The sequence below is a fragment of the Dendrobates tinctorius genome, unplaced genomic scaffold (assembly GCF_039654945.1).
Source record: "Dendrobates tinctorius isolate UK_male_01 unplaced genomic scaffold, ASM3965494v1 ptg000158l, whole genome shotgun sequence".
Taxonomy (NCBI): domain Eukaryota; kingdom Metazoa; phylum Chordata; class Amphibia; order Anura; family Dendrobatidae; genus Dendrobates; species Dendrobates tinctorius.
Genome location: NW_027361825.1, coordinates 16,123,911 through 16,195,999, shown reverse-complemented (window position 1 = coordinate 16,195,999; position 72,089 = coordinate 16,123,911). Strand labels below are relative to the sequence as shown.

Sequence of the window (72,089 nt, the reverse complement as noted above, 5' to 3'; positions counted from 1 at the left end):
TGGATGCCTGAAGTAACGTCGCCAGACGCCGACTGGGACAAGGAGAGGCAGCAACAGTACAGAAGAGTTCAGGAATGTGTGGAGAAGAGTTTAGCCCAGGCAAGGCAAAAGCAGGAGAAGCTATACAATCAAAATGCACCTGCCGTTCCTTTGGTGCCGGGAGAACAAGTCTTAAAAAGAAAAAGAAGAATGCACAAGCTGGATGATCAATGGGAGGCTGAACCTTATACCATTCTGCCTTCAAACTTTGATAATCCTAAAGTATGCCTTGTTAGTAGAGATGGAGGAGAGACGTCAGCAGCAGTATCCAGGGATCATTTGAAGTTATGCCCTGACCAGTTGAAAGAGCGGAAGAATCAGATAACATCCAACCCGTAGAGGCAGAAGAGAAGGTCAGCATGGTGCTTGGGGAGTTCCCTGCGAATTGGACTAAAATTAATGATGCAATAGTGGTGCCAGTGTTGTTATTTCCCCAAGAGGTAGCACAGGAAGAAGTGACTCCAGAAAATCCTGAGGATCAGGAAAATCAGGCAGCAGTTGGCACACCAGCAGTGGAGCCAGAGAACCCTCGCCCTGCCAGTGGTGAACCTGTCGTGCCCATGGTGAGTCCAAGAGTTCACCGACCAGCTAGTGCCCCCGTGCTACATAGAACACCCAGTAGTGTATCCAGTACCTTACACACTACACCGGTAGTTAGAATCAGACAATCGGTAAGGGCCACTACGGCACCAGTGTTAGGCTACTTTCACACTTGCTTTTTTTTGCAGCGCGTTTTTCCCGCAAAAAAACGCATGGAAAAAACGCATACAAATGCTGCTTTTTTTCAAGCATTTTTATGCGCATGCATGAAAAAAATGCAGCGTTTTTATGCGTTTTTAGTGTGTTTTTACCGCGTTTGCGTTTTTTTCCAACATTAGTTGGCCTCACCAAAAAATCAAGATAGGGTTAGGATTAACAATAACCCAAACCATGACTTTACTAACCCTAACCCTAACCCTTAACCAAACCATACTAACCCTAACCCTAACCCTTAACCAAACCATACTAACCCTAACCCTTAACCAAACCATACTAACCCTAACCCTTAACCAAACCCTACTAACCCTAACCCAAACCCTAACCCTAACCCTAAACCCTAACTAACCCTAAACCCTAACCCTAAACCAAACCATACTAACCCTAACCCTAAACCCCCTTAACTAACCCTAACTCTAACCCAAACCCCTAATTTCCATTGTCTAACCAATGGTCAACAAAAAAACGCATGCCCAAAAAAACGCATACATGAGCATGCCAATGCGCACATATGCGCACCCATAGACTTACAATGGGTGTCTTGCTGTAAAAAAACGCATTGCGGGCGCATGCGTTTTTTGAGGCAAGTCGGACACCCAAAAAATGCAACAGCATGCATTTTGTGCGCCCGAGCGCACACCACAAAAAACGCATGCGCGTAAAAACGCATACAAACACATGTGCATGCGCACATAAGCGCATCCCATGCAAAATATAGGAAAAAAAAGCGCATGCGTTTTTTGGCGCTAAAATACAGCGCAAAAAAATGCAAGTGTGAAAACAGCCTTACGCAGATCTACTCGTACCACACAGGGAATACTACCAGTTAGGTTCCGCATATAAAGTAAAAATGTGAATATTGAAATTGAATGTAAATATGTAACTGTTTTCCAAGTTTTGTGCCTGTGGTCGCCACAGTGGCTTTGCCTTCCTCCAGGGGAGGGTAATGCCAGGCTTGGAGGCAATGATGGGTCTCTCTCTTAGTCTATCCATACATGCAACACAGTCCCACTCCAAGCCAGCAGGGGGAACTCTGAACCAGGATTAAGGGGAGGAGTGCTCTCTGAGGGCCAAGAGGAAGGAGTGGTCAGTTAGTCTGCGGAGGGTGAAGTGTGCAGATGTGTAGAGAGAAGCAGGAGGTTGAGCTGCGGAAGGCGAGCTCCCTCAGCTTGAGAGCGCAAGAACTGGAGCCTGGTCTCCACGGCTGTACGGATACTAACGGTCCTACAACAGATACCAGAGGAGTAGGAGGCTGTAAATGCCCTACTCCCATCTAAGACTTGAGGCACAACAGCTTGGATAGAGAGCCGGGACTCAAGTGTGAGGAGTCCCCGAGATAGGCTACAGCTGTCTGCCGTGCAAGTAAGGTTCTTGGGAACATCTGACAGGAGGTACTCCAGAGTAGCTAAGTACTGAGGTGCTTCACACCACAAGGCGCTAAGAAGGAGACTGCACAGCCCATCTGTGAGAGAGAATCCCTGAGTTGCTTCCAGGCTAGCCTGCTCCATTACCATCTGTAATCAGTACCCTGGACTGCAGTTATCAAGTAAAGGTACAGAAATTGCACCCCACTGTGTCTTGTCTGCTTCCTACCCTGTTGGCACTGCTACATCCTCGTGCCAACCACATCTACACTGCCCTGGGACTACAGCTTCACCTGTGGGGAGCTTTTACACCATTGCTGCACTATACCATCAGTCCCAGCGGATCTGCTTGCAGCGTCGGCCAAACATCTCACTTGCCGAACACCACAGGTGGCGTCACGAACTATTTAATTAACTACATTCCCCCATTGCTTGGGCGCCCAGGGCCACGGACCGGGTCACCGCTGCTGTGACACATCCACCTGACACCGGCCCGGTACCGAGTACCCCACAGCCCTGGGAGGGCGACCCATGTACGATAAGTAAAAAAGCAAGTGCATTAAATAACATAGGGTACTTGGTAAACACTGTTTTGATCAAAAAAGTCTAAAACTATCCCACCATGGCAAGGTGTACCCATTTGAGACAGTAACTATGTTAAAGGGGTTGTCCAAAGTTGGGATTAAAGTCTGTAGTCACTCTGTGTAACACAGAATTCTACAAGTGAATCCTCATATAGCGCTGAGGGCACAATTCTCCAGGAGTGAGTCGGCAGTTGTGTGAACGCAAGTATGTGATTTACACACTCCTGGCCACATTCTGTCTAGATGGGCGCAGCCTTGTTTAATGCAAGCGTATTGAGCAAGGCTTGACACGTCTAGCCTGAATGTGGTCAGAGGAATGCAAATCACCTACTTGTGGTCACACAACTGCCTGCTCGCAGAGAATCCTGACAATGCATACATGGTTACATAGAGAAACTGCAGACTTGATCCCCAAGCCTGGACAATCACTTTAAATAAGGCACATGTAAAGAAATGACAGTCATAATGTGTAAACACTATTAACCTGATAGAGGTTTAATCTGCAGGCTAACAGTGTTTTACAGCTGTGCAGCTGCATTGAGAGCTCAGCTATGAGTAGAAATTAATTTTATTCCTCCCGGCAGCCTCAGGCTGAGGGCTCATACTCATTTGCGAGAAAAACGGCCGAGTGCAATCCAAGAAAAAAATCGAATTGCACTCTGACCAATGTTATTCAATGAGTAACATCTCATCAGCAATTTTTTTCTCAGCTGAAATCGGACTGAGAAAAAAATCTCATCATGCTGCGATTTGCGCATCTTGGACGAGACTCGTCAATGCAAGTTAATGGATGTGAGAAAAAAATGCACAGCATTCACACACTGCGAATGCTGTCTGATTTTTATGCACCGGTGTCCTTTGAAAAGCCGGCAATTCATATGCAGCTACAACTGACAGGTTAGAATAGAATAGATATATACACACAGAATGCATATACTGTATATATACATGTCAATGACACACAAACATATATATGTATTTATATCACATATATACAGATGGATAAAAGCTGATAATTTGCAGCTGCGGTAGTGTAAAATCACAGCTGGAGCCGACAGGATAGAAGAGATGGATTACATACAATAAATACAAACAGAATAGTGTGCAGCTTACTGTACATGTATTTAATTAATTAAAGATTACTTTTCGGAAAAAAATGGCGTGGGCTACCGCATAATTTTCGTAACCAGCAGAGGGTAGCCGACTACTGGGGGCAGATGTTTATAGCTTGGGAAGGGGGTATTACCCATGGAGCTTCCCAGGCTATTAATATCAGCTCACAGCTGTATACTTAGCCATTACTGGCTATTAAAATGGCGGAGCGCAAAAAAATGACTTGGGGTCCCCCTATAATTAATAGCCAGCAAAGGCTATGCAGACAGCTGCAGGCTGATATTTATAGCCTAGGAAGGGGCCATGGATACTGGCCCCTCCGGCTAAAAATAACAGATCTCAGCTGCCCCAGGAAAGGCACATCTCTAAGATGCACCAATTCTGGCACTTAGCCTTGCTCTTCCCACGTGCCCTGTAGACATGGCAAGTGGGAATAGCAAGGCTCTCTGAAAGTCACCAGGCACACACTGCACCTCCCTCTGTAGTCACCGAGCACACACTGCACGTCCCTCTCTCTCTGGTCCCCGCTTTTGGTGGCGGGAGATGGTGGATACTGGCCTGTAAGATGCAGGTCCTCCAAGCACGGAGCACTCCTCTCCCTGGCTGCTGCTTAACACATGACTCCTCTCAGCGCAGCAGTCCCTATGCAGATGGTGGAGGACCCTCTCAATGCAGTCTGTCGTGGTGCCGGTACTCTGTGGGGAGGATGGGGCGCGCCGCTCACCTGACTGCTTGCTGCCCTGGAATAGCGCCAAACTCCCTTCTGCTGTGCGTTCTTTCTCCTTTATATTCCCCCACCCCCCATGGTCAGGAGGTTGGTCCAGCTTGCTATTGCTTCCCCCAGGCAACAGTGGATGCAGCCTCAACAGTTCGGGACACAGCACGCAGGTACTGCGGTATTTTCATCCATCTTACACTCCCCCTCTCCTCACCATTCCACGGGCGAGAGTTCTTCGTGCTCATTTAGGTTCTTCGGAGATGGGACAGATGCCCACAATTTTCATATCCATTTCTGCCTAAGGGAATTGTTCTGTGCATACCACAGAGGCGAAACACCAGCATGGTCACACTGAGTATTTTGAAAGCTCCTCTTGAATTTGCTAGATAGGAGTACTCAGAACTTCAGGTTCAGTCGTAGAGTCAAGTTGGGCCGTAGAGGACGGGAGTACGTTCGAGTTCAATGGAGCAGCTATCTCTGGAGTTTCAGACCTACATACTTCCTTTGGACTGGTGGGTAGTGAACTATCCATCTCAGGGAACGAGGCAAGGGATTCTTCCTCATCACCATCGGGAACCGTGGGAGTATTTCAGGGACACGTGACACTTTCTCCGCTCCTTCGGGATTTTGTGGCAGGCAAGGTCGCAAAATACTTTGGCAGACTACTCAGGTAGACGTCCCTTCTTCCCCTTCGATAAGAATCTCACAGATCGGACCATTGGATTTAATTTGGCGTTCCACCTGATTCGCATCCATGTGACTGAGCAACGCAGACATCTCACTGTAGACAGTCGACAGCTTCTTCCTCTCTTCTTGGTGTCCTACGCCAGGCCTCTACCTTTCTCTGGGTGCGGCTCCCCTCTTCTTACCATTTCTTCCAGAGGCAGGGTTCTCTCCAGTGGGCATGACCTTCCGAAGGGTGAGCGAATCTTCGCCATCTGTGGTCTCCTGTAGGGCAACTTCTTGACAGGTGTCCCATTCTTCCACACGTCCAACACCCACTTCTGCGCTTGTATGGTGGGTGTTTCGATTGGGATCGCCATCCTCCACAGGAGACATAGCCCCTCTGCAATTGCTCTTCACCCCACGATATGGGATTAAATTTTGGGGCTGCTGCTGGGGTTGCACTTACGCTCCCTTTCTCTCTTGCTTCTTTTATTTCCTGCGATAAGTTACCCCGGGGTATGGGGTTGGACTCCAAAGTAGCAGCAAGGGCTCCCTTTAGACTCCCTATTTCAGCCCTCATTTTCTATATTTCCTGGCTCTTCCTCGTTTGGAATAGGTACTTTGCAGCTGCGGACCATCCCTGTCAAGGCTGCGGTCTCCTGCTCCTGCTTGCTTATGCATGCCTCCGCCCTAATTTCTGCAAAAGTCATGAACAGATTAGCTCGCAGGCACTCGTGCAAGGCTTGCTTAAGCAGCGCATCTCGAAAGCCTGCCACCAACTGATCTCTCAGAATTACAGTCACTGGCCACTTTATTAGGTACACCTGTCCAACTGTGTGTTAAGACTTAATTTCTAATCAGCCAATCACATGGCGGCAACTCAGTGCATTTAGGCATGTAGACATGGTCAAGACAATCTCCTGCAGTTCAAACCGAGCATCAGTATGGGGAAGAAAGGTGATTTGAGTGCCTTTGAACGTGGCATGATTGTTGGTGCCAGAAGGGCTGGTCTGAGTATTTCAGAAACTGCTGATCTACTGGGATTTTCACGCACAACCATCTCTAGGGTTTACAGAGAATGGTCCGAAAAAGAAAAAAAATCCAGTGAGCGGCAGTTCTGTGGCCGGAAATGCCTTGTTGATGCCAGAGGTCAGAGGAGAATGGGCATACTGGTTCGAGCTGATAGAAAGGCAACAGTGACTCAAATTGCCACCCGTTACAACCAAGGTAGGCAGAAGAGCATCTCTGAACGCACAGTGCGTCGAACTTTGAGGCAGATGGGCTACAGCAGCAGAAGACCACACTGGGTACCACTCCTCTCAGCTAAGAACAGGCATCTGATGGCTACTTTCAGCAGGATAATGCGCCATGTCATAAAGCTCGAATCATCTCAGATTGGTTTCTTGAACATGACAATGAGTTCACTGTACTCAAATGGCCTCCTCAGTCACCAGATCTCAATCCAATAGAGCATCTTTGGGATGTGGTGGAACGGGAGATTCGCATCAGGGATGTGCAGCCGACAAATCTGCGCCAACTGTGTGATGCCATCATGTCAATATGGTCCAAAATCTCTGAGGAATGCTTCCAGCACCTTGTTGAATCTCTGCCACGAAGAATTGAGGCAGTTCTGAAGGCAAAAGGGGGTCCAACCCGTTACTAGCATGGTGTACCTAATAAAGTGGCCAGTGAGTGTATATCACGAGGCCTTACGCTCACCTCGCTTAGCGATCACAGCGCGAATCTCCTGCAGCACATTCATGAATTGGGCCACTGACTCCCCCTCCCTTTGGACACGCCTAAACTAGCGCATGCAAAATTCGCTGACGTCTGTGGGGTCCTCATGCATCTCTTACAGAATCTGCAGCACCTTGTCAAAAGTGTCTCGTTCATGGGGGGGGGGGCAAAGCATAACAGAATTCCTCGCCTCCCCAGCCAGTGCCATCAGGGCAACCTCTGCCTCCATTGCAAGAGTCATGGGGTGCATTATCATCATACCCCTGATTCGCTTAGTCCAGTCCCCCAGCAGAGTGTTGCTCCCTGTAAATTTTGGGAGGTTACTCAACATTGCTCCCATTGATAGGCTGGCTCTTGGGGCACCCCTAACTGCTTGGTCTGTCACCACAGCTCATCGTTGTCTTCAGGACTTCACCGGATTAACCCTGTGTTGACCGTTGGCGGCAACGCTTGTTTTGTGGACTCTACAGTCTGTAAGTCGTCGGATCGGATAAGTGATACTTTAAGAACTGCTACCAGTGCAGAAGGAACAGACCAAGCGGTTGGGGGTGCCCCTAGGACCAGCATATCCCTAGGGGCAATGTTGATCAACCTCCCCAAATTTACAGGGAACAACACCCTGCTATGGGACTGGATAGAGCTGGTCAGGGGTATGTTGAGGATGCACTCCATGATTCCCACTATGGAGGCAGAGGTAGCCCTGATGGCCTTGGATGGGGAGGCAAGGAGTTCTGTGATGCTCTGCCCCCCCATGAACGAGACACTTTTGACAAGGTTCTACAAATCCTTGAGGAAATGCACAGATGTTGGAGAGTTGCGCATGCGGTTGTTTGGCCATGTTCAAAGGGAAGGGGAGACTGTAACCCACTACATGAACGCGCTGCAGGAAATCCACGCTGCAATTGCTAAGCAAGACGGCGTAGGTGTGGACCCTCCTGATATAGTGCTGTGAGACCAGTTAGTGACAGGTCTTAGAGACGCACTGCTGAAACAGGCCTTGCGGGAGCACTTGCAGGTAAATCCGCACATGACTTTTTTAGAAGTTGGAGGTGAAGCGCGCTCACGCGAGCAAGAGCAGAGGGTGACAGTCCCGATGGGGAAGGTCCGGAGCGGGGAGGTATCTATGCCACTGAACTTCGAACCAAGTTGGGTGAGAGAGCTGTGGAAAGAGATTCAGGATATGCGAGAATGGTCTGACTTGATGAAGAAATCCACGGCCCCATTGAATCCCACTGGGGGCAGAGCTGGTTCTGAACCTCATCAGGAGATGAGAACAACCAGCATGGAATAGCAACCCACTTGCTATTACCGTGGGGAAATTGGACATTTTACTAGGGGATGTGCCCGGCAGGGAAGATCCCTTCAATGCTGTCCATTAAACTAGGAGGCTCCGTGGCTGGGGGACGTCACCCGGAGCCTGAGCAGTCAAGAAGAAGAGCAGGAAGTCCCACAAGTTTAGCTTCTCTGAGTCTTCTCGTTTGGGCCGAAATGGATGGTCCGGCCATTCGCTGTTTAGTTGACACAGACTCCCAAGTAACCATGATGCATGAGACCTACTTCAGGCGACACTTCTCTGAGACGGTATGGCCCGAATGGGGCCCGGTGATCAGGTTGACTGCTGCTAATCAGTTACGCATCCCGGTCGCAGGGGTGGTCTGGATGCAAATCACCGTGAGTGGCAAAAATGTAGGCCGGAAAGGAGTGGTGCTGACTGCTGGAGACCCTGGCAAAGGCCCTGCTGTGACTCTGAGGATGAATGTATTGAAGGAACTCGGAAATCTCCTGATTAATGAGTCAACATATGTGTTTCTGAAGTGGTGGAGCCCTCGTAGGAAAGTGTTCCAACAGTTGATCCAGGTGGCTCAGGCCCAAGAGGTCTCCAGTGCAGGAAAAACATTGGGAAAAGTGACTGTTCCAGCTGCAGCCAAACTTATTCTACCTTCAGGGCAAACTGTGCTGATCTTACCCATCCGAGCCTGTACCCCTCTAGAAGGAGTCAAAGTGCAGATAGAACTGGCCTTAATGGAGCAGCTACCTCCAGGACTCGTCGTTGCGCAGACGTTAGCCACTGTTCATGACGGTAATGTGCCAGTATGTGTCAGTCTCAGGGAGGGTGATCTCATGCTTCCGCCCAAGAGTGAAGTAGTGCAAATCCTGAGCATGCTGGAAGAGCTGATACCACTGAAGGCTGTCCAGCTGACAATAAAACAGGGAGACCCCTGGACACTGGCCGTAGAGGTGTCCTCTGAACTAAAGCCCCATCACCTGCAGGAGGGACACTGAATCCTGGAGCAAATGCAGGCTGAACTAACCGAGCTCTTTCTACAGCAGGTGCGAGAGGTGGAAGCTCTGCTCGGGCGCTACCAGGAGGTATTTGCCCGCTATGATGATGATTTCGAGTGTACCACAGCAATTGCCCATGAGATTTTGACAGGAAATGCCGCACCCATTAGATAGCGCTATCGGCAGATCACACCACACCTCTATCAGGAGGTAAAGGGAATGTTGACACATATGCTGCAGAATGGAGTTATCTGAGAGAGTCAGAGCCCATGGTATGCCCCAATTGTACTCTTACAAAAGAAGAATGGGACTCTGCGTTTGTGTAGAATATCGGAAGCTGAACACCTGCACCATGCAAGACTCGTATCTATTGCCAAGGATTGAGGAATCGTTGTCTGCTCTGGGAACCGCAAAATACTTCTCATCTTTGGATTTGGCTAGTGGGTACTGGCAAGAGGCCATGTCTGAAGATGACCGGGTGAAGACAGCATTCATACTGCCCATGGGACTGTTCTAATTCAACCGCATGTCCTTCGGCCTTGCTAATGCCCCCGGGACCTTCCAGGGACTGATGCAGAGGTGTTTGGGAGATTCAAACTTTGAGGCCAAACTCATCTACTTGGACAACATCATTGTCTACGCAGCCACCTTTGAGGAACATCTGCAAAAGCTGGGACAAGTGTTGAGTCGCTTGCAAAGGCACGGTCTGAAAGTGAAGCCGCAGAAGTGTCACCTCTTTCGCACACAGATTGAATACTTGGGACATGTCATCTCTGCTGAAGGGGTGAGACCGTCACGTGAAAAAAATCACGGCAAGGCAAGTCTGGCCAACCCCGAAGAATGTGAAAGATGTTCGGGCCTTCCTGGGACCCACTGGGTACTACCGACGGTTTGTGAAGAACTTCACCCGCATTGTCAACCACTTGTAGAACTGTTGAAAGGAGTCCCGGTGCACAAAGAATCAGACTATCCAGTGGAGCAACCGCAAGGAAGAAGCATTCCGCACCTTGAAAATGGCTCTCACTGAAGCTCCCGTACTGGCTTATGCAGATTTCTCTCAACCATTCATCCTTTACACTGACCGGAGTTTACATGGACTAGGAGCTGTGTTGTCGCAAGTACAGGGTGGAAAAGAGCGGATAATTGCGTATGCAAGATGGTTTCTCCCTGACTCTGAGTGAAATCCAGAGAATTAGAGTTCTTTCAAGCTGGAGTTGTTAGCGTTAGTGTGGGCCATGACTGATAAATTTGCTGAGTATCTATCTGGATCCGAGGTGTTGGTGCACACTGACAACAATCCTCTAGTCCACCTGGAAAATGAAAAACTCGGGACCCTGGAGCAGCGGTGGGTGGCGTGGATGGCTAAATACCCTTACAAGATTGCTTATAGGAAGGGAGCTGAGAACACACACACGCCGACGCCATATCCAGAGTAACCAACGAGCGACCTGAGCCTAACTGAGATGAAGAGTTGGAGGCAAAAGAGATTCCAAAATTCTGTAGCTCCAGCAGGACGGTGGCGGCCATGCTGGACAGGTCCAGACAGCACCCAAAGAATACACCCTGGGGCGATCCCGTGGCGAGTGGATACAACTCCAACAGGAAAATGCGGAGCTCGCTCAGTTGAGACAGTGGATGGCTCTAAAACAACTTCCCAGCCAAAGGGAGAGAGACACCCTGTCCCAGGGGACTCTGCAGATACTTCGACAGTGGGAAAGGATCCCGTGGCGAGTGGATACAACTCCAACAAGAAAATGCAGAGCTCGCTCAGTTGAGACAGTGGATGGCTCTAAAACAACTTCCCAGCCAAAGGGAGAGAGACACCCTGTCCCAGGGGACTCTGCAGATACTTCGACAGTGGGAAAGGCTCCATCTCCAGGACGGTCTCTTGTACCAGAAAGTCCAGCTGAACCGAGAACTGGGGGTCACCTGGCAACTGATAATCCCTGAGACACTGCTTCTCAAGGTAACAACGGAGGCTCATGAAAGGGGGCCCACTTTGGCCTGGAGAAGACGTTCCAGTGGCTGCAGAAGCTGGTCTATCACCCTCAATTAAAGACTGCGGTCGAAGAGGCCTGCCGACAGTGTAGAAGCTGCGAGTTAGCTAAACCTCCTGAACAGAAAGCTCCCACGCAAACCATCATAACTTTGGCTCCCCTAGAAGTGTTGATGATAGAGTACCTATTGGCCCGGCTCACATGGGATACGAACACTGTCTAGTGATGACTGACCACCAAGTTCGCAGTAGTAACCCCGACCCGAGATCAGACTGCCAAGTCAGCGGCCCAGGCCATTTGTGGAGACTTCATCCAAGTGTACGGTTGTCTGAAGAGGATTCACTCTGATCAAGGTGCCTGTTTCCAGGGACAAATGATGGAAGAACTGAATCGCACGTATCAGATTGAGAAATCTCGGACGACGCCTTATGATCCCCAGGGAAATGGGGACTGTGAACTGTTCAATCGAACCTTGATCCAGATGCTAAGAATGTTATAAGACGACTGGAAAGTCTGCTGGCCTAAGTTTGTGGCTGAACTAGTCTGAGTGTACAATAACCGAGTACATCACACCACTGGATACACACCATACACCTTATTGCCTGCCTGACTATTGTTATTTCTCTGCGCCGCTTCTTTACTAGTGTTGTCATCGGCACTGCAGGAGCTCGGCTGTAGCCCCGCCCAGCCCTCTGACGTGCGGTCACGTGGCCGCAGGTCCTGCGGGCATCGAGCGCTTCACTATCGCTCCGCCCTCCCCGCAGGTCCTGGAGCTGGATTACTCATACCCGCGCTGTGCTCCTACCTCTCATCGCTGTGGGTAAGGAGCCTCCACATACTTGCTATTGGTGTCCTTGTCACCTGGATAGCCGGGCGGTTACTCTGTTCCTGACAGTAGGCCCATGAATTACATCAGGAAATGCAAGAAATTAGGTCAGAAATATGGAGCATAAAAGAAGTCCTTGCTGCTACCTTGGAGTCCAATCCTATACCCTGGGGTAACTTACGGCAGGAGATAAGAGAAATTAGAGGAAAAATATGGAGCATAAGAAAAACTCCAGCAGCAACCTCAGAATCTAATCCTATATCCTGGGATGAAGAACGATTGCAGAGAGGGTATGCCTTTCCCGGTGGACAGAGATACAGAACGAAGTGCCCACCAGACAGGCTCAGAAGTGAGTGTTGAACTTGTGGAAAAAGGGGACACATGTCAAGGAGTTTCCCTACACGAGGCAGCCAACGACAATGATTCTCCTACTCCTCCAATGGTCATGCCCACTGGAGAGAACGCTGCACCTGGAGGAGACGGTCCATGGGCAAAAAAGCCCGCCCCCGAGGAACAGAGTGGAGGGAAAAGGTCCACCCGTTGCAGAGTAACCATAGAGGATGGAGCCTCACCCATAGCAAGGCTGATCCATGGCGCCAGATGCCGAGAAGTGAGGGAGAAGGCATCATTTTCCTGCAGCGGGATGTCTGCGTTAATCAGGAGCATGGAGGTGAGTGGAGCCAGTGTGCGAAAAGGAAGTTGAAGTGGGAGATGATGGCAGCCCCAGTGAAGAGGCAGAGGTAAGGCTCACACCCAGTGTGCAGTCAGATGACTTAGTTAAGGAGAACATTGAATGCCATGGAGGAGAGCCAGATGTCGAAATTGTCCATGAGGTACCGGAAGTTCAGAGTACTCCTGACAAGAAAATTCAACAGGTGCCTCAAAGTACTCAGTGTGTCCACGCTGGTCTGCCACCCCTGCAATATGCGCAGAACAATTTTCTTTGGGAAAATGTAGTGCAAGAGAGGCAGAAATGGGTGTGAAAACTGTGGGCATCTTTCCCACCTCCGAAAAACATAAAGGGACACAAAGACTCTTCTCGCCTGAGGACTGGAGAGTTCAAAGAATGGGAGAGTGTGACGAGATGGAGCAGAGAGACTGAGAATTGTGAATGAACACCGCCATCCACTGAACCAAAGTAGCTCCCCACTTCCCATTGGTCTACCTGGATTACGGCGATCAGAGCAAAACAACGGCTGGAGTGCCTCCCACCCGTTATGAGAAAGATCAATTTATTTGGCAACAAATCATCCAAGAAGTTAAGAAATGTAGACTCTTGGTGAAAGAGCTCTCACTTGTGGAATGGGAGCTAAAGGAGAGCGGGGGGTGTAGAAGAGAGAACCAGGCTGCAAGGGCTGCTGAAGCGCCTGACCCGGAACTACTAGGGCCGAACCTCCTGTTGCAGGGGGGAAGGAAATTGAGGACGGATGAGACCCATGACCTGCAGAGAGGGAGCGTGGTGAGTCAGGGGAGTATAACAAGGTTTGCTCAGGAAAAGAGAGGGGCTTCTCATTGGAGGGCTGAGTGAGAGAGGACCTGTGCCGTGCCGCGAGCAGCAATAAGACGTGCGGCAGTGATAAGTGTCGGGTGCAGAAAGGACCCGGAGAGCGTCACCGAGCGTGCAAGTCAGAATACAGCGAACGGGAGTTTGTTCGGAAAGGCTCCCGGACGCAGGTCACAGATCCAGGATGGGCCCAGTAAAGACTTAAAAGGACCAGCAGGCGTGTAGGGAGACACGCGCCAGGCAGAGAATTGCAGTGTGGATATCCAGGTGATGGCGGCTGCTCAGAGGCACATATGCTGATTGGAATATTGCTTCTGCAGTTAGATAGTCTAGAAGTTCAGCGGGCAAAACCGGTGACCGGCCGCTGCCACCAGAAGTGAGACCATGTGTTGGGCGAGGACGACTGAAGATGCTGCACCTGCCTTCGCCGGTATCTCATCACCTGTTACTGTTAGACCTCCAGAGAGTAACGGGCAGCGGAGCTACGATAAGTTAAACCTGATATAAAGACTGTATAGTTGGATAGCAGTTATACTGGTTACCCTGTATCCCCTTTTCTCCTTGCGAGGAGTTTATTACTGTTAATTAAGTAAATAATAGTTATCTCTTGCTCTGTGCCTCTGTGTCACTGCATCCAAGTACATGTGTTACACTAACATAATATGTTTGACATCCTGTGGCTGCGCAATTTGCGGCTATTAGACAGCCACAACACATTCGGGGATTGCTTGTTTGTCAGGCAATTCCCACATGTGTTGCGACTAGGGACTCTCATTATCCGAGCACACCCAAGATACTCGGATAACACCTTAGCATGCTCTGATAACACATTATTCAAGCACGTTCACTCATCACTAGTGTTTAGCCTTCTTTAACAATAAATTAAAGAAAAAAATGACATTGGCTCCCCCTTATATTTCATAACCAGCAAAGGTAAAGCAGACAGCTGAGAGCTGATATTATCAGACTGGTAAGGTGCCTGGTTATTGGGCCCTTCCCAGTCTAAAAATACCAGCCAGCAGGCATCCCAGAATTGGTGCATGTCATTAGATGTACCAATTCTGGTGCTTTGTCTGGCTCTTCCTGATTGCTCTAGTGGGGTGGCAATTGGAGTAATAGTAATTGGGGTTCATTTCAGCTGTGAAGTGTCAAAAATCACAGCTAGCATCAAGCCTTGGGGTTAGTAATGGACATGTGTCTATAAGACACCCGCTGGTGTTAAATAATGTGTCCACTGATCATGGAGCAGATGACATTGCCTGCAGGTTCTAACAAACCCCCCAGGGAAATGTATCTAAATCTCTTTCTCCATCACAGGAAAATTTTCCAAGTATGATCTTCGTGGATTTTTGTCCTGGAAATGGGGTAGATGAAAACTGTTACCCCTTGGTAATTTGGTCATCTGAATTTGGAAAGCTCTCTTTTCCTGGGTCTGTAGTTTTGCATCAGCAGCCTGTTGGTAGTGAAATAAGCTGCAGGCGCAAACTGGCATCACATTCTTCCAGCTGTTGTAAAGCCAATAGCAAAGAAAAATCCCTGTTCAACCCAGAACTGGCATTGTTAGTACCCCCAGAAGCTATTTCTGGGACAAGGTCCATTGCTTGGCTCCTCTGAGTTGGACTTTAATTTTGTCTAAGTTCCATGGTACTCTTCACTGAGTACTGTTCCATCAAGGCACGAATGATCCTTGGATTTGTCTGCTGTCTCTATTCCTCTGCTCACAGACATTAATCAGAACCTCCTGACTCTGCGATATTGGTATACAGCCTTTTGCCAAATAAAAGCTAGAAAAGAAAAACCGGAAGAAGAAACTGTTTGCAAGTATGTCTAAGTAACCACTGAGTTGGACCTTGTAGAACTGCTGCACTCCTCACAAGGATATCGGCTATTTAGTGCAGGTAAAGTACTAATGCTCTAATAGAAGTAAAAAACCCTCTATCCCACCCCTTGCCACCAAGTTGTCACGTACACACTTCTCAGATTGTGACGTGGCATGCACATGCAAGGGTTAATTTATCTCCTCTTACTCAATCTCTGTGTTTGGCTATAAAGTGAACATAAATCACACCCCGACATAGTCCACACTCTCACGCTCACACCCTGACTGGTAGGCATGAGCCAGGGGGTTGTGGCCCCACTGTGCCACAAACCAGACTACCTTGGAAGGGGCGTGACTAGGATAGCTACCTTGGTCTTCACTGGAGCCTCTGATGGTGAGGTCAGGCTTGTGAGGCAGGTAGCTGCCAGGTGCCACTCCAGGATGGTGTCTGGCTGTGGCTGCTGATCCTACTCGGGGAGAAGGAACACTAGGACAAGTGGAGGCAGCAGGCACGACTGGCAGATGAGCACAGCTGAGATGCAGGCAGGCACGGCTGAGACACAGGCAGGCAGGCATGGCTGAGATACAGGCAGGTGGGAAAGGCTGAGACACTGGCAGGCGGGCATGGCTGCGACACTGGCAGGCAGGCACGGCTGTGACACTGGCAGGCAGGCATGGCTGAGACACTGGCAGGCAGGCATGGCTGAGACACTGGCAGGCGGGCACGGCTGACACTGGCAGGTGGGCACGGCTGAGACACAGGCAGGCGGGCATGGCTGAGACACAGGGACTACCTCGAAAGGCACAGGGACATGGGCAGGAAGGAGTGTGTATGGTATAGGTAGGATCCTGTTCACACAGGTAGTGTAGGAACTGGGACAGGTAGGATGGAAATATGAACAAGTATGAGGGAACAGGTTTGAACCTGTTCACACTGGAGAAGAGCCACAAGACTGCTGAGAGAAGCTGCAGTTTGCAGCAAGAGGCTCCGCAGCAGCAGAAGAGGGACACAGGTAGAACGGCAAGAGTGCGGAGCACAGGCAGAACCGCAAGAGTGCAGAGCACAGGCAGAACCGCAGGAGTGCGGAGCACAGGCAGAACCGCAGGAGTGCGGAACACAGGCAGAACCGCAGGCATGCAGAGCACAAGCAGAACTGCAGGAGTGCAGAGCACAGGCAGAACCGCAGGAGTGCAGAGCACAGGCAGAACCACAATAGTGCCGAGCACAGGCAGAACCGCAAGAGTGCGGAGCACAAGCAGAGCCGCAAGAGTGCGCCGCACAGGCAGATGGAGAGGAAACAAGGAAAGACACGGCAGAGAAAGGAGCACAGACAAGGAGACTAACAGACAGAGGTAGGACTGAGTTCAGACATGGTCAGGAACAGGAACAATAACACAGGGACAAGGATATTCTGCATCCTGGAGGGCGGAGAGGACAGGTATGAGACAAGGTTAGGAACAAGGACACATAGACCAGGATATTCTGCCTCCTGGAGGGCAGGTGGACAGGTACAAGACAAAGTTAGGAACTAGCCTTCAGAGAAGGCGAAATACAGGACAGGACCTGGCAGCTCAGTAGCAAGACACTAACTGAGTAAAGGCATTGTTCAGGCATCCTCCTATGGGCAAGGATGCCTTAAGTAGTGGAGACCTCTTGGCAATTGGCTGCGGACAAATTAGGCAGGTGCACACAGACTCAAGAAGGGCCAGAGAGTTCTGGCGCCGCCCCCCTATGCATGCAGCCAGGAAGCATGGAGAGAGCTGGCAGGAGGCAAGAGGCATACAACATGGAGCCGGCAGAAGACAGAACCCACAGCAGGGCCTGGAGTAGTGGGTAAGTTGGTGTGTAAGGCAGGTGGGGGATGGGAGGCCATGCAGTGAAGCTGGCAGGGTTGTTACACACACACCCAGATTTCTTAATGCTGGGGCCACCATTCATCAAACACACAGAGTGATGAATCCCCAAAATATATTTCTGTTTGACAATCAAAATGTTAGGCTGGTTTCACACTAGCGTTTTATCGCGCAGCGCATCGTGCACTATCGGGCGCACATGCAATGTTCCCCTATCTCTAACATGGTGGTCGCAGGGTCTTGCAATTGCACGCGCTCATCAGCGTTTAGTGTGCGCTGTGCATTTTCCAGGTGTGTGCCCAGACGTGCCGTACAATACATGTTGTATTTTTTGTCCCGCCTACATCGTTAAAAAAAAATCACGCGTGCACGTGTGCACCCAAAAACAGCATCACAGTCTATGGGGTCGCTGGCGTGCGCTTGGATGCGCGCATGTCAGCGCTTTGTGCGCGCACGCAATTTGAGTAAACAATGTCTAGACAGTTGTTTAAATCTCCCCCTAAACAAGAATTATTGTTTGGGAGGAGTGTTGATAAAAGAAGGTATCTTCACGGCCACACCACTACAGCCATGAAGATAAGAGCAGCTACAGAGAGCAATAGAAGAGCAGCTACAGACAGCCTTGAATAGAAGATCAGACAAGAGCCTTGAATTCAAGCTTCAAGTGGCCAAAATGGCTACCAAGTGGCCAAAGTGACTACCGAGGTGCCGAATGTGCCAAAGTGGCTACCAAGTGGCCAAAGTGGCTACTGAGGTGCCGAATGTGCCAAAGTGGCTACCAAGTGCTCAAAGTGGCTACCGAGGTGCCGAATGTGCCAAAGTGGCTACCAAGTGTCCAAAGTGGCTACCGAGGTGCCGAATGTGCCAAACTGGCTACCAAGGGGCCGAAGTGGCTACTGAGGTGCCGAATGTGCCAAAGTGTGCTACCAAGTGGCCAAAGTGGCTACCGAGGTGCCGAATGTGCCAAAGTGGCTACCAAGTGGCCAAAGTGGCTAACGAGGTGCCAAATGTGCCAAAGTCGCTTCCAAGTGGCCAAAGTGCCTACTGAGGTGCCGAATGTGCTAAAGTGGCTGCCAAGTGGCCAAAGTGGCTACCAAGTGGCAAAATTGGAAACAAAGGTGCCGAATATGGGAAAATGGCTACCAAGTGGCCAAAGTGGCTACCGAGGTGCTGAATGTGCCAAAGTGGCTACCAAGTGGCCAAAGTAGCTACCGAGGTGCCAAATGTGCCAAAATACTACCAAGTGGCCGAAATGGCTAGCAAGGTGCCGAATGTGCCAAAGTGGCTACCAAGTGGCCAAAGTGGCTACAGAGGTGCCGAATGTGCCAAAGTGTCTACCAAGTGGCCAAAGTGGCTACCAAGTGGCCAAAGTGGCTACAGAGGTGCCAAAGTGGCTACAGAGGTGCCGAATGTGCTAAAGTGGCTGCCAAGTGGCCAAAGTGGCTACCAAGGTGCCAAATGTGCTAAAGTGGCTACCAAGTGGCCAAAGTGGCTACTGAGGTGCCGAATGTGCCAAAGTGGCTACCAAGTGGCCAAAGTGGCTACCGAGGGGGCTGAATGTGCCAAAGTGGCTACCAAGTTTCCAAAGTGGCTACCAAGTGGCCAAAGTGGCTACCGAGGTGCCAAATGTGCCAAAGTGGCTGCCAAGTGGCCAAAGTGGCTACCGAGTTGCCAAATGTGCCAAAGTGGCTGCCAAGTGGCCAAAGTGGCTACTGAGGTGCCGAATGTGCCAAAGTGGCTACCAAGTGGCCAAAGTGGCTACTGAGGTACCGAATGTGCCAAAGTGTACTACCAAGTGGCCAAAGTGGCTACCGAGGTGCTGAATGTGCCAAAGTGGCTACCAAGTGGCTACCGAGGTGCCAAATGTGCCAAAGTCGCTTCCATGTGGTCAAAGTGCCTACTGAGGTGCTGAATGTGCTAAAGTGGCTGCCAAGTGGCCAAAGTGGCTACCAAGTGGCAAAATTGGCAACAAAGGTGCCGAATGTGCCAAAGTGGCTACCAAGTGGCCAAAGTGGCTACAGAGGTGCCAAAGTGGCTACCAAGTGGCCAAAGTGGCTACCGAGGTGCCAAATGTGCTAAAGTGGCTACCAAGTGGCCAAAGTGGCTACCGAGTTGCCAAATGTGCCAAAGTGGCTGCCAAGTGGCCAAAGTGGCTACCGAGGTGCCAAATGTGCTAAAGTGGCTACCAAGTGGCCAAAGTGGCTACCAAGTGGCCAAAGTGGCTACAGAGGTGCCAAATGTGCCAAAGTGGCTACCAAGTGGCCAAAGTAGCTACCGAGGTGCCAAATGTGCCAAAATACTACCAAGTGGCCGAAATGGCTAGCAAGGTGCCGAATGTGCCAAAGTGGCTACCAAGTGGCCAAAGTGGCTACAGAGGTGCCGAATGTGCCAAAGTGTCTACCAAGTGGCCAAAGTGGCTACCAAGTGGCCAAAGTGGCTACAGAGGTGCCAAAGTGGCTACAGAGGTGCCAAAGTGGCTACTGAGGTGCCGAATGTGCTAAAGTGGCTGCCAAGTGGCCAAAATGGCTACCAAGGTGCCAAATGTGCTAAAGTGGCTACCAAGTGGCCAAAGTGGCTACTGAGGTGCCGAATGTGCCAAAGTGGCTACCAAGTGGCCAAAGTGGCTACCGAGGGGGCTGAATGTGCCAAAGTGGCTACTAAGTTTCCAAAGTGGCTACCAAGTGGCCAAAGTGGCTACCGAGGTGCCAAATGTGCCAAAGTGGCTGCCAAGTGGCCAAAGTGGCTACCGAGTTGCCAAATGTGCCAAAGTGGCTGCCAAGTGGCCAAAGTGGCTACTGAGGTGCCGAATGTGCCAAAGTGGCTACCAAGTGGCCAAAGTGGCTACTGAGGTACCGAATGTGCCAAAGTGTACTACCAAGTGGCCAAAGTGGCTACCGAGGTGCTGAATGTGCCAAAGTGGCTACCAAGTGGCCAAAGTGGCTACCGAGGTGCCAAATGTGCCAAAGTCGCTTCCATGTGGTCAAAGTGCCTACTGAGGTGCTGAATGTGCTAAAGTGGCTGCCAAGTGGCCAAAGTGGCTACCAAGTGGCAAAATTGGCAACAAAGGTGCCGAATGTGCCAAAGTGGCTACCAAGTGGCCAAAGTGGCTACAGAGGTGCCAAAGTGGCTACCAAGTGGCCAAAGTGGCTACCGAGGTGCCAAATGTGCTAAAGTGGCTACCAAGTGGCCAAAGTGGCTACCGAGTTGCCAAATGTGCCAAAGTGGCTGCCAAGTGGCCAAAGTGGCTACCGAGGTGCCAAATGTGCTAAAGTGGCTACCAAGTGGCCACCAAGTGGCCAAAGTGGCTACAGAGGTGCCGAATGTGCCAAAGTGGCTACCAAGTGGCCAAAGTGACTACAGAGGTGCCAAATGTGCCAAAGTGGCTGCCAAGTGGCCAACGTGGCTACCGAGGTGCCAAATGTGTGAAAGTGGCTACAAGTGGCCAAAGTGGCTACCAAGTGGCCAAAGTGGCTACCGAGGTGCCAAATGTGCCAAAGTGGCTGCCAAGTGGCCAACGTGGCTACCGAGGTGCCAAATGTGTGAAAGTGGCTACAAGTGGCCAAAGTGGCTACCAAGTGGCCAAAGTGGCTACCGAGGTGCCAAATGTGCCAAAGTGGCTGCCAAGTGGCCAAAGTTGCTACCAAGTGGCCATAGTGGCTACCGAGGTGCCGAATGTGCCAAAGTGGCTACCAAGTGGCTACCAAGTGGCCAAAGTGGCTACAGAGGTGCCAAATATGCCAAAGTGGCTACCGAGGTGCCAAATGTGCCAAAGTGACTACCAAGTGGCTATTGGCTTTCATATACAACCCATCCCAGGTTGTGCCATCGCTATACACAACATTCATATTCTAACTTTACTTTCTTTCTGTAAACCTGGCAGCGCTGTTCAAGCACCATGTATTTCCTTCAGGAAATGCCCATCTAGTTTTATATGAAATGTGTATTTAAAGTCTTTTGTCCAGAGTTGAATTACTTTTATAAAGAATTAATAAAGGTTACTGTATATTTTAGATTGTTTATAAGAAGACTCTCCAAGCTAATTTCTATCACCAAGTGAACTCTTAAACTACATCTCGTACATCTTTTTAATGTAATGAGTGATTGAACGTACTTGGCCTTTTGGTGTAAAAGAACCACACATAGCAGAATCTATTCGGATGATTGATACACTGTCGGGCATTTTTCTTCTTTAAAGCAGATCAAACAGTAGAGTAAGTTCAGTTCAATGGTGGTGACAAACAAAAAAAATGTGATTAGCCGACCGACTATATGTAGATATAATTACCCCAGAGATGACAGAGACAGCTTGTATTTAAAACTGATTTTACTGGTGGTAATCTGATAGAATACTATATACAGTTGTGAGGTAAATGGGTCAGCCTATTCCTTACAGATGAACATTTGCAGACAGGCAGTTTCTCAGTGTGATATTGGCTGCTTTCAGGTTCTCACGCTCTGGTGACGCTCATTCAGTTACACCTCAGTGGCTGAGCTCTTTTCTTCCCTCTGAGGCGATATCTTCTCACAGTGGCGGCTGTCCGCTGCCTTCCCTTCTATCTCCCTGTGGCAGGGCTCAGATCCCTGTAGAGGCCTGTCTCCTATCGGAGTCTCACATACCAGTCCTTGCTGCCATCACCATCCTTTTCTCAGTGACCCAAATCTTCCCGTCCCATAACAGCTCCTCCCCATAACATGTGACTTTCCGAGAAGCAGTCATCGGTTGACTGCGCTGTCAATATTCCTTCCCGTAAAACTCACTAAAACCTTTACTGATGTTGTCCCCGTAAGAAATTTCACAATTAAGTAAGACAAGCAAAGAAATGGGAATAACATAGGAAAAACCACATACATTGAAAATGCAGAAATAACGTAATAACAAAAATACTTCTATCTCAGAAACTTTATGTGATAGAGCAAAACTAAGCATATTTTTGGAATGAGCACATCAAACTCCATAAAACAGACATATTTATTACCTTTGCTGATGATTTTTTTGTGTGTTGACAAGTGAATTATTTATGCATGCATCCCTTTATTCTGAGAGTTCAAGCTTTTACATTTTTTGGCTGTTGGAGCTGCATGGCGTCTTGTTTTTCGTGGGGCAAGATGACGGTTTCAGAGATACCATTTTTATTAACATTTGTCTTTTTTTTTTCCCCCTAATGCCTTTTATATTTATTAACTTTACAATAGCCCCCCAAACCGCTTTATTTCTCAGACTGTAAACCAGAGGATTTAACACTGGAACCACAATCATGTAGAGCGTTGATAGCAGCAAGTCCTGATCCTTTGAATCTTCTGAGTCAGTTTTCGTGTACAAGAAGGTACCTGGCCCATAAAATAATATAACCATGATGAGGTGCGAGGTGCAGCTGGAGAAAGCTTTCATACGTCCCGCTGAGGAACGGATCTGATGTTTTTGATCGCATTTTGTTTCAGTTTTATCCAGCAGTATAATGAAAAACTATAGTTTGCCAGTCTTTATTTTTTTTTTTTACCGATTAACTAGTGTGACAGTTTTATAAACTGGGTTGTTCCAAACTCGGGGATACCAAATATTTGCATTTTTTATTTATATAAAAATGTGTACTTATTAGTGTAATTTTTTTCATTACTATTTTGTATGTTTTTAAAAATATATATTTACCATTTTTTAAAAACTTTTTTACTTAATCCCTTTATGTGACTTTCACATTTTTTTTTACTTTGGTCGCAGGTATAATGCATTGCATTGCAATCGTTAGCTCTTACTAATAAAAAAATTCAATAATCATTTTGTCACTTTTGAAAACCCCCCAAATAACTGAAGATCTTGTCTCTGTGCACTGTTCTTCTCAGTGCACAGTGAGAGTGCGCTCTCTCTTGCCGACTCTGATCAGAAGTTACGAGCCAGCAACAGAGCGCACATTGTAATGAGAGAACGAGTGAACAGAGACTAGCGCCACCCTCGCAAGTGATGTCCTTTGGGCTAGTCTCTGCTCACTCTTTCTTTGTTTGCAAATTGCAATTTACTATGTGCTCGGTTCATCACTTCTGATTAGAGCCAGCGTCAGAGCGCATTATCACAGCGCACTGAGAAGAACAGTGCACAGAGACGAGATCCTACTGAGCATATGTCAGAACTGACATCCTATGCATGCTCCGTAAAGCAGAGACTAGCCCAGCCGATAAAATGGAGGTCACTGATGATGATTTGTTTCAGGGAGGAGATAGAAGCTGCAGTAGTAATTGCAGCGTCTGCTCTTCTGAGTATCCTCACATGCATTATGATTTTCGAACAGAGTCATCAAAAGAGAAGTTGCATAAAAAAACTATATAGCTAGTGTAGAGATGGAAGGATAGGGAATTTTTAACTAAAGTATATTAGAAAAAAGATTAGATTATGGCATTAAATGGATAGAAATTTAGAAATAAAAAAATGTAGATTTGGACCACCCCTTTAAAGAAGAACCAAGAACCACAAAGCGGATTTCTTCACCAAATGTATAAATGTACACTGTATTACAGCCCAATACAACCATGTCCTTACATTATACAACTGTGCTGCCATATTCTCTTTAACCCCTTCACAACCACGGTCGTATACATGCGTCCAGGTCACTAGGTACTTAGCACCTTGGACATATGGATACGTCATTGGGATTCTGAGCACACAGAGGCCATCTGTGTGAGATTGCAGCCGGCACTTTAGCCCCTAAATACAGCGATCGATGTTGATCGCAGCATTTAACATGCATACTGAGGAAAGATGCCTCCTCTGTTCTCTGATCTGTGCCTCCGCAAAGTGATCACAAGAGGCCAATCTTTTCTATGGTGACCGGTTGCTGACATCTGGGTCTTCAGAGACTGCAAACTTGTTGCACCATACTCAAAGCATGGTCTAGCAAGTTTGTCTGTCAGTGCAGCGCCGACAGTTTGTAAAGTATAGCAAAGATCCTGCTTTGCTATGCTTTAGAAGCAACCAGAATGCAAAAAGTGAAAGTCCCATAGTGGGACAAAGTAAAAAAAAATTAAAAAGTGAAAAAAAATGTAAATCTATAGAAATTTACATCTAATTTTTTTTTCCATAGGACCCACACAATACTGTGCAGGATGCCTGACATTTGCCACAGAACACCAGGACTGGCAAATTCGCCACTGGTGCTCTGTGCTCTTCACAGATGAAAACAGGTTCACACTGAGCACATGTGACAGACATGACGGAGTCTGGAGATGCCATGGAGAGCGATCTGCTGCCTGCAACATCCTTCAGCATGACAGGTTTGGCAGTGGGTCAGTAATGGTGTGGGGTGGCATTTCTTTAGAGGGCTGCACGGTGTTGGGCTGTGAGCACAACCCCCATCTGTGGATGTCGGGCCCTCAGACCACCCTCATGGAGTCGGTTTCTAACCGTTTGTGCAGACACATGCACATTTGTGGCCTGCTGGAAGTCATTTTGCAGGGCTCTGTCAGTGATCCTCCTGTCGCTCCTTACACAAAGGCGGAGGTAGCGGTTCTGCTGCTGGTTGTTGCCCTCCTATGGCCCCCTCCACATCTCCTAGTGTACTGGCCTGTCTCCTGGTAGTGCCTCCAGCCTCTGGACACTACGCTGACAGACACAGCAAACCTTCTTGCCACAGCTCGCATTGATGTGCTGTCCTGGATGAGCTGCACTACCTGAGCCACTTCTGTGGGTTGTAGAGTCCGCCTCATGCTACCACGAGTGTGAAAGCACAACCAACATTTAAAAGTGACCAAAACATCAACCAGAAAGCATTGGTACTGAGATGTGGTCTATGGTCCCTGCAGAACCACTCCTTTATTCAGGATGTCTTGATAATTGCCAATAATTTCAATCTGTTGAAACAACAGCATGTAAAATTGATTGTCAATCAGTGTTGCTTCCTAAGAGGACAGTTTGATTTCACAGAAGTTTGATTTACTTGGAGTTATATTCTGTTGTTTAAGTGTTCCCTTTATTTTTTTGAGCAGTGTACTTGTACATGGTTATTAGATCGTCTCTCAGTTGTCTTTTTTCTAGACCACCTCCTCAGGCAGGGAATTCCAGATTCTCACTGCCCTAACAGAAAAGAATCCTCTTCTATGTTGGTGGAAAAACCTTTTCTCCTCCAAACGCAGAGAATGCCCCCTTGTGACTATCACCTTCCTTGGTATAAACAGATCCTTGGAGAGATATTTGTATTGTTCCCTTATACATGGTTATTAGATCGCCCCTCAGTCGTCTTTTTTCTAGACTAAATAATCCTAATTTTGCTAATCTCTCTCTGGGTATTGTAGTTCCCCCATCCCATTTATTAATTTTGTTGCCCTCCTTTGTACTCACTCTAGTTCTATTATATCCTTCCTGAGCACCGGTGCCCAAAACTGTACACAGTACTCCATGTGCGGTCTAACCAGGGATTTGTACAGAGGCAGTATAATGCTCTCATCACGTGTATCCAGACCTCTTTTAATGCACCCCATGATCCTGTTATCAAAAATTAGTGTTCTCAAGGTAAAACAAATGTACAAAAATGAATATTAAAATATAATTTATTTAAGAACAATAGATAAAATGTATTAAAAATTAGAAAGGTGCTAGGAATGAAAAAAGGGAACTTATTCCAAACTGTGCTGAAAAAAGCATGAGGTAGCAGTGCACAGAGTAATATCAAACCAATAAGAAGATTGAATTATAAATATTTTCTCAATGGCTCCCTATACAAAAATGCCAGCAATAAGGCTATGTGCACACGCTGCGGTTTTTGCTGCGGTTCCGCTGCGGTTTTGGCCCTGCGGAACCACAGCAGTTCCGCAGACATGGTACTTTACCATGTTAGCCTATGGGTTTTCAAAACCGCAGTGCTCACACTGCGGTTTTTTTCCACGCGGTTTTGCTGCGTTTTTTTCCCACAGCATGTCAATTATTTCTGCGGATTCTGCTGCGGTTTCACACTTTTAACATAGTAGACGTGTGAAACCGCAGGGCAAAACCGCAGGCCAAACCGCAGCAAAACCGCAGGTCACTTTACCTGCAGTTTTACCTGCAGTTCCGCGGGAAAAAACCCGCAGGTGAATCTGCAGTGTGTGCACATAGCCTAAGGTGCATTCAAAGTGCTATGCTTAAACACAAAATGAATTGATATTTCATCTGTTTGAAATTATAGGAAGCTAGACAGGCAAATCTAGGTAAAATTCTAGGTAAGCAAAAATCCCTGCTCTAAGGTGTCATCAGTGCATATACATCTATAAGTCCTATGGTTTAGACAAGTAATAATAGACTTAGTAAATAACTATTTTATACCTGTCAGGCTGAACTGCTGAGCACACGATGGCATCCCTCTGCCCCGACGTGCATTTCGCATCGCTTCTTCGGGAGGCATGTCAGGACAGGGGGTGTCCATGTTTAAATATCCCATATTGTGAAAATGCTAAATTTGGAACTAAAAGAACATTTTTGTGGGAAAAATTAGATTTTTTTTATTTTGTTGGCGCTACGTCATAAACTTCTGTGAAGCACCTGGGAGTTAAAAGTGCTCACCACATATCTAGATAAGTTCTCTGAGGGGTCTAGTTTCCAAAATTGGGTCACTTATGGTAGGTTTCCACTGTTTAGGCACATCAGGGGTACTCCAAATGCGACATGGCGTCCGCTAATTCCAGCAAATTTTGCTTTCAAAAAGTCAAATGGTGCTCCTTCCCTTCCAAGCCCTGCCGACTGCTCAAGCAGTAGTTTTCCTAGACATACTGTATATCAGCGTACTCTGGAGAAATTGCACAACAAATTGTACTGTGCAATTTCTCTTGTTACCCTTGTGAAAATGCAAAATTTTGGGCTAAAAAACATTTTTGAGGAAGAAAATTAGATTTTTTTATTTTCAGGACTCAATTTTATAAACTTCTGTGAAACACCTGGGGTTCAACATGCTCACCACACATATAGATGTATTCCATGAGGGGGTCTAGTTTCCAAAATGTTTTCACTTGTGGGCAGTTTCCACTGTTTAAGTAAATCAGGGGCTCTCCAAACATGACATGTCATCCTCTAATTATGTCAGCAAATTTTACATTCAAAAAGTCAAATAGAGCTCCTTCACTTTTGAGCCCTGCCATGCACACAAACAATGGTGTTCCCTATTGGCATGCTCAGGAGAAATTGGACAACAAATTTTTGGGTCCATGTTAGTGTTATCCTTGCGAAAATAAGAAAAATGTGGGTATAAAGTCAAATAAAAAAATGATGTCACTTTTGGGTATTTTCTGTCACAAAGATCCCTCAAAGTCACTTCAAATGTGATGTGGTTCCTAAAAAAATGGTTTTGTAAGTTTTGTTGGAAAAATTAGTAATTGCTGGTGAAATTTTAACCCTTATAGCTTCCTAACAAAACACGTTTTAAAAATTGTGCTGATGTAAAGTAAACATGTGGGAAATGTTATTTATTGACCACTTTGTGTGACATAACTATGATTTAAGGGCATAAAATTAAAAGTTTTAAAGTCGCAAAATATTAAAATTTTTTGCTAAACTGCCCTTTTTTTTTGCAAATAAATGCAAGTCATATCAATGAAATTTTACCACTGTCATGAAGTACTGTAATATGTCATGAAAAAAACAGTCTCAGAATCAGTGGGATCTGTTGAAGTGTTCCAGAGTGATTAGCTCATAAATTGACACTAGTTAGAATTGTAAACTTTGGCCTGGTCATGAAGGTGAAAACATGTTTGCAGGGTGAAGAGTTAAACTTTGTTAAAGGGGATATTGTTTTGTCCAGTGTCACCAATGGACTGGTTTCAGATTCAGATTTTTTTTATTAATATATTTATTTTCTTAGACTAAGTTTAAGCTTTAAATGTTACTTTGTGAGTCAATCTCAACCATCTAAAAATACACAATGTGAATTGGCACTGAATAGGGGATTTATTAAAAAAAAAAAAAAAGGAGTTTTCATCCTCCTCAGGACAATCCATATGTCAAATCATATGTCCAACTAATCCAGTAGTATATGGACAAATTAAAATCTAACAAAAGTATAAGTTTTTGTGCTAATTAACAAGGGTAGAAAAAAGGTTTGAAAGAATTGACCACTGATAATCGGATCACCATCAGACCAGCTGATAAAGTCGAGACTCTGGTGTTGATGGATATCGAAATATAAGTCGAAAATGTTTTCCCAACTGAATGACACTGCAAAAAAGGATTTCCAGTTTGTCAAGGAGCGCTTCCGGCTGATTCATTAATTACTCCGAATATTTCAAGGAATATCCAGAAAAAGAAGGGGGATGCAGATCTAAGTGCAGAGTTTTAATTATGTCAGATAGAAATAAAAAATTCTTCTCACCTTTTTGGTGTCTTGTTGCTCAGCGTATAACCCTGTGTTTGGGTACTGGAGTAATCGTCTGGATCTGCTGGCCTGCAGCTCAAAACAGGTGGAACGAACTACCTTGTAGGAGATTCATCAGAGAATGCAGGAAAGGATTTCCAGTTTGTCAAGGAGCGCTTCCAGCTGATTCATTAATTACTCCAAATATTTCAAGGAATATCCAGTTTATTGTTAGACATAAAAACACAATTCGTTTCGGCTATACATAAAATTAGCCTTCATCAGGTAAAATGATATATATCTTTAAAAGACACATTTATATAGGAGAAAAAAAGAGGAGAAAAAAAAGGGTTGTTCTTTTAAAAGAGGCAAAGGAAAATGGATGTATAGCTGATAAACTTTATGATTTTCTTTTGATCAATTCACCAGTAGTACCCATTCTTTATACCATCCCTAAAATACTTAAAAATATGGAGTACCCACCCGTATGCTCTAAAGTGTCCTGTAGGGACTCCATATATAGCAATATGGCCATATTCATGGATAAAATATTACGCACATTTGTCCTTACAGCTTACTCTTATGTAGAGGATATAATGGATTTTTTGGATAAAATCAAAATTTTGTCTGTCAAGAGGACAAGAATTTAGTATCCTTTGATGTCCTATCACTATACAGCTTTGGGGGTTGGCCATCGGGTCAAACGTAGCCCTAACTTATGCAAACATCTATATGGCCATCTTCGAGGATGAGCATGTGTACAATTCTTCTTTTTGTAGACATGTCCGAGGAGGACTTCATTATATTAATAGTATCTTTTTTTCTATGGGCAGGGACAATCAAGGACTTTTTGGTTTTTCATCATTCTAGAAGGGAATTACAGTTCTTGGACACTTTGGTAGGCTGAAAGGGTGTTCGATTACAAACAGAAATTTGCCAAACATACTGACAGAAATAATAACCTGTGTAATCAGAGCTGTCATACAAGGGGAATGGCGAATTCCCTCCCATGAAGTCAGCTTCTGTGAGTTAGGGCAAGTACAGATGACTATATATTCTCTAATCAGAAAGAATCGGGTCATTTATGCAAATCAGACTCTGATCAAACTGTTGAAGACGGCAATTTTTACGTATAAAAAATTAGATATATGGTTTGGTTTTATTTGACGCATTTCGAAGTAAAATACACATCTTCCTTAGGAAAAACCATGCAGGAGCATATGGACAGCAACAACAGCCTTTAAATGTGTAAGTTTCAAATAAAAGGCGCCAAAGCATCAACTGACAGCACATGATAATTGGTATATTGGTAAATATATATATACTGTATATATTATTATAAAGAAAATTCTCCAAAGAAGCATTTTTAGTCCATTACTGTAAGTACAAGAATTATGCCTCATGTAGTCTCAATCAACAGAGACGACTCCCACTAAATTGGAAAGAAACAAGAGAATGCTGGAGTCCAGATCTATCTAAAGCAGTGCAAAATTTTATTGACAAAAGACAGGCACATATAGAGTAACAGAACAATCATGATAGTATAATAAAAAGGCAATAAATGAATGCCCGGAGCCCACTGAAAGAGACAAATCAGCAACAAATAAATTTGTTATCATGTGAAAAGCACTCAGGCCCTTTGTAAGGGAAGTGAATTAGTGCTGGGGAAACTGCACTAAAAAGAGTTAATCCACAGAAGTATATTGCACAAGACCCTGTCAGTATGAATCTATAATGATGTGGCAATGAGTATGACCCCCACTGATATCTAATTCGCTGTGACCAATATAATCTGAAAATGCAGCATATCATAAGGGGGGCAATAAAACATCACCACCGAACCAGCGTCCCCGCAGTAGCGAGTGCAGTACAATACAGGCAGAGAGAGAAAAATAAAAAATTATATTATATATTATTGCATAATGAATAAAATTGCGTCCTTGTTTATTCTTATATTTTATAATTTTTTAAAATTGTAAACAAACTCAGATTTCTATGTGAAGATCAATGATATTGTGGGCAACTTACTCTTTAGACTATTGGCAAAATGTCAATAAAAAAGAAAGAGGTTTAGAAAAGTGTGGTTACATACTGTATGTAGAATTCTCTTTTTTTATGAGAAGAAAAAATAATTGTCATATAAAACTATGATTCAGCCTGCTCGATATGTTATTATAGGTCAAATATAAACTGCTTGTGATTCTTCATATGTGCAATGATTAACATGTATTATGCTGTTAATTTCATACCTAATCGGATAGAGTTTCATCTGCTAAATAATGATAAATGATGGCTAGATTATCATCAATAGTAAAAAAAAGATCTGAAGAAGTGAACACTAAAATGTGGTGTGCTCCTGAATGCGATTAGAACTTTGAGTGGTATTTATTGGTGGGGCTATGTGAGCAATGAGAATTTTTTTTCTCCCAGTTGGTGTAGGTCAATTCTGATGTAACTTGGAAAGTAGATTGGGGAGATGCTGCATTTTTACTTGCATTTAGTGGCATTTTACAGTGCTGCCCCCACCTCAATAGACTCTGTTGGTTCCAGGAGCTTCCTATCCAGCATTACAGCTTCTGTGATGGCCACCATCTTTCCCTCTCCCTGTGACCTGAACAACCTCTTCCACTTTGGGGAGAAAGAGCCATGAATTCTGATGCCTCTTCTGGGTGCTAGAGCCTGGACTGCCCTGGGGTCTGCGTGAAACTACAGATGTGTCCTCATACTGTTTGGAAGACTTGAGACTTACAGGACACTTCGCCAGCTATACGTCCACTGATCTTGAACTTGTCACTCCTCACACTGTCCGAGACTTCCCCATTCTCTCCTTCCTCAGGAGGTGTTTCCCCTTTTAATCTTAGTCAACCCCTTCCAACTTGTGGGCTATTCCCAATCTTTAACTATATCTTACCCTGACTGCTGCTAAACTATATCCCTATGTCTTCTCAATGGTTCCCCTATGGACAGCATTCTCCAATCCCCAGGGACAGCATTGAGGTAAAACCTACAGGAACACCGAGATACACACCGGCCATAAGGATAAAATGCAGATTTATATAAAATACCAATAACAATAAAACATTATTCATTAAAATTCAAAGCTAAGTGTTCCCCTTGTTTGTCTATTCCCTCTGTCTTTAGTTGTAGTGGGGAGTGACTAGTGCTCACCGTGCAGGACGCTTGGCATTTGCCACAGAACACCAGGAATGGCAAATTCGCCATTGGCGCCCTGTGCTCTTCACAGATAAAAGCACATTCACACTGAGCACATGTGATAGATGTTACAGAGTCTGGAACACCGTGCAGAGAGATCTGCTGCCTGCAACAACCTACAGCATGACCGGTTTGGCAGTGGGTCAGTAATGGTGTGGGGTGGCATTTCTTTGGAGGGCTGCACGGTGTTGGGCTGTAAGCACAACCCCCATCTGTGGACGTCGGGAACTCAGACCATCCTCATGGAGTCGGTTTCTAACCGTTTGTGTAGACATATGCACATTTGTGGCCTGCTGGAGGTCATTTTGCAGGGCTCTGGCAGTGCTCCTCCTGTTCCTCCTTGCACAAAGGTGGAGGTAGCGGTCTTGCTACTGAGATGTTGCCCTCCTACGGCCCCCTCCACGTGTCCTGGTGTACTGGCCTTCTTGCCACAGCTTGCATTGATGTGCCATCCTGGATGAGCTGCACTACCTGAGCCACTTGTGTGGGTTGTAGAGTCCGTCTCATGCTACCACGAAAGCACAACCAACATTCAAAAGTGACCAAAACATCAGCCAAAAAGCATTGTTACTGAGATGTGGTCTGTGGTCCCCACCTGCAGAACCACTCCTTTATTGAGGGTGTCTTGATAATTGCCAATAATTTCCATCTGTTTTCTATTCCATTTGCACAACAGCATGTGAAATTGATTGTAAATCAGTGTTGCTTCCTAAGTGGACAGTTTGATTTCACAGAAGTTTGATTTACTTGGAGTTATATTCTGTTGTTTAAGTGTTCCCTTTATTTTTTGAGCAGTGTATATTCTAATACCTAGTACATTAATACAGTACAGAAATACAATACAATGAGTTAGGTTTAATTTTAAAATATACAATTGTCAATTTTAAATTATTAATTAAGGAAAGAGGGACTGAGAAGAGAAGGAATGGGACAGGACAGAGGAAGGGCAAGGGTTGGTTTTGGAAAGGATATCGGGATTAATATATAAGAACTATCAAGGGAGAAGATAAGGAAAAGAGGGAAGGTGGTGGGGAGGATGAAGAAATCGCAGGAATGCGGGATGCAGTGATGCGTGGGAGGCAGAGCAAAGGTTAACAGGTTTATTTACAGGGGAATACTCCATGCAAGGAGGTGAAGGGTTAAACAGTATAAATGGTGAAGTGAAATACAACGGTTAAAATAATGGCATTTCGGCAACAAGCGTATCCGGGTCCGGATGGCATACACCCACGAGAACTAAGAGAACTAAGTAATGTAATAGACAAACGATTATTTCTTATATTTAGAGGCTCTATAGCGACGGGGTCTGTTCCACAGGACTGGCCCATAGCAAATGTGGTACCAATATTCAAAAAGGGCTCTAAAAGTGAACCTGGAAATTATAGGCCAGTAAGTCTAACCTCTATTGTTGGTAAAATATTTGAAGGGTTTCTGAGGGATGTTATTCTGGATTATCTGGATTATCTCAATGAGAATAACTGTTTAACGCCATATCAGCATGGGTTTATGAGGAATTGCTCCTGTCAAACCAATCTAATCAGTTTTTATGAAGAGGCAAGCTATAGACTGGACCAAGGTGAGTCATTGGATGTGGTATATCTTGATTTTTTCAAAGCGTTTGATACATTGCCACACAAGAGGTTGGTACACAAAATGAGAATGCTGGGTCTGGGGGAAAATGTGTGTAAATGAGTAAATGGGTAAGTGACTGGCTTAGTGATAGAAAGCAGAGGGTAGTTATAAATGGTATATTCTCTAACTGGGTCGCTGTGACCAGTGGGGTACCGCAGGAGTCGGTGTTGGGACCTATTCTCTTCAACATATTTATTAACGATCTGGTAGAAGATTTGTACAGTAAAATATTGATATTTGCAGATGATACAAAACTATGTAAAGCAGTCAATACAAGAGAAGATAGTATTCTGCTACAGATGGATCTGGATAAGTTGGGAACTTGGGCCGAAAGGTGGCAGATGCAGTTTAACAATGATAAATGTAAGGCTATACACATGGGAAGAAGGAATCAATATCACCATTACACACTGAACGGTAAACCAATGGGTAAATCTGACATGGAGAAGGACTTGGGGATCCTAGTTAATGATAAACTTACCTGGAGCAGCCAGTGCCAGGCAGCGGCTGCCAAGGCAAACAGGATCATGGGGTGCATTAAAAGAGGTCTGGATACACATGATGAGAGCATTATACTGCCTCTGTACAAATGTCTGGTTAGACCGCACATGGAGTACTGTGTACAGTTTTGGGCACAGGTGCTCAGGAAGGATATAATGGAACTAGAGAGGGTACAAAGGAGGGCAACAAAATTAATAAAGGGGATGGGGGAATGACAATACCCAGAGAGATTAGCAAAATTAGGATTATTTAGTCTAGAAAAAAGACGACTGAGGGGCGATCTAATAACCATGTATAAGTATATAAGAGGACAATACAAATATCTCTCCGAGGATCTGTTTATACCAAGGAAGGTGAGGGTCACAAGTGGGCATTCTCTGCATCTGGAGGAGAAAAGGTTTTTCCACCAGCATAGAAGAGGATTCTTTACTGTTAGGGCAGTGCGAATCTGGAATTCTCTGCCTGAGGAGGTGGTGATGGCGAACTCAGTCGAAGGGTTCAAGAGAGGCCTTGATGTCTTCCTGGAGCGTAACAATATTGTATCTAAGGCTAGTTTCACATTAGCGTTTACGGCTGCAGCGTCAGGCTGCGCACGGCCGCCGCTAAGCCCCGCCCCTGCCACACCTCCACCGGTAGCTCCGCCTACGGACACATGATGCTGCATGCGTCCTGCGTCCCCTATCTTTAGCACTGGGGATGCAGGCCATGCGCAGTATGGGTTTGGTGGCGCATGCGCCAAACGCAACAGGACTCATGCGCCGCCAAACGCATACTGTGCACGGCCTGCGTCCCCAGTGCTAAAGATAGGGGACTCAGGACGCATGCAGCTTCATGTTATGAACAGCTGACATGTGCCCGCAATAGGCGCGAGCGGAATTGCCGTCTGCCCACGCCTATTAACTAGTTAAATCCCGCTGTCAATGCTGACAGCGGGCATTTAAATAGCACTTTCGGATGCCGGGCCAGAAGTGAGCTCATCGCCGACCCCCGTCCCGTAATCGGGGGTCGGTGACGCGTTGCCCTGACAATCAGAGGTCTCATAGAGAACTCTATGGTTGTTGCAGGCAGATCGCTTTGAGCGCCGCCCGGTGGCCGGCGCTCAAAGCACAGCAGTATATCTACTACATATGGGCGATCTGCTCACATGATCGCGGGTCACCGGTGTGTCGGCATGACAACTGGAGGTCTCCTGGAGTCCTCTATGGTTGTCAGGGCCGGATTGCTGTGAGCGTCACCCATTGGTTGGCGCTCATAGCAAGTCAGCTATTCTACTACATAGAGCCGATCTGATTATGGCCTCTATGTAGCAGAGCCGATCGAGTTGTGGCAGCTTTTAGTCTCCTATGGAGACTATTGAAGCATGCCATAAGTAAAAAAGCAAGTGTTTAAAAATATAATTTTTTTTTTTAAATATAAAAGTTCAAATCACCACCCTTTCTCCCCATTCAAAATAAAACAATAGAAATAAATCAAACATACATATTCGGTATCGCCGCATTCAGAATCACCCGATCTATCAATAAAAAAACGGATTAACTGGATCGCTGAATGGTGTAGTGAGAAAAAAAGTCAAATAAGCCCTCTCCTAACCTGAGATCACAAAAAATAGATACGCTATGGGTATCGGAAAATGGCCCAATTTTTTTTTTTTTTTTTTTTTTTTTTAGTACAGTTTGGAATTTTTTTTTCACCACTTAGATAAAAACAAACCTAGACTTGTTTGGTGTCTATGAACTTGTAATGACCTGGAGAATCATACTGGCAGGACATTTTTAGCATTTAGTGAACCTAGTAAAAAAGCCAAACAAAAAACAAGTGTTGGATTGCACTTTTTTTTGCAATTTCACCGTCCTTGGAATTTTTTTTCCCATTTTATAGTATGCGACATGGTAAAACAATGATGTTGTTCAAAAGTGCAACTTGTCCCGCATAAAATAAGCTCTCATATGGCCATATTTATTGAAAAATAAAAAAGTTATGGCTCTGGGAAGGAGGGGAGCGAAAGACAAAAATGCAAAACCGAAAAAAGCTCCAGGGGTTAAGGGGTTAAAGAGTAATGCATACATTTCTATCCATAAAATCTTAATTTTGGGGCAAGGCCAGAATATGTGGAGAATATAGGTTTTTGTTCCACAGTTCCTCTAGCAGAAATATGGGTATTCTGGGTAGATCTCTTTAAGTCTGACAGGTGTTAAGTGACATCTTCAAACAATCTTGAAAAATTTTTTCGTGTATGTTTGCATTGACTAAGAATTTGTATGTATCCTTGAATGCTTCTTGCCATTGTTCTGCTGAAATTTTTTTGTTTAGGTGTGTTTCCCATTTATCTATTTGCTTGGATTTTGAGAACTCGTGATCCAAGTTGAAGAAGGTTTATTTGTTTTTCGTGTTCAAGATTGAGTCCAGATTTGGGTTAAATAATAATGTGTAAATTGCTTGCGGTAAAGTTAGGGAACGTATGCATTTGTTTCTAATGATTTTTCTTAAGTCAATAGAGTTGACTCATCTTTTAGTCCATATAGGATTTTTAGGCTATGTGCACATGTAGTTTTTTGGGTGTGCGGATTTTGGAGAGAAAACCGCAGGTAAATCCGCAGCACAAAAGTCCTGCAGTTTTGCCTGCGGTTTTGCCCTGCGGTTTTACACCTCATAATGGATGAGGTGTAAAACTGCAGCGTTTCTGCACCAAACAATTGACATGCTGCGGATTGTAAACCGCAGCAAAACCGCGCGGAAAAATCTGCAGCATGTGCACAGCATTTTTTTTCCATTGGAAATAAAGGTACTGTACAACGCAGCAGAATCTGCTGCGGACCCGCAGAGCCAAAACCACTGCGGAAATGCAGCAGATTTCACTGCGTGTGCACACACCCTTCGGGAATGAAAGTTTGTTAGAATATCCTTATTTATACCTGATAGGAGAGGGGAGCAATCTTAATTCCCATTGTTTGCCATTTCTTAAAAGGATAATTAGGGTACATTGTGTAGAACATAGATAGAGATTTTTTCCAATGGTATATTGCACAATTTCCCCTTGGATAAGCTATATAATTTTTTTTCCATTGGATAATGGATAATTGGATAATATTATTAATGGATAGTTAGGGAGTGGAAGAGAGGATGATAACAAGTGAATGAGGAAAACAGATATCAGTTGGAAATTCCCATTGAATTCTTTTTCTAGATAGTTCCAATTTTGGTTGTTATCATCTCGGATACTTTGTAGGACAATGTTTGTTTCATAGTAACTGTGAATGTTTGGCATTGATATCCCCCTTTATCCCTGTTTTTAAAAATAAGGGTTTTGGAAATTCTTGGGGATTTACCCTGCCAAACATAGTAAGACTCTTGTTTATGTAGTTTTTGAATCCGGTGAGAAGGTATAAAGAGGGGCAATGATCTAAATATCGTATAATAATTGAAGGAGGATCAACATTTTGTAATTTATTATTCTTCCTAGCCATGAAAAGTCAGACTTATCGATTTTATCCAAAATGTTTTGAATTTCTTTAATGATTGAAGATAAATTCGACTCTATAAATCGGCTTAGGGGATTTATCATTTTAATGCCCAGGAATGTATACTGCTCAAAGAAATAAAGGGAATACAAACAGCCTGTTGCAAATGGAATAGTGTTCACTTTATTTTTTTGAGCAATATAGTTTTATTTTCCTCCCAAGTATATGGGAATTCACTTTTTATATGTTTTTTTTAGATGCGCATCAAGGAAAAAAACTTATTATTGTTATAAACATTTTTGAACAATTTAAAAAAAAATTCCTGATTGTTGGAAACTGCTCTTGGATAGACTTACTCTCCAGGTTTCTCTCCTTTTCAAAAGATGGTCTCTAAAATGTATACTCATCTAACCTCCCCCACAATATCTTATAAACCGTTATCTCTATCTTCCCTGGAAAAGAAACTGAACATTAAACCAATGTCAAAATCAAGAATATTCTTTCAAACTCGCATGGTTGGAGATGCGGTACACAAATAGGCAACCTATCGTATATATTTTGGCATTGTCGCAGAGTACAACAATTTTGGGTAGATAATAACCAGACCTTAAGAAACCTTGGACTAATAACAAGGGACCTAAACACAGCTGAAATACTATATTCCTACCCCATCACAAATGTTAAAACAAAAAACAATGTTTTCCCTCTAATGGTAGGGGCTACAAAACACCTAATTCCAATCCATTGGAAGCAACCTAATCCTCTGACCCTCTCAGAATGGCTGGAAAAAATATGACTGATTTACCAATTAGAAGAAATGTTTCCTGCAGCGGTGCTCCAGGTGCGCTGAACATCTGTGGAGAACATCCAATCTACACGAAGATTTCATCCATTATAAGTTTATGCTTAGAACATACAACACTGCCCTTCACCTCTCCAAGCAAACCTATTTCAGCACCCTCATTACCTCACTGTCCAATAACCCGAAACGTCTCTTTGACACTTTTCATTCTCTAATCAACCCAAGAGTACAGGCACCAACCACGGAGCTCCGAGCTGACGATCTGGCCAATTACTTCAAAGAAAAAATTGACCAGATTCGACAGGAAATTATCTCCCAATCACCTCATACCATGCGCTGTCCTCCCTCCCCCACTGCATCTAGCTCACTTTCTGATTTTGAACCAGTCACAGAAGAAGAAGTAAGCAGGCTCCTTGCATCTTCTCACCCAACCTCTTGCACCAGTGACCCATTTCCGTCACATCTCCTCCAGTCACTTTCCCCTGCTGTCACCACTCCCCTAACTAAAATATTTAACCTCTCTCTCTCTTCTGGTATCTTTCCCTCCTCATTTAAGCATGCCATCATACATCCACTACTTAAAAAACCATCCCTCGACCAAAACTGCGCCACTAACTATAGACCTGTCTCTAATCTTCCCTTCATCTCTAAACTCCTGGAACGCCTGGTCCACTCCCGTCTTATCCGCTATCTCTTTGATAACTCTCTTCTCGACCCTCTCCAATCCGGTTTCCGCTCTTTACACTCTACTGAAACTGCCCTCACTAAAGTCTCTAATGATCTACTAACAGCTAAATCAAATGGTCATTACTCCATGCTAATTCTCTTGGATCTCTCTGCAGCATTCGACACTGTGGATCATCAGCTCCTCCTCACTATGCTCCGTTCCATTGGCCTCAAGGACACCGTTCTCTCCTGGTTCTCCTCCTATCTCTCTGACCCTCCTTTACTGTATCTTTTGCCGGTTCCTCCTCCTCTCACCTTCCCCTTACTGTTGGGGTTCCTCAAGGATCGGTTCTAGGCCCCCTCCTCTTTTCCTTGTACACTGCCCCTATTGGTCAAACAATCAGTAGATTTGGTTTACAGTACCATCTCTATGCTGATGACACCCAATTATGCGCTTCTTCTCTGACATCACGCCAGCCTTTCTAGAAAACACCGGCGATTGTCTAAACGCTGTGTCTAACATCATGTCCTCTCTATATCTGAAACTGAACCTGTCAAAGACTGAACTCCTTGTGTTTCCTCCCTCTACTAATGTACCTATACCCGACATTGCCATTTTTGTGTGTGGTTCCACTATTACTCCCCAGCAACATGCCCGCTGTCTTGGGGTCATACTTGACTCCGAGCTTTCCTTTGCCCCCCACATTCGATCACTGGCTCGCTCTTGCCATCTGCACCTCAAAATATTTCTAGAATTCGACCTTTTCTTACTTTTGACTCTGCAAAAACTCTTACTGTTTCTCTTATTCATTCTCGTCTCGACTATTGTAACTCTCTTCTAATCGGTCTCCCTCTTACCAAACTCTCCCCTCTCCAATCTGTCTTGAATGCTGCAGCCAGGATCATATTCCTCACAAATCGTTACACTGATGCCTCTACCTTGTGCCAGTCATTACACTGGCTACCCATCCACTCCAGAATTCAGTATAAACTTATTACCCTCACCCACAAAGCCCTCCATGGCTCAGCACCACCCTACATCTCCTCCCTTTTTTCAGTATACCACCCTACCCGCGCCCTCCTTTCTGCTGATGACCTAAGGTTAGCATCCTCAATAATCAGAACCTCCCACTCCCGTCTCCAAGACTTTACACGTGCTGCGCCAATTCTTTGGAATGCACTTCCCAGGTCAATACAATTAGTCTCCAATCCCCACAATTTTAAGCGTGCCCTGAAAACGCATTTATTCAGACTGGCCTATCACCTCAACACATTAACCTAATCTATCCCTGTGTGGCACAGCCAAAAGTTTTACCATAACCAGGTTCCCCGCATCATGTTCCCACATGCTTTATGCATCCATTAGCCCTCTGTGTCTGTACTGTTACACACTTAACATTATGTCTGGTCCATACAATCAGGGCAACTGTTACCACCCACCTTTCGGGTCTACCTCTTTCCTCATACACTGTAAGCTTGCGAGCAGGGCCCTGATTCCTCTTGGTATTTGTTATAATCTATGTCATTATTGTTATGCTGTAATGTCTATTGTCTGTACAAATCCCCTCTGAAATGTAAAGTGTTGCAGAATATGTTGGCGCTATAGAAATAAAATTTATTATTATTATTATCTTTGGTTAAACTTGATTTCAATCTTTACATTATTCCCCTACTTTATATTTGATGGACTCATCTATGTTACTTTGTTGGTAGACTTTTATTACTACTTTATTTCTTGTTTGTACACTACATTCTTTTGATTGGTTCATGTGCCAGCACTATTTACTCCTGCTTACTATTGATAACTTGTATACTTAATTCTATACAATAGGTTGTTAATATGTTATAAGTTATTTAAATAAAGAATTATAAAAAAAGACATAACATTGCGTATGAGTTTTACCTAGCGTGTTCCCTTATAGGGGTTGCCTTAACCCATTAACCCCTTAATGACAGCCAATACGTCTTTTTACTGACCTGAAATATACGAGAATATCATCCGCATACAGATGACAATGCAGCAGCTGTTGGCTGTACACTATAGCTGACAACTTGCTGTATCACAAACCATCAGTGTTGGCACCGTCCATATCTGTTTAACCCCTTAGGTGTTGCTGTCAAAAGTGATTACATCATATAAATGGATAATAGACTGTGGGGGCTTCTGCTTTAATATAATTGACACACCAAGATCATGATTGTGGGGTCCTGATGTTTGCCATAGCAGTTCATGGCCAAATAGCGACCTTAGAGTCTCCCGGCTATAGCGGTCAGTTCAGAAGTTAGCAACATTTAGGTGGTAAACAAACACTTTTTCATTCCTGCTATACCACTTTGTATTAATTCCTGAAAATCATTTGAAGGGTTAATAAACTATCTGTCAGAAGTTTCCAATATGTCAGGGGGTGCTGTTTTGAAAATGATGTCACTTTTGGGGGTTTACAATATATAGGACCCTCAATGTCACTTCAAACCTGGATAGGTCCCTCAAAAAAATAAATTTTGTAAATTTCCTTGAAAAAATGAAAAATTACTGCTACATTTTTAAACCTCCTAAAAGGCTAACAAAATAAATTAGCGCTTTAAAAATTATGCTGATGTAAAGCCGACATGTGGGAAATGTTATTTATTAATGTTTTTGTGTGGTATGACTATCGAGATTAAAGGGATAATCGCTCAAAGTTTGAAAATTGCATCTTTTTTTACATTTTTGGCAAGTTTCTGATATTTTTTATAAATAAACACAAAACATATCAACCTAAATTTACCATCATCATAAATTATAATGTGCCACGAGAAAACAATCTCAAAATCAATAGGATTTGTTGAAGGTTTCCAGAGTTATTATCACATAAAGTGACAATGGTCAGAATTTAAAAAATTGGCCACATCACTAAGGGGTTAAGTTATCAAATATCCACACAGGGTAACTGGTAGTTTGCTGATCAATGGGTGTTGGACTGATGAAAAGAACAAGGGCTCTAAAATTTCCCATTGGAACGGAGCATTGTCTACGGGACTGCAAGAGAGAGACGAGTTCAGCCAGCACGGTTATCACAGAATTTTAATGGTACATTTCAGAACCCCATTTGTGGAATCGGTTTGGGTCCCGTTGGTCTGACCCTCAGTGACCAGCTAATTATCAGGACTGCTGGGACCTTATCAATCTTCCAAAAACCACTTCTTTATACTGGGTATGGTCTGGTAAACTTGATTGTCCCTTAAAAAGGAACATATATGGCAGAACTTATATTTCGGTCCTTCATTTAACTGTACACGGTATTTATGTCTCCAGTTGAAATATTTCCTATACTTCTCATCATCTTTATCCAACTCTAGAAGATATTTGGCCAGTTCATTTGGACTTGGAAAATCATCAACATGAATGAAGGCATCTCCAGGGACAAACTGTTCATAATTCTTTCGGGATGTTCCCAACACAACTGGAACTGCCCATGATTGAAAAGCGTTTACCCATAGCTTCTCGGTGATATAATCCTTCTGGACTGAATTTTCAAAGGCCAAATAGAACTTGTACTGGGACATGGTTGCATAAAACTCATCCTTGCTTCTTCCAAGATATTTGTGGTTTTTTCCATACACGTCGATATAAATGTGTTTCTTTAGCTCCTCGTAATAAGCAGTGCGAGGGGCACCAGGATACCACTTGCTGACAACCCAAGAGACCAGCTTTGATTTTGGCGGAATGGTGAAGTTTTGAGGATCTCTTATCATTTTAATTTTGCCGTAAGGGTTGAAAAAATTTGAATCAAGCCGAAAGGTCATGGTCATATTGAACATGTTGTCCAAAAAATGCAAGTTTTTAGCAATTAATGATGGCTCCATATTAAACCATATCCAGCTCTGAAAATGAGGTCTTGGCTGTTGGGGCAAAACATTTTTATTATTCATAATATCTACATGACGTATGAGGACAACATCCGCAACACTGTACAGACTTGAATTTGCTGACAACTTGCAGCCAAGTATACCATATTCATGACACTTATCTAAGGGAAATGAATGGATCCAGGGATGCTTCCAGATTAAGATGATTATTTCTCTGTCTTGCATCAGTGGAGAGACTGTATTTCCCACTGTTCTCATGCTGTCAGTCATTTGTTTTAAACTTGATGACCTTGTTAATATGAGGTTTAGATGTCTCCATGTAATTGATAGGAGGGACAGGACAAATAACACGGCAAATATTTTTATGAACCCACATTTGATTGAAGGTAAGATCATTGTCAACCTGTAAAAAAATAAAAGAATTTCAGGATATTACTACCATATCAGCATGACAGTACAGTATATACAAAAGCAATTAGTGAGATAGAAATGGTTCTGCTTGGTGACCAAATTTGAGCTTGATTTTGGGATAGGTGCTTGAACAGTTGAAAGAATGTTAAATGGGATATCTCATAAACATTCCATACTAAGGCTGTGTTCACACACAGCATTTTTTTAGCGGTATTTTTAGCGTTTTTTCCAATAAAACCGCTAAAAATAAGCTTCCCATTCATTTCTATGCATTTTGCATTTTTTTGTGCATATTGATGTGTTTTTTACCGCAAAAAAACGCATCGCAGTAAAAAATGCAGCATGCTCATTAATTTCGCGGATTTTTCCGCGTTTCTGGCTATTTCTATGCATTTGGAAAATGCGCGGAAAAAAGCGCCTAAAAACTGCGTATTTTCTGCTCAAAAAACGCGCAGAAACGCGCAGAAAAAAGGCGCGGTTTCTAGGAAGGGAGTCAGGTTTTCCAGCAGAAATTTTCTGCTACATGTGCACTTAGCCTTACTCACAGTATAGTTGATAGATATATGATGGCTGGGGGGTCAGGCAGTTAAGGTCCCCACCGATCCTCATCATTAGGACATTAGGATACAGTGGGCACAGAACAGTGATGGGCAGTGTTTTTTTTATGGTATATTATGGAGAACGGCATTGTGGGGGGACTTTATGGAAAGGAGCAGTGTGGGGGACAATATGAAGGAGGGCAGTGTGTGGGGGATATTATGGAGAGAGGCAGTGAGGGGGGGATATTATGTAGTGAGGCAGCCTGAGGGGGGATATTTTGCCCAGGAAGCATAGTGGTGACAATTATTTATTCAGGGGTGCAACATGAGAGATAATTTTTGTTTAAGGGGCAGTATGATAATACTTTTATTTTTAAGGGAACTATGTTGAGGTGTGTTGCAAAAGACAGAAAAGAGGGAAGTCTGAATGGCATGGAGACAAAATGAATGGGAACGACTTCAATCAGAGAAGATGTCACTTATCAGGTTTCTGGATGCAAATGTTTATTTGTAATACTGCCTGTGTCTCTTTACTGAGGTGGTTCCTCTAAGGTCCGGAGTCTGATGATGGCTGATGTGACGAATCGCACAGGGGACGGGGGTGTCGACTTCGCTCACCTCGGGGGAGGGGAGAAAAGGACCCAGCAGGGAGCAGCTCTCTGGCACCACCACTTTTCCCAGGTCAGTCAGGGAACTGCACCGAGGGCAAATAGTTGCCGGAAAGGCTTCCCTTATAGGTACAAGTTAATGAGGCGCTCCCAGTAAGGGGGGATATATATCACCAGTCCAGGTTGGGGATATATATATATAAACCTCCCAGCCATCACTACCAGAGTTCCTCACTAAAACAGTACAGTTTTCTGCCACCAGTTCCTAGTTCAAAATAAGCCCCGTCCGACAACAGGTTTATATCAGGTCAGAAACCAACCTGGGTAGCGTATAATAACCAACAGAACGCGCAGACGTGGGGATTCGTGTAATGAGGTTAAAGAGCAGCCCAAGATTAATTTTATATTTAATCGTCAAAAGGCGCACTAGAAATATACAGGCATATTGTCATGATCCCTGCTGGATTGTGACAAGTAACCTTTTTTTTCCTTTAAGCTTTTGGCTTAAAGTTAGCTTTGCCCCCAGTGGCCACCAGCGTTATTACATTGTAGTTTATTTAGTTCTAGTTTTGCTCCCGGTGGCCTCTAGCGTTATTACACGTGAATCACTAGCAGGTGTGATTGCCCTGGCTCCTACCTATAAAGGAATGTCAGGTGGTTGCAATCACTGTAGGTAATATTGGTCATTTCCAACCATACTTTGGTGAAGGAAGGAGCTAGAGAAGAGTTCCTTGCAGCTCAGTCAGAGCGATGGTGTGGAAGGACCTAGAGAAGAGTTCCTTGCAGCTCAGTCAGAGTGTTGGTGTGGAAGGAGCTACAGAGAGGAGTTCCTTGCAGCTCTGTCAGAGTTTTGGTGTAACAGCGATTCAGGAGGAAAGCTGTATTCGGGTGCTGGACTCTGTTGCTGGGAGAAATAGCAACAGAGCAAAGCTAAGTGGTGTTTTTCCTGTTTGTATATTTTTCCTTGTGTGTGTATTAGTGCAGCAGTGGGATTAGTCTCTGCACCATCCAGCTCACTAGTAAGGGATAGGTGCAGGGTGAGCTAGGGGTTAAGGTATCCAGCTCGGCAACAGGTGAAGAGCCTGTATAGGGAACGTGACGAGTGCAGGGACACTGGCTCATGGGAGTGCAGGAGGTCTCCATGTCCCGATTCCCTAGTGCAGGGCCCACCGTTGTATCTGATTTCCCTGGTGTTCCCCTTGTTTGTCCGGGTGTTAATGCCGTCCTGCGAGTTGCAGCATAGAGGACAGGGCACACCAAGGCATAGAGGACAGGGCACACAACAGATAAAAACTATTAAAAAAATATTTAACAAAAACCCTAACCCATACAAAATACCTCTCAAAAATTATTATTATAAATGTTCCTACAAAAAAAGCAGAAAAACCCAATGTTTCATTGAGGTCATTGGGACTCAAAGTTCCCAGACGGTATATCCACTTACTCTCTACTCGAGCAAGAATTTTACCCAAATCTCCTCCACGAGACCCCAAATTCACCTGATCTATTGCCTTAACAACTAGACCTCTAGCATTACAACTATGGAAGGATTAAAGTGTCTAGGGATAGGCTTCATGGAAGAAAAATCTTCACAATTGGCAGCTTTTTCTATGTCTCTGACATGTTCCCTAGTCCTTGCCTTTAATTCTCTGGTGGTTAACCCGACATAAACTTTCCCACAGGGACAACTTGCATGGTAAATGACACCCTGGGAACTACAGCTAAGGTGCTTCCGTATTTCGAATTGCTGCATGATCCATCAAAATTAGAGAAGGTTGTAGATCTGACGTGATTCAAACAGCCTTTACAAAGGCCACAGGGAGAGAAGCCAGGCATTCCAAGACCAGTTTTTCTTTTGTTGGGTTCAAAGTGGCTTTGAACCAATGTATCTTTTAAATTTGCCGATCTCCTAGCCACAAAAGAAGGCTGATTAGGCAAAATTTGACAAAGAGTGGGATCCACTAACACCACATTCCAATGTTTACAAATGATATCTTTGAGGTCATTCCACTTATTACTATAAGTTGATATAAACCGTACTTGATCAAGTGGCTTTCTTTTTTCAGAAGAAAAAGGGCCATATAAGAGTTTGTTACGTGGAGTCTTAGAGGCTCGAAGATATCCTCTCTTAATCATTCTCTTGCTGTAAACCCTCTCTAAAAACCTCCTAGTAAGGTCTACAGCCTGTTCCTCAAACTTATCATTCCCCGAGCAGATTCTTTTAGCTCATAAAAATTGTTCCACCAGTATCCCACAAATGGTGGAAACTGGATGGGACGAGTCAGCTGACAAAAAAGAATTTGTGGCTGTAGCGTTACGAAATACATTAGTATTTAAAATGCCATCACTTCCAATAGCCATTTGGATATGTAAAAAATTCATCTCTCTCCCATATTTGAAAGTTAACTTTATATTACGATCATTCATATTGAGATGTTCAATCAATTTATGAAGACCTGAAATGGGACCATCCTAAAAGAAAAGGATGTCATCGATGTACCTCATCCAGTTATGAACATGGTTCATTTCCTGGATGAGGTCATCACCAAAAACATCCCTCTCCCATGCTCCAAAAAATAAATTTGCATATGAGGGGGCACAAATGGCCCCCATCGCAGTACCCTGCAATTGGAGATAGATGGTATTACTGAAAATGAATACATTATGAGTCAACAAAAATTCTAATAGAACTAATATTAACTCCATCAAAGAAGCATCCAAAGAACGGGAACTGAGAAACAAGTGTGCTGAATTTAAACCATCCTGATGGCGAATCGAAGTATAAAGGGACTCCACATTGGCAGTAACGATGACAGTACTGTCATCCAAATATAGTTGATCTAATCTCTGAAGTGCCGATGTGGTGTCTCTAATATACGATGGTAAACTGCTTACCAAAGGTTTCAAGAAAAAATCCACTATTTCCCCTATTAATTCACATGGCCCATCATTACCTGACACGATAGGACTGCCAGGCGGGTCCAAGGGATTTTTGTGGATTTTCAGAATGAGGTAGAAAGTAGGGAGTTTTGGATGACTATTCCTAATTTGATCCAAGTTTTTTCAAAATAATGCCTTGTGTAAAGGCCTTATTCAAAATATCCAGCAAAAGACTCTGAAAAGATGATAAAGGGTTAAAATTTAACCTCCGTTAGCAATTAATGTCATTCAACAACTTATTGGCCTGCTTCTCATACTGATGTATAGGCCATATAACGAGGTTTCCACCCTTATCAGCCAACTTGAAGACGACATCCTCCCATGATTTCAATTCTTCCAGAGCCTACTTTTCATTTTTAGAAATATTAGAAACACCCATTCGCTTTTTGGCCAAATCTTCAATGTCATTTGAAACTAATTTTGTGAATACTTCCACAGCCGGACAAAGACCTAAAGATGGAAAAGTCTTACATTTGGTAAAAAATTTACTAGGAATCATAATCACCTCTGTTGTGGAATTATTTTCTTCCTCCAGTGAAATTAAAGCATCCAAAGCTTTTTCCAATAAAGTAGAAGTTGTATTTTCATCCAATTTACTGGCATGAAGTTTTTTAAGAATCAATTTCCGCAAGAACAGATGAACATCTTTTATCGATGAGAACGCGTCTAAATCATGGAAAGGGGAAAAAGTCAAACCACAGTGCAAAATCTTTTCTTGTGCTGGAGTTAGAATATGATCAGAGAGATTAATTACCTGATAATGATCTCTTGAATTTTGACTACTTGGGCCTTCTAAAACATTTCTGGAAACTTTTTTTTTTATCATTTCTTCTGAAAAAAGAATCCCGTGATGTGTCTACATCACTAGTGGATGCACCACTATCCATCTCAGATATATGAGAAACATCTGATTGTGTTCTTTTTCTACTTCTATGATTGTTTCTCAAACCACTTGATTGCCAACGGTAAATTTTATTAGACTCTTAATCTTCAACATCCCGTTGGTATTTTTTGAATTTTTCTTGACTCACTTTATCTTCTAATTTCACAATATCTGATTCCAAATCTTTTGACCATTTTAAAAAGTGTTCAGTAGACATATCTTTATTCAAGGATTTAGACAAATTTTCCAACTTTTTATCAATATTAGATAGCGAAGTGGTGTTATTCTCTATCAAAATTTGTATGAACTCGAAAGAGCATTTAGAAGCCACAGACATCCACTTCTTTATCAGATCTTGCTCACCTAGTTCATAAGTAGGAAAGAGTTGAATCCTTAAGCCCCTGGGAATTATCTTTTATCCAAATAGTTCTCAAGTGAAGATCTATTCCACCAGAGTTTGTTTTTTTGCTGTAAAGCATGTCTATATTTATGCATCCAATGTTTTAATTCAAGAGAGGTATCTTGCGAAACAATGGGGGTAGTCTTGGAAAAAATGTCAGTGGCCTTGGAACACCAGGCACTCTCCCTGGCTCTCAAATCCATTTCTAGGAAAATCTGTTAATAAAACAGCAACAAATCATAATATTTATGCAAAACGTCCAAATATTACTATATGGCACTTCAATTATTGCCTTAATTGCTTCTAAGGGGCGGTACGCATGCGATACCTGTCAGCACTTCTGCTACTTCCAAGTGGCGCCATGGTGGATAGCATATGATCTATTATGCACTTCACTGGCGCGTGGACTTTGAAGTATACTTTCACTACATGGAGTGTTGTGACGGGCGCATGCGACGAGGAGCTCCGCTTTGAAACACCAGCATTTCCTCTTCTTTCCTATGTGTCTGTCAACGAAAAGTATCGGGTATCCATGGTGATAGTTGATTCATGACGCGTAGTCACATGATTTTAGATCTAGATAGAGATTGGTCTGTTTGATACATAAAGAACCGCCTCTAACCTCGTGTAGCCACGCTCCCGGAAGAAGCAGTAGGGTGAAACGTGCGTCGGGGCGCAGGGTTCAGCAGCAGAGTATTGTTTATTGGCATCTCTTTAGGTAAATACCATCTATGCCTCTTCATTTTTGTCTGAGACAGTTGTTTGTGTAAAATGCTGTGGCGGCATTTAGGAGCAGTATTATTGCAAGTGGCTAGTGGAATGCTTTGTTTTGATTAGGAGCAGGATTTTTTCCGCCCTTATAATTTTGCTTAAAGCATTCCTCTATGAGCGATTTTGCTGAGTGATTGGGCATTTGTTTAATAGTGGACTTCTGATTTTCTGCGCTTTATTATAATAATATTTTTCTGTCTATAAAAACGCTGTGGTGTTTTCATGAGCAGGAGTATTTCTGTCTATATAAATTTGTTCAGACAAAATTCACACATGCAATTTGCTATAGAATGCTAAAGTTTGAATAGGAGCAGAATCACTATCGCTGGTATAATTTTGTATAGGCATTCCTTTGCTATTTGCTTAAGTGTTTGGGCATGAGCATATAAAAAAAAAAATCACTTTTTAATGTGCTGTTTGCAGTAATTATATATAAATGTATTATTATAGATTAACTAAATATCGATTATATTTTTGAATAAATAAACTATTGTTGTCTTGCTGCTGCCCTCTTGTGGGTTAATTTTCTATGGATTTATGTATATGTGGTCATTTCAAAATACATGTTAAATTTTTGTAATAAAAAAGAATATTTTAAATTTATTGAATTGGTTCACTTCTTTGTGGTTCATACATCGAAACAGAGGAATGGAAACATGTGACCCAGAGAAGCAGGAGGATCAGGAGGCAGTCTGCACCCATACTTCTCAGGAACCAGTACCAGGCTCTCACGCAGGAAAACGATGAAGAAATACATCAGGATAAGACTTTGCCCACAAACAGCAACCTTGTACGCCCTCAGAGTCCTTCTGGATGGAGAAAGAAAAATGTTGAGAAGAAGAAACGGAGAGTGGTGGTCATGGGGGATTCCCAGTTGAGAGGAACAGAGGCCGCTATCTGCAGACCGGATATAACTTCAAGAGAAATGTGCTGTTTTCCAGGTGCAAAAATTAAAGATGTGTCTGACAGGATATCAGCAACAAATATGAACCTAGCACTCAACATAAAGGTATTTGTAAGGCGGTTTATTGTAGTACGCGAAAAAAGACGTTTCGGTCAATGTGACCTTCTTCAGTTACATGTGGTATATAGATTGTGTAGAGCTTATAGGCATCTATCAGAAAGGACGATGGTGCTTTAGGCATTGAGGAGAATGATCGCTCTAAGGTAATGAGCTTGTCAGTATATAGGAGAGGGGCAAACGTGCCTCCAGATGCGGTGTCCACCGGCCATCACGGTCTTTTTTCGCGTACTACAATAAACCGCCTTACAAATACCTTTAAGTTGAGTGCTAGGTTCATATTTGTTGCTTTAACGGTTTGGGAACCTAACCTTAGCACCATCTTGAGTTGTGCTCACGGTGTTCTTTCTATACCTGACAGGATATCAGGACTCTTCAGACCTACAGATGACTACCCATTCATGCTACTACATGTGGGGACAAATGACACTGCAAGAAACGACCAGGAAACCATCTGCAGAGACTTTGAAGACTTAGGCAAGAAAGTGAAAGAACTGGGAGCGCATGTGGTCTTCTCTTCCATCCTCCCAGTGGATGGCCATGGAACAAGGAGGTGGAATAAGATTCTACAGGTGAACAACTGGCTTTGTCGATGGTGCCGTCAGCAGCGATTTGGATTTCTGGATCACGGAGTGTATTTCCTATACGATGGACTACTTGCTAGAGATGGGGTGCACCTTACGAAGACTGGAAAACATGTATTTGGAAGTCACCTTGCTACACTTGTAAGGAGAGCTTTAAACTAGAACAACATGGGAAGGGATGCAAAAGACCAGAAAAAGCCATACACCTGACAAATGCTATTGAGAACTCTGCTATTAGAAGTGGAAAGGAAGAACAAAGACAAAAGAATCTAATAAATAAAAATATTGGAGAAAGAGAAACCAATCACAAACTAAAATGTTTCTATACTAATGCACAAAGCATGGGCAACAAACAAGGAGAATTGGAACTACTAACACAGGAAAAGAAATATGATGTCATTGGAATCACTGAAACTTGGTGGGACAATACACATGATTGGAATACAAGACTAGAAGGATACAACTTATTTGCAAGAAACAGACTTGATAAACGAGGAGGAGGTGTCACATTGTATGTTAGAAATGCGTATATCTGCACAGAGATTGAAGCTTCAGAGACTGGGAGTTCTGTGGAAACTGTTTGGGTAAGAATACAAGGACAGAACAACGGAAAGGACACCATTGTAGGCATTTACTACAGGCCGCCTGTGCAAGCTGAAGATATGGATGAACTCTTTATGCATCAAATGGCCAAGTTCTCCAAAAAATATGACATAGTTGTCATGGGAGATTTCAACTATCCAGACATTTGTTGGGAATCTCTCTCAGGCAAAACTAACAGGTCAAGGAAATTCTTATCCTCTCTTGCGGACAACTTTATCTTCCAAAAGGTATTGGAGAAAGCAAGGGGAACTGCTACCTTGGATCTAATCCTTATAAACAGGGAGGAAATTGTTGAGGAGGTAAAAGTGGCTGGGACCCTAGGAGGTAGCAACCATGCTATTTTAGAATTTTAGATAACTAGAGGAGGAAGACCTGTGAAGACTCAGACGTTAAGGTTAGATTTCAGAAAGGCAGATTTTAAGGGATTCAGAAAGAGAATTGGAGGGATCCAATGGCTGGATATCCTTAAAGACAAAAATGTCCAGGAAGGATGGGAAATCTTGAAAAATGAAATTCTCAAAGCACAATTGTTAACAATTCCGAAAAGAGGGAAGAATAGGAATCATTTAAGGAAACCAGGATGGATTAACACAGAACTTAAGCACATGCTAAAAAGGAAGAAAAAAATGTTTATAAAATGGAAAGAGGGAGGCATATCTAAAGAAGAATATAATGCTGTCTGCAGAACCTGCAGGGCATAGATCAGATTATCTAAAGCTGACAATGAATTGAGGCTTGCAAGGGATGTCAAAAGCAATAATAAAAGGATTTTGGGGATATGTCAAAAGTAAAAGAAAAGTCAAAGATGCTATAGGATTTTTACAGGATGAGAATGATGAAATGGTAAGACAGGATGTTGAGAAGGTCGAACTTTTAAATTCCTATTTTGCATGTTTTCTCTCAGAAAGGACATGTAACATCAACTGTTCTTCACTGTCCTATTAAGGGAATAGAAGAATCCAGGATATCTATAAACAGAAAGATAGTGAGGAAACACTTAGCTAACCTAAATTAATTCAAGTCTCCTGGTCCAGATGAATTACACCCCAGACTACTGAAGGAGATAGCAGAAGAAATTTTTGAACCCCTCTCCATAATCTTTGAAAATTCTTGGAGAACAGGAGAAGTGCCAGAAGACTGGAGAAGAGCAAATGTTGTTCCTATCTTCAAAAAGGGGAAGAAGGTGGACCCAGGCAACTATAGGCCGGTGAGTCTGACTTCTATACCAGGAAAGATCTTTGAACAAATTATTAAACAACATGTATGTCAGTACCTGGATAAGAATGAAGTGATTAAATAGAGTCAGCATGGGTTTGTAACTAATAAGTCATGTCAGACTAACTTAATTTCCTTCTATGACGGAATCACTGATTGGGTGGATGAAGGAAATGCTGTAGATATAGTATATCTTGACTTCAGCAAAGCATTTGACAAAGTATCTCATACAATCCTTATTGTAAAAATGACTAAGTATGGAATGGACAAGGCAACTGTTAGGTGGATTCATAACTGGCTTAGTGATCGGACCCAAAGAGTGGTCATAAATGGCTGCACATCCAGTTGGAAGAATGTCTCAAGTGGGGTACCACATTGCTCTGTCCTGGGCCCTGTATTGTTCAACATCTTTATCAATGATTTAAATGAAGGAATTGAGGGTAAACTGATTAAATTTGCTGATAAAAAAAGGGGGAGACAGAAGCGCACAATAGGGTCTTATCCAATGATATAAACGTTTCACAGATATGGATCCACTCACCTGGTTCAGTTGTGTGGAACACAACAACCATAAGCACAAATGGGTAGGATCCGATGAACTGCAGCAATCAGCCGGTCACTAGAATTGCATATATAGGAAGGAGAGAAGTCCGGCTTTCAGGATCGCGCTGGTAACTTTGCTCCTGAGGAAGTGTACAGTGTGTACACGAAACGCGTAGAGTTTATGGAATAAAAAGAAAGTTATAATCACTGCTTGGTCCTTGGATTAACTCCTTGTGAACTTTGGACTGGAACAGCGCGATCCTGAAAGCCGGACTTCTCTCCTTCCTATATAATAAATTTGCTGATGACACAAAGCTAGGAGGGATAGCTAATACTAGAGAAGAGAGAGAGAGGATTCAAAAAGATATAAATAAACTGGAGCAGTGGGCAGCAAATAACAGAATGGTTTTTAACAGGGAAAAATGCAAAGTACTCCATCTGGGCAATAAAAATGAAAAAAGCATATACAGAATGGGAGGAATAGGGCTAAGCAACAGCACATGTGAAAAAGACTTGGGTATACTAATAGATCACAGACAGAATATGAGTCAACAGTGTGATGCAGCAGCAAAAAAGACAAATGCAATTCTAGGATGTATTAACAGAAGCATACAGTCTAGATCACGTGAAGTCATTATTTCCCTCTACTCCTCTTTGGTCAGACTTCATCTGGAATATTGTGTCCAGTTTTGGGCACCACATTTTAAAAAAGACATCAACAAACTGGAGCAAGTTCAGAAAAGAGCGACCAGAATGGTGACCGGTCTGCAAACCCTGTATTATGAGGAAAGGTTGCAGGATTTGGGAATGTTTAGTTTGCAAAAGAGAAGACTGAGAGGAGACTTAATAGCTGTCTTTGTCTAAAGGGCTGTCACATTGTAGAAGGATCATCTTTATTCTCATTTGCACAAGGAAAGACTAGAAGCAATGGGATGAAACTGAATGGGAGGAGACACAGATTAGATATTAGTAAAAACTTTTTGACAGTTATAGTGATCAATGAGTGGAACAGGCTGCCACGAGAAGTGATGAGTTCTCCTTCAATGGAAGTCTTCAATCAGAGGCTGGACAGACATCTGCCTGGGATGATTTAGCGAATCCTGCTTTGAGCAGGGGGTTGGACCAGATGGCCCAGGAGGTCCCTTCCAACTCTACGATTCTATGATTTGTTGCCACGTTTTGTTGAAGTATCTATGTTGAAGTGCCATATAGTAATATTTGAACGTTTTGTATAAATATTATGATTTGTTGCTGTTTTATTAACAGATTATTCTAGAAATGGATTTGAGAGCCAGGGAGAGTGCCTGGTGTTCCAAAGCCACTGACATTTTTTCCAAGACTGCCCCCATTGTTTCGCAAGATACCTCTCTTGAATTAAAACATTGGATGCATAAATATAGACATGCTTTACAGCGGAAAACCAAACTCTGGTGGAATAGATCTTCACTTGAGAACTATTTGGATAAAAGATAATTCCCAGGGGCTTAAGGATTCAACTCTTTCCTACTTATGAACTAGGTGAGCAAGATCTGATAAAGAAGTGGATGTCTGTGGCTTCTAAATGCTCTTTCGAGTTCATACAAATTTTGATAGAGAATAACACCACTTTGCTATCTAATATTGATAAAGAGTTGGAAAATTTGTCTAAATCCTTGAATAAAGATATGTCTACTGAACAATTTTTAAAATGGAATCAGATATTGCGAAAGTAGAAGATAAAGTGAGTCAAGAAAACTCAAAAAATACCAGCGGGATGTTGAAGATTATAATTCTAATAGAATTTACCGTTGGCAGTCAAGTGGTTTGAGAAACAATCATAGAAGTAGAAAAAGAACACAATCAGATGTTTCTCATATATCTGAGATGGATAGTGGTGCATCCACTAGTGATGTAGATACATCTCGGGATTCATTTTTCAGAACAAATGATAAAAAGAAAAAAAAGTTTCCAGAAATGTTTCAGAAGGCCTAAAGTAGTCAAAATTCAAGAGATCATTATCAGGTAATTAATCTCTCTGATCATATTCTAACTCCAGCATAAGAAAAGATTTTGCAACGTGGCTTGACTTTTTCCCCTTCCCATGATTTAGACGCGTTCTCATCGATAAAAGATGTTCATCTGTTCTCGCGGAAATTGATTCTTAAAAAACTTCATGCCGGTAAATTGGATGAAAATACAACTTCTACTTTATTGGAAAAAGAATCTTTGGATGCTTTAATTTCACTGGAGGAAGAAAATAATTCCACACAAGAGGTGAGTATGATTCCTAGTAATTTTTTTACAAAATGTAAGATCTTTCTATCTTTAGGTCTTTGTCCGGCTGTGGAAGTATTCACAAAAATAGTTTCAAATGACATTGAAGATGTGGCCAAAAAACGGATGGGTGTTTCTAATATTTCTAAAAATGAAAAGTAGGCTCTGGAAGAATTGAAATCATGGGAGGATGTCATCTTAAAGTCGGCTGATAAGGGTGAAAACCTCATTATATGGCTTATACATCAGTATGAGAAGCAGGCCAATAAGTTGTTGAATGACATTAATTGCTATCCGAGGTTAAGTTTTAACCCTTTATTATCTTTTCAGAGTCTTTTGCTCGATATTTTGGATAAGGCCTTTACACAAGGCATTATTTTGAAAAAACTGTTGGATCAAATTAGGAATAGCCATCCGAAACTCCCTACTTTCTACCTCATTTCGAAAATGCACAAAAATCCCTTGGATCCGCCTGGCCGTCCTATCGTGTCAGGTAATGATGGGCCATGTGAATTAATAGGGGAAATAGTGGATTATTTCTTGAAACCTTTGGTAAGCAGTTTACCATCGTATATTAGGGACACCACATCGGCACTTCAGAGATTAGATCAACTATATTTGGATGACAGTACTGTAATCGTTACTGCCGATGTAAAGTCCATTTATACTTCGATTCACCATCAGGATGGTTTAAATTCAGCACGGTTGTGTCTCAGTTCCAGTTCTTTGGATGCTTCTTTGATTGAGTTAATATTAGTTCTATTAGAATTTTTGTTGACTCATAATGTATTCATTTTTAGTAATACCATCTATCTCCAGTTGCAGGGTACTGCGATGGGGGCCATTTGTGCCCCCTCGTATGCAAATTTATTTCTTGGAGCATGGGACAGGGATGTCTTTGGTGATGACCTCATCCAGGAAATGAACCATGTTCATAACTGGATGAGGTACATCGATGACATCCTTTTCTTTTGGGATGGTCTCATTTCAGGTCTTCATAAATTGATTGAACATCTCAATATGAATGATCGTAATATAAAGTTAACTTTCAAATATGGGAGAGAGATGGATTTTTTAGATATCCAAATGGCTATTGGAAGTGATGGCATTTTAAATACTAATGTATTTCGTAAAGCCACAGCCACAAATTCTTTTTTGTCAGCTGATTCATCCCATCCGGTTTCCACCATTCATGGGATACTGGAGGGACAATTTTTACGAGCTAAAAGAATCTGCTCGAGGAATGATAAGTTTGAGAAACAGGCTGTAGACCTTACTAGGAGGTTTTCAGAGAGGGGTTACAGCAAGAGAATGATTAAGAGAGGATATCTTCGAGCCTCTAAGACTACACGTAACAAACTCTTATATGGCCCTTTTTCTTCTAAAAAAAACAAAGCCAGTTGATCAAGTACAGTTTATATCAACTTATAGTAATAAGTGGAATGACCTCAAAGATATCATTCGTAAACATTGGAATGTGTTGTTAGTGGATCCCACTCTTTGTCAAATTTTACCTAATCAGCCTTCTTTTGTGGCGAGGAGATCTGCAAATTTAAAAGATACATTGGTTCAAAGCCACTTTGAACCCAACAAAAGAAAAACTGGTCTTGGAACACCTGGCTTCTTTCCCTGTGGCCTTTGTAAAGGCTGTTTGAATCAGGTCAGATCTACAACATTTTCTAATTTTGATGGATCACGGCAATTCGAAATACGGAAGCACCTTAGCTGTAATTCCCAGGGTGTCATTTACCATGCAAGTTGTCCCTGTGGGAAAATTTATGTCAGGTTAACCACCAGAGAATTAAAGGCAAGGACTAGGGAACATGTCAGGGACATAGAAATAGCTGCCAATTGTGAAGAGTTTTCTTCCATGAAGCCTATCCCTAGACACTTTAAATCCTTCCACAGTTGTAATGCTAGAGGTCTAGTTGTTAAGGCAATAGATCATGTGAATTTGGGGTCTTGTGGAGGAGATTTGGGTAAAATTCTTGCTCGAGTAGAGAGTAGGTGGATATACCGTCTGGGAACTTTGAGTCCCAATGACCTCAATGAAACATTGTTTTTTCTGCTTTTTTGTAAGAATCATTTATAAGAATTATTTTTGAGAGGTATTCTTTATGGGTTAGGGTTTTTTAAAATATTTTTTTAATAGTTTTTATCTGTTAATAAAATATATTCTTTTTCAGCTTGTAGATTTTTTTCTGCCTGTTCATATTATCTATTTAATGTGGAGATGTCTGGTGGCTACTATCAGAAGCAAAAGGTATTCGAAGAATATGCACAGAAGATAATGGGACTATTTGCAATATTATTATTATTGTTATATTTTTGTGTATTGGTATTCACTATTATTAATGGTGTGGTTTTTCGTATGACTTGATTTGGTATACTTATAGTGTATGTAATTAGTTATATATTTATTGTTATGTATAATTGATTTGGTGGGCGGGGCCACTCTGAGGCTGATTTGGTGGGCGGGGCCACTCTGGGGCTGAATTGGAGGCCAGGGTCGATCAGCCTCCAATTTGGAGGCCGGGGTGGCTCTGCCTCCGATTTGGAGCCTGGGGTCACTCAGCTTTCGAATTGTCGCGCCGGCCCTTTAAGACTCATTTTGGTGTGCCACCTCTTTAAGAATCACTTTGGCGCGTCGGCTGTTTTAGAGACAGGGTGGCTCACTGGGCTTCTAAATCCACTTTGGCGCACATTCTCTCTCAGGGGCATGTGTCATGTGATGAAGCTAGATTTGCATTTGTGCTGTGGGTTTCACTTTAAGAGCTGATATTATGTGGCAGAAGCTCTGTCCTGGGGGCATCATGTGACGTTCGTAGGCATTGGCATAGTAACTGGGTGTGTCTGCGCATATCAATGAGCTTAACTGCCATTTGAATTGCCTCAGGGCACGTTTTAAGTTTCCCATTGAAAAGCATTGAGACAGTGCATTCCAATGACGGGAAAACAATTTTTCAAACGCAAATTGCGCAAAAACAACAAATCCGATCGACATGAAAAATACTTAGCACACCTTTCGTGGACGCTGGCTTTGAAACGACGCCTCAACGGAGTCTGTGCGTGTAGCGGTTCGGGGGGTGGGGCCCCTCAGGGTCCGACTTTGTGGCCGGGCACCTCAGGGTCCGATTTGGTGGGTGGGGCCCCTCAGGGTCCGATTTGGTGGCCGGGTCCCCCAGGGGCTGATTTGGTGGGTGGGGCCCCTCAGGGTCTGATTTTGTGGCCGGGGCCCCTCAGGGTCTGATTTGGTGGTTGGGGCCCCTCAGGGTCCAATCTTGTGGCCGGGGCCCCTCAGGGTCCAATCTTGTGGCCGGGGCCCCTCAGGGTCCAATCTTGTGGCCGGGGCCCCTCAGGGTCCGATTTTGTGGGTGGAGCCCCCTGGGTCCATTTTTGTGGCCGGGGCCCCTCAGGGTCCGATTTTGTGGGTGGGGCCCCTTAGGGTCTGATTTTGTGGGTGGAGCCCCCTGGGTCCATTTTTGTGGCCGGGGCCCCTCAGGGTCTGATTTGGTGATTGGGACCCCTCAGGGTCCAATCTTGTGGCCGGGGCCCCTCAGGGTCCAATCTTGTGGCCGGGGCCCCTCAGGGTCCGATTTTGTGTGTGGGGCCCCTCAGGGTCCGATTTTCTGGGTGGGGCCCCTCAGGGTCCGATTTGGTGGCTGGGGCCCCTCAGGGTCCGATTTGGTGGGTGGGGCCCCTCAGGGTCTGATTTGGTGGGTGGGGCCCCTCAGGGTCCGATTTGGTGGCCGGAGCCCCTCAGGGTCCGATTTGGTGGTTGGGACCCCTTTAAGAGAGACTTGCCTGCTGCCCCTGCAAGACTTTCAACTCAGGATACGATTTAACTGTGGGTGCCTCTCAGGGGCCACTTTGGCCTCAGGGTCTGATTTTGTGGGTGGGGCCCCTCAGGGTCCGATTTTGTGGCAGGGGCCCCTCTGGGTCCGATTTTGTGGGTGGGGCCCCTCTGGGTCCAATTTGGTGGGCGGGACCACTCTGGGTCCAATTTGGTGGGCGGGGCCTCTCAGGGTCCGATTTTGTGGTTGGGGCCCCTCAGGGTCCGATTTTGTGGCCGGGGCCCATCAGGTCCAATTTTGTGACTGGGGCCCATCAGGGTCCGATTTTGTGGCCGCGGCCCCTCAGGGTCTGTTTTTTTGTGGCAGGGGCCCTCAGGGTCTGATTTTGTGGCAGGGGCCCCTCTGGGTCTGATTTTGTGGGCGGAGCCCCTCTGGGTCCAATTTGGTGGGCGGGACCACTCTGGGTCCAATTTGGTGGGCGGGGCCTCTCAGGGTCCGATTTGGTGGGCGGGGCCCCACAGGGTCCGATATGGTGGGCGGGGCCCCTCAGGGTCCGATTTGGTGGGCAGGACCTCTCTGGGTCTGATTTGGTGGGTGGGGCCGCTCTGGGTAAGATTTGGAGGCTGGGGTCGCTCAGCCTCCAATTTGGAGGCCGGGGTCGTTGAGCCTCCGATTTGGAGGCCGAGGTCAAAGAGCCTCCGATTTGGAGGCCGGGGTCGATGAGCCTCCGATTTGGAGGCCGAGGTGGCTCAGCCTCCGATTTGGAGGCCGGGGTGGCTCAGCCTCCGATTTGGAGGCCGGGGTGGCTCAGCCCCTGATTTGGAGGCCGGGGTGCCTCGGCCTCCGATTTGGAGGCCGGGGTGCCTCGGCCTCCGATTTGGAGGCCGGGGTGCCTCGGCCTCCGATTTGGAGGCCGGGGTGCCTCGGCCTCCGATTTGGAGGCCGGGGTGCCTCGGCCTCCGATTTGGAGGCCGGGGTGCCTCGGCCTCCGATTTGGAGGCCGGGGTGCCTCGGCCTCCGATTTGGAGGCCGGGGTGCCTCGGCCTCCGATTTGGAGGCCGGGGTGCCTCGGCCTCCGATTTGGAGGCCGGGGTGCCTCGGCCTCCGATTTGGAGGCCGGGGTGGCTCGGCCTCCGATTTGGAGGCCGGGGTGGCTCGGCCTCCGATTTGGAGGCCGGGGTGGCTCGGCCTCCGATTTGGAGGCCGGGGTGGCTCGGCCTCCGATTTGGAGGCCGGGGTGGCTCGGCCTCCGATTTGGAGGCCGGGGTGGCTCGGCCTCCGATTTGGAGGCCGGGGTGGATCGGCCTCCGATTTGGAGGCCGGGGTGGCTCAGCCTCCGATTTGGAGGCCGGGGTGGATCAGCCTCCGATTTGGAGGCCGGGGTGGATCAGCCTCCGATTTGGAGGCCGGGGTGGATCAGCCTCCGATTTGGAGGCCGGGGTGGATCAGCCTCCGATTTGGAGGCCGGGGTGGATCAGCCTCCGATTTGGAGGCCGGGGTGGATCAGCGTCCGATTTGGAGGCCGGGGTGGCTCAGCCTCCGATTTGGAGGCCGGGGTGGATCAGCCTCCGATTTGGAGGCCGGGGTGGATCAGCCTCCGATTTGGAGGCCGGGGTGGATCAGCCTCCGATTTGGAGGCCGGGGTGGATCAGCCTCCGATTTGGAGGCCGGGGTGGATCAGCCTCCGATTTGGAGGCCGGGGTGGATCAGCCTCCGATTTGGAGGCCGGGGTGGCTCAGCCTCCGATTTGGAGGCCGGGGTGGATCAGCCTCCGATTTGGAGGCCGGGGTGGATCAGCCTCCGATTTGGAGGCCGGGGTGGATCAGCCTCCGATTTGGAGGCCGGGGTGGATCAGCCTCCGATTTGGAGGCCGGGGTGGATCAGCCTCCGATTTGGAGGCCGGGGTGGATCAGCGTCCGATTTGGAGGCCGGGGTGGCTCAGCCTCCGATTTGGAGGCCGGGGTGGATCAGCCTCCGATTTGGAGGCCGGGGTGGCTCAGCCTCCGATTTGGAAGCCGGGGTGGCTCAGTCTCTGATTTGGTGTGTCGGCCCTTTAAGACTCATTTGGGTGCGCTGGCCCTTTAGCAATCACTTTGGCGTGTTGGCCCTTTAAGAGCTAGTTTGGCTCACTGGGCTTCTTTTAAATCCACTTTGGCGCACACATTCTCTCTCAGGGGCATGTGTCATGTGATGAAGCTAGATTTGCATTTGTGCTGTGGGTTTCGCTTTAAGAGCTGATATTAGTGGCAGAGGCTCTGTGCTGGGGTTCAAGTGAAGTTCGTAGGCGTTGGCATAGTAACTGGGTCTGCCTGCGCATATAAATGAGCTCAACTGCCATTTCAATCGCCTCAGGGCACGTTTTGCCATTACCCATTGAAAGGCATTGGAGACAGTGCATTCCAATGATGGGAAAAAAAAATTTCAAACGCAAATTGCGCAAAAACTACAAATCCGATCGACACGAAAAATACTTAGCACACCTCTCGTGGACGCTGGCTTCGAAACAACACCTCAACGGCGTCTGTGCGTGTAGCGGTTCGGGCTGTATTAATTGCGGAAATCAACTTAATAATAATAATAAGAAGAACTAGATGTGTATTTCCTGAAGGAAGTACAGATAGTGGTTTGAAATGGTGCCCGGGCTGCCCCTTTAAGATAGATTTGCCTGCTGCCCCTGCAAGACTTTCAACTTAGGATCCGTTTTAACTGTGGGTGTCTCTCAGGGGCCACTTTGGCCAGTGGGGCCTCTCAGGGTCTGATTTGGTGGGTGGGGCACCTCAGGATCCGATTTGGCGGGCGGGGCCACACTGGGTCTGATTTGGTGGGCGGGGCCACTCTGGGTCTAATTTGGTGGGCGTGGCCACTCTGGGTCCAATTTGGTGGGCAGGGCACCTCAGGGTCCGATTTGGTGGGCGGAGCACCTCAGGGTCTGATTTGGTGGGTGGGGCCCCTCAGGGTCCGATTTGGAGGCCGGGGTGGCTCAGCCTCCGATTTGGAGCCTGGGGTCACTCAGCTTTCGATTTAGCACGCTGGCCCTTTAAGACTTATTTCGGTACGCCGGCCCCTTAAGAATCACTTTGGTGCGTCAGCCCTTTAAAAGCCAGTTTGGCGCACTGGGCTTCTAAATCCACTTTGGCGCACATTCTCAGGGGCATGCATCATGTGATGAAGCTAGATTTGCATTTGTGCTGTGGGTTTCGCTTTAAGTGCAGAAATTATCTGCCAGAAACTGTGTCCTGGAAAGGTCATGTGACGTTCGTAGGCGTTGGCATAGTAACTGGGTGTGCTTGCGCATATCAATGAGCATAACTGCCATTTCAATCGCCTCAGGGCATGTTTTGTCTGTGGCAACATTTCCCCACTGAATTGCATTGAGGAAAATGTTTTTTCAAATGCAAATTGCGCAAAAACTACAAATCCGATCGACACGAAAATTACTTAGCACACCTCTCATGGATGCTGGCTTCAAAACGACACCTCAACGGAGTCTGTGCGTGTAGCGATTTGGACCGCATTAATTGCGGAAATCAACTGAATAATAAGAATAAGTTAGCAGCGTTCGGATTACAACATTAATACTAGATGTGTATTTCCTGAAGGAAGTACAGATAGTGGTTTGAAATGGTGCCCGGGCTGCCCCTTTAAGAGAGACTTGCCTGCTGCCCCTGCAAGACTTTCAACTCAGGATCCGTTTTAACTGTGGGTGCCTCGCAGGGGCCACTTTGGAATCAGGGTCCGATTTGGTGGGTGGGACCCCTCAGGGCCCGATTTTGTGGGTGGGGCCCCTCTGGGTCCGATTTTGTGGCCGGGGCACCTCAGGGTCCGATTTTGTGGGTCGGGCCCCTTAGGGTCCAATTTGGTGGGCGGGGACACTCAGGGTCCGATTTGGTGGGCGGGGCCACTCAGGGTCCAATTTGGTGGGCGGGGCCACTCAGGGTCCAATTTGGTAGGCGGGGCCACTCAGGGTCCAATTTGGTGGGCGGGGCCACTCAGGGTCCAATTTGGTCAGCAGGGCCCCTCAGAGTTCAATTTTGTGGGTGGGGCCCCTCAGGGTCCGATTTTGTGGTTGGGGCCTTTCAGAATCCGATTAAGTGGGCGGGGCCCCTCAGGGTCCGAATTGGTGGGCGGGGCCCTTCAGGGTCTGATTTGGTGGGCGGGGCCCCTCAGGGTCCGATTTGATGGGCGGGGCCCCTCAGGGTCCAATTTGTTGGGCGGGGCCCCTCAGGGTCCGATTTTGTGGGAGGGGCCACTCTGGGTCTGATTTTGTGGGCGGGGCCACTCTGGGTCCGATTTGGTGGGCGGGGCACTTCAGGGTCCAATTTGGTGGGCGGGGACACTGAGTGATTTTGTGGGTTGGGCCTCTCAGGTTCCGATTTTGTGGCCGGGCCCTTCAGGGTCCGATTTTGTGGCCAGTGCCTCTCAGAGTCCGATTTTGTGGTTGGGGCCCCTCAGGGTCCGATTTTATGTCCGGAGCCTCTCAGGGTCCGATTTTGTGGCCGGGGCCCCTCAGGGTCCGATTTTGTGGCCGGGGCCCCTCGGGGTCCAATTTTGTGGGTGGGGCCCCTCAGGGTCCAGTTTTTTGGCCGGGGCCCCTCAGTGTCCAATTTTGTGGGTGGGGCCTCTCAGGGTCCAATTTTGTGGGCGGGGCCCCTCAGGGTCCAATTTTGTGGGTGGGGCCCCTCAGGGTCCGATGTTGTGGCCGGGTCCCCTCAGGGTCTGATTTTGTGGCCGGATCCCCTCAGGGTCCGATTTTGTGGGTGGGGCCCCTCAGGGTCCGATTTTGTGGGTGGGGCCCCTCAGAGTCCGATTTTGTGGGTGGGGCCCCTCAGGGTCCGATTTTGTGGGTGGAGCCCCTCAGGGTCTGATTTTGTAGCCGGATCCCCTCAGGGTCCGATTTTGTGGGTGGAGCCCCTCAGGGTCTGATTTTGTGGCCGGGCCCCTCAGGGTCCGATTTTGTGGCCGGGGCCCCTCAGTCCGATTTGGTAGGTGGGGCCCCTCAGGGTCTGATTTGGTGGCCGGGGCCCCTCAGGGGCTGATTTGGTGGGTGGGGCCCCTCGGGGTCCAATTTGATGGGCGGGGCCATTCTGGGTCCGATTTGGTGAGCGGGGTGCCTCAGGGTTCGATTTGGTGAGCGGGGCCCCTCAGGGTCCGATTTGGTGGGCGGGGTCACTCTGGGTCCGATTTGGTGGGCGGTGCTTCTCAGGGTCCGATTTGGTGGGCGGGGCCCTTCAGGGTCCGATTTGGTGGGCTGTGCCACTCTGGGTCCATTTTGGTGGGCGGGGCCACTCAGGGTCTGATTTTTTTTAGCGGGGCCACGCTGGGTCCGATTTGGAGGTCAGGGTGGATCAGCCTCCGATTTGGAGGTCGGGGTGGCTCAGCCTCCGATTTGGAGCCTGGGGTCACTCAGCTTTCGATTTGGCGCGCCGGCCCTTTAAGACTCATTTCGGTGAGTCGGCCCTTTAAGAATCACTTTGGCGCGTTGGCCCTTTAAGAGCCAGTTTGGCTCACTGGGCTTCTAAATCCACTTTGGCGCATATTCTCTCTCAGTGGCATGCGTCATGTGATGAAGCTAGATTTGCATTTATGCTGTTGGTTTCACTTTAAGAGCTGAAATTATCTGCCAGAAACGCTGTCCTAGAGAGGTCATGTGAAGTTCGTAGGCGTTGGCATAGTAACTTGGTGAGCCTGCGCATATCAATGAGCTAAACTGCCACCTCACGACTGTCTCATGTTTTCCCTATGGCAACATTTTCCCATTGAAATGCATTGAGGAAAATGTTTTTTCAAACGCAAATTGCGCAAAAACTCCAAATCCGATCTACATCAAAAATACTTAGCACACCACTCGTGGATGCTGGCTTCGAAGCGAGGCCTCAACGGAGTCTGTGCATGTAGCGGTTCGGGCCGCATTAATTGCGGAAATCAACTGAATAGTAATAATAATACTAGATGTGTATTTCCTGAAGGAAGTACAGATAGTGGTTTGAAATGGTGCCCGGGCTGCCCCTTTAAGAGAGACTTGCCTGCTGCCCCTGCAAGACTTTGAAGTCAGGATCTGTTTTAACTGTGGGTGCCTCTCAGGGGACACTTTTGGCCTCAGGGTCTGATTTGGTAGGTGGGGCCCCTCAGGATCCGATTCGGTGGCCTGGGCTCCTCAGGGCTTGAATTGGTGGCCGGGATCCCTCAGGGTCCGATTTTGAGGCCGGGGCCCCTCAGGGTCTGATTTTGTGGGCGGCGTCACTCAGGGTCCAATTTGGTGGGTGGGCCCCTCTGGGTCTGATTTGGTGGACGGGGCCCCTCAGGGTTCGATTTTGTGAACAGGCCCCCTCAGGGTCCGATTTGGAGAGCTGGGCCCCTCAGGGTCCGATTTGGTGGGCGGGCACCCTCAGGGTCCGATTTGGTGAGTGGAGCCCCTCAGGGTTCGATTTGGTGAGTGGAGCCCCTCAGGGTCCGATTTGGTGGGTTGGGCCCCTCAGGGTCCGATTTTGTGGGTTGGGCCCCTCAGGGTCCGATTTTGTGGCCGGGGCCCCTCAGGGTCTGATTTTGAGTCAGGGGCCCCTCAGGGTCCGATTTTGTGGTTGGGTCCCCTCAGGGTCCGATTTTGTGGTTGGGGCCCCTCAGGGTCCGATTTTGTGGCCGCGGCCCCTCAGGGTCTGATTTTATGGCCGCGGCCCCTCAGGGTCCGATTTTGTGGCAGGGGCCCCTCTGGGTCCGATTTTGTGGGTGGGGCCCCTCTGGGTCCGATTTTGTGGGTGGGGCCCCTCTGGGTCCAATTTGGTGGGCGGGACCACTCTGGGTCCAATTTGGTGGGCGGGGCCTCTCAGGGTTCGATTTTGTGGTTGGTCCCCTCAGGGTCCGATTTTGTGGTTGGGGCTCCTCAGGGTCCAATTTTGTGACTGGGGCCCATCAGGGTCCGATTTTGTGGCCGCGGCCCCTCAGGGTCTGATTTTGTGGCAGGGGCCCCTCAGGGTCTGATTTTGTGGGCGGAGCCCTACTGGGTCCAATTTGGTGGGCGGGACCACTCTGGGTCCAATTTGGTGGGCGGGACCACTCTGGGTCCAATTTGGTGGGCGGGGCTTCTCAGGGTCCGATTTGGTGGGCGGGGCCCCACAGGGTCCGATTTGGTGGGCGGGGCCACTCTGGGTAAGATTTGGAGGCTGGGGTCGCTCAGCCTCCAATTTGGAGGCCGGGGTCGTTGAGCTTCCGATTTGGAGGCCGAGGTCAAATAGCCTCCGATTTGGAGGCCGGGGTCGATGAGCCTCCGATTTGGAGGCCGGGGTCGATGAGCCTCCGATTTGGAGGCCGGGGTCGATGAGCCTCCGATTTGGAGGCCGGGGTGGCTCAGCCTCCGATTTGGAGGCCGGGGTGGCTCAGCCTCCGATTTGGAGGCCGGGGTGGCTCAGCCTCCGATTTGGAGGCCGGGGTGGCTCAGCCTCCGATTTGGAGGCCGGGGTGGCTCAGCCTCCGATTTGGAGGCCGGGGTGGCTCAGCCTCCGATTTGGAGGCCGGGGTGGCTCAGCCTCCGATTTGGAGGCCGGGGTGGCTCAGCCTCCGATTTGGAGGCCGGGGTGGCTCAGCCTCCGATTTGGAGGCCGGGGTGGCTCAGTGTCCGATTTGGAGGCCGGGGTGGCTCAGCCTCCGATTTGGAGGCCGGGGTGGCTCAGCGTCCGATTTGGAGGCCGGGGTGGCTCAGCGTCCGATTTGGAGGCCGGGGTGGCTCAGCGTCCGATTTTGTGGTTGGGGCCCCTCAGGGTCCGATTTTGTGGCCGGGGCCCCTCAGGGTCCGATTTTGTGGTTGGGGTCGCTCAGGGTCTGATTTTGTGACTGGGGCCCCTCAGGGTCTGATTTTGTGGTTGGGACCCCTCAGGGTCTGATTTTGTGGCCGGCACCCCGCAGGGTCCGATTTTGTGGCCGGGGCCCCTCAGGGTCCGATTTTGTGGCCGGGGCCTCTCAAGGTCCGATTTTGTGGCCGGGGACCCTCAGGGTCCGATTTTGTGGTTGGGGCCCCTCAGGGTCCGATTTTGTGGTTGGGGGCCCTCACGGTCTGATTTTGAGTCCGGGGCCCCTCAGGGTCTGATTTCGTGGTTGGGACCCCTCAGGGTCCGATTTTGTGGCCGGGGCCCCTCAGGGTCCGATTTTGTGGCCGGGGCGCCTCAGGGTCCGATTTTGTGGCCGGGGCGCCTCAGTGTCCGATTTTGTGGCTGGGGCCCCTCAGGGTCCGATTTTGTTGGTTGGGCCCCTCAGGATCCGATTTTGAGGGTGGGGCCCCTCAGGGTTCGATTTTGTGGCCTGGGCCCCTCAGGGTCCGATTTTGTGGTTGGGGCCCCTCAGGGTCTGATTTTGTGGCCGGGTCTACTCAGGGTCCGATTTTGAGGGTGGGGCCCCTTAGGGTCCTATTTTGTGGTTGGGGGCCCTCAGGGTCTGATTTTGTGGATGGGGCCCCTTAGAGTCCGATTTTGTGGCCTGGCCCCTCAGGGTCCGATTTTGTGGTTGGGGCCCCTCAGGGTCTGATTTGGTGGGCGGGGCCTCTCAGGGTCCGATTTTGAGGGAGGGGCCCCTCAGGGTTCGATTTTGTGGCCTGGGCCCCTCAGGCTCCGATTTTGTGGTTGGGGCCCCTCAGGGTCTGATTTGGTGGGCGGGGCCTCTCAGGGTCCGATTTTGAGGGAGGGGCCCCTCAGGGTCCGATTTTGAGGGCAGGGCCCCTGAGGGTCCGATTTTGTGGCCGGGGCCCCTCAGGGTCCGATTTTGGGGTTGGGGCCCCTCAGGGCCGATGTTGTGGTTGGGGGCGCTCAGGGTCCAATTTTGTGGGTGGGGCCCCTCTGGGTTCGATTTTGTGGCCGGGGTCTCTCAGGGTCCGATTTTGTGGCCGGGGCCCCTCAGGGTCCGATTTTGTGGTTGGGGCCCCTCAGGGTCCGATTTTGTGGTTGGGGCCCCTCAGGGTCCGATTTTGTGGTTGGGGCCCCTCAGGGTCCGATTTTGTGGTTGGGGCCCCTCAGGGTCCGGTTTTGTGGTTGGGGCCCCTCAGGGTCCGGTTTTGTGGTTGGGGCCCCTCAGGGTCCGATTTTGTGGCCGGCACCCGTCAGGGTCCGATTTCGTGGCTGGGGCCCCTCAGGGTCCGATTTTGTGGCTGGGGCCCCTCAGGGTCCGATTTTGTGGCCGGGGCCCCTCAGGGTCCGATTTTGTGGTTGGGCCGCTCAGGGTCCGATTTTGTGGCCGGGGCCGCTCAGGGTCCGATTTTGTGGCCGGGGCCCCTCAGGGTCCGATTTTGTGGGTGGGGCCCCTCAGGGTCCGATTTTGTGGCTGGGGCCCCTCAGAGTCCGATTTTGTTGGTTGGGCCCCTCAGGATCCGATTTTGAGGGTGGGGCCCCTCAGGGTTCGATTTTGTGGCCTGGGCCCCTCAGGGTCCGATTTTGTGGTTGGGGCCCCTCAGGGTCTGATTTTGTGGCCGGGTCTACTCAGGGTCCGATTTTGAGGGTGGGGCCCCTTAGGGTCCTATTTTGTGGTTGGAGGCCCTCAGGGTCTGATTTTGTGGGTGGGGCCCCTTAGAGTCCGATTTGGTTGGCGGGGCCCCTCAGGGTCTGATTTGGTGGGCGGGGCCTCTCAGGGTCCGATTTTGAGGAAGGGGCCCCTCAGGGTCCGATTTTGAGGGCGGGGCCCCTGAGGGTCCGATTTTGTGGCCGGGGCCCCTCAGGGTCCGATTTTGGGGTTGGGGCCCCTCATGGCCGATTTTGTGGTTGGGGGCGCTCAGGGTCCAATTTTGTGGGTGGGGCCCCTCTGGGTTCGATTTTGTGGCCGGGGTCTCTCAGGGTCCGATTTTGTGGCCATGGCCCCTCAGGGTCCGATTTTGTGGTTGGGGCCCCTCAGGGTCCGATTTTGTGGTTGGGGCCCCTCAGGGTCCGGTTTTGTGGTTGGGGCCCCTCAGGGTCCGATTTTGTGGCCGGCACCCGTCAGGGTCCGATTTCGTGGCCGGGGCCCCTCAGGGTCCGATTTTGTGGCTGGGGCCCCTCAGGGTCCGATTTTGTGGCCGGGGCCCCTCAGGGTCCGATTTTGTGGTTGGGCCGCTCAGGGTCCGATTTTGTGGCCGGGGACCCTCAGGGTCCGATTTTGTGGCTGGGGCCCCTCAGGGTCCGATTTTGTGGCTGGGGCCCCTCAGGGTCCGATTTTGTGGCCGGGGCCCCTCAGGGTCCGATTTTGTGGTTGGGGCCCCTCAGGGTCTCATTTTGTGGCCGGGTCTACTCAGGGTCCGATTTTGTGGGTGGGGCCGCTTAGGGTCTGATTTTGTGGGTGGAGCCCCCTGGGTCCATTTTGGTGGGCAGGTCCACTCTGGGTCCGATTTTGTGGTTGGGGCCCCTCAGGGTCCGATTTTGTGGTTGGGGCCCCTCGGGGTTCAATTTTGTAGGTGGGGTCCCTCAGGGTCCGATTTTGTGGCCAGGTCCCGTCAGGGTCCGATTTTGTGGCCGGGGCCAGTCAGGGTCCGATTTTGTGGGTGGGGCCCCTCAGGGTCCGATTTTGTGGGTGGGGCCCCTCAGGGTCCGATTTTGTGGGTGGGGCCCCTCAGGGTCCGATTTTGTGGGTGGGGCTCCTCAGGGTCCAATTTGGTGGGCGGGGCCACTCTGGGTCTGATTTGGTGGGCGAGGCCACTCTGGGTCCGACTTCGTGGGCGGGGCCACTCTGGGTCCGATTTGCATGCCAGGGTTGCTCAGCCTCCTTTTTGTAGGCCAGGGTCTATCAGCCTCCGATTTGGAGCCTTGGGTCACTCAGCTTTCGATTTGGCGCGCCGGCCCTTTAAGACTCATTTTGGTGCGCCGGCTCTTTAAGAATCAATTTGGCGCGTCGGCCCTTTAAGAGCCAGGGTGGCTCACTGGGCTTCTAAATCCACTTTGGCGCACACATTCTCTCTCAGGGGCATGCGTCATGTGATGAAGCTAGATTTGCATTTGTGCCGTGGGTTTAGCTTTAAGAGCTGATATTATGTGGCAAAAGCTCTGTTCTGGAGATGTCATGTGACGTTCGTAGGCGTTGGCATAGTAACTGGGTCTGCCTGCGCATATCAATGAGCTCAACTGCCATTTCAATCGCCTCAGGGCACGTTTTAAGCTTCCCATTGAAAAGCATTGACACAGTGCATTCCAATGACGGGAAAAAAAATTTTCAAACGCAAATTGCGCAAAAACTACAAATCCGATCGACACGAAAAATACTTAGCACACCTCTCATGGACGCTGGCTTCGAAACGACACCTCAACGGAGTCTGTGCGTGTAGCGGTTCGGGCCGCATTAATTGCGGAAATCAACTTAATAATAATAATAAGAAGAAGAAGAAGAAGAAGAATAAGTTAGCAGCGTTCGGATTACAATATAGTGGTTTTTTCAAACCACTATAATAAGTTAACAGCGTTCGGATTACAATATAGTGGTTTTTTCAAACCACTATAATTAGATGTGTATTTCCTGAAGGAAGTACAGATAGTGGTTTGAAATGCTGCCCGGGCTGCCCCTTAAAGAGAGACTTGCCTGCTGCACCTGCAAGACTTTCAACTCAGGATCCGTTTTAACTGTGGGTGCCTCTCAGGGGCCATTTTGGCATCAGGGCCCGATTTTGTGGGTGGGGCCCCTCAGGGTCCGATTTTGTGGCCGGGTACCTCAGGGTCCGATTTGGTGGGTAGGGCCCCTCAGGGTCCGATTTGGTGGCCGGGTCCCCCAGGGGCTGATTTGGTGGGTGGGGCCCCTCAGGGTCTGATTTTGTGGCCGGGGCCCCTCAGGGTCTGATTTGGTGGTTGGGGCCCCTCAGGGTCCAATCTTGTGGCCGGGGCCCCTCAGGGTCCAATCTTGTGGCCGGGGCCCCTCAGGGTCCGATTTTGTGGGTGGGGCCCCTCAGGGTCCGATTTTGTGGGTGGGGCCCCTTAGGGTCTGATTTTGTGGGTGGAGCCCCCTGGGTCCATTTTTGTGGCCGGGGCCCCTCAGGGTCTGATTTGGTGGTTGGGGCCCCTCAGGGTCCAATCTTGTGGCCGGGGCCCCTCAGGGTCCAATCTTGTGGCTGGGGCCCCTCAGGGTCCGATTTTGTGGGTGGGGCCCCTCAGGGTCCGATTTTCTGGGTGGGTCCCCTCAGGGTCCGATTTGGTGGCTGGGGCCCCTCAGGGTCTGATTTGGTGGCTGGGGCCCCTCAGGGTCCGATTTGGTGGCCGGAGCCCCTCAGGGTCCGATTTGGTGGTTGGGACCCCTTAGGGTCCGATTTTGTGACTGGGGCCCCTCAGGGTCCGATTTGGTGGTTGGGGCCTCTCAGGGTCCGATTTTGTGGGCGGAACCCTCAGGGTCCGATTTTGTGGGTGTGGCCGCTCAGGGTCCAATTTTGTGGCCGGGACCCCTCAGGGTCCGATTTGGTGGGTGGGGCCCCTCAGGGTCCGATTTTGTGGCGGGTCCCCTCAGGGTCCGATTTTGTGGGTGGGGCCCCTCAGGGTCCGATTTGGTGGCCGGGGCCCCTCAGGGTCCGATTTGGTGGCCGGGGCCCATCAGGGTCCGATTCGGTGGGCGGGGCCCATCAGGGTCCGATTCGGTGGGCGGGGCCCTTCAGGGTACGATTTGGTGGCCGGTGTCCCTCAGGGTCCGATTTGGTGGGCGGGGCCCCTCAGGGTCCGATTTGGTGGGCGGGGGCGCATTTTGGCGCATATTCTCTCTCAGGGGCATGTGTCATGTGATGAAGCTAGATTTGCATTTGTGCTGTGGGTTTTGCCTTAAGAGCTGATATTATGTGGCAGAAGCTCTGTCCTGGGGGCGTCATGTGACGTTCGTAGGCGTTGGCATAGTAACAGGGTGTGCCTGCGCATATCAATGAGCTTTACTGAC

At 46.7% G+C, this 72,089-nt stretch overlaps 1 protein-coding gene across 1 annotated transcript; it reads right to left on the bottom strand.

Annotated features, from left to right (window-relative positions):
- Positions 1-41,991: 41,991 nt before the first annotated feature.
- On the bottom strand, positions 41,992-43,073 carry LOC141051685 (4-galactosyl-N-acetylglucosaminide 3-alpha-L-fucosyltransferase FUT5-like). Its single transcript, XM_073548679.1, has one exon. The coding sequence runs from the start codon at positions 42,949-42,951 to the stop codon at positions 41,995-41,997; it is 957 nt and encodes a 318-aa protein (XP_073404780.1). The 5' UTR covers positions 42,952-43,073; the 3' UTR covers positions 41,992-41,994.
- Positions 43,074-72,089: the final 29,016 nt, after the last annotated feature.

Coding starts and splice junctions, on each gene's coding strand:
- LOC141051685 (XM_073548679.1), bottom strand. CDS start 42,951: ATGACTGACAGCATGAGAACAGTGGGAAATACAGTCTCTCCACTGATG.